We start from the raw sequence: 58,162 nt of genomic DNA on the forward strand, positions 1-58,162 counted from the left end.
TTTTCCACAAACCACTCTTTTTGGCGGATAATTGTAACAGTTTAATGACTGTAGAATTGTAAAATATGAAAAAAAGAAGTCTATCTAATTCAACTATATTACTAAATGATTTTTTTGTTTATATTAACTACGTTTATAAACCCATCTATCGTTAAAATGTTGGATCTTCTAAAATTTTCTTGTGACAACTAGAGTATTTTTATTAACCTACATCAACATATGCTACTTCTAACACAAACCTAGTTCCTCTTTCCTAGTATGATATTTTAGTATTTTACTTGGGTACCAAACGGGTACAATTGGCTATGACAATGCGGTCGACTTATATAACAAAGACGATTTGTATTGTCAGTATAGTACAAAATAAACAGTCATTAAACTGTTGAATAATGAGCTAATATGATATCAACAAAGCTTCATTGTTACAGACACCTGAACACTACGTAGGTTGTAAGAGAATGGCAAAATCAATGGTAAAAACTTCCTTTTTTACAACAAATGATTTTGAATGAAATTAAAATATTAACAAACCAATAACAAAATATTTTTAAAATTGAAGGATTCATAAACCACTACAATTTAAAGACTTCAAAAATTCTTACAAGTTCCGAGTAGGTATCTATTCGGAATTTGCATTTTTTTAATACTTCAGCCACGAAGAGAAAAATAAAAGAGTATCGAGCTCCCAACAGAAAGAAGATATGATGATTTGAAACCTTGACGCTTATATAAACTCACAAATACTATAAATTTGAGTGCTACCGTTTGAACGCTGTATAATGATTCACCGTACAAACAAACAAGGATTTTACACTTAAATCAAGTCAGCAAACATACGAATACATATTTGAGTTAAGTAAGACGAAGACTACAAATAGAAAAATAAGTTTCATCACTTCATATATTATATAAATAAAATAAAAAAGTTTCATCATTTTATGTTGAAGACAAGGACATGACTCATCGTTAACTAATGTCTTAAAGAGTCGAACTTTATTCGGACAACAAGTGGCGGCCGATAAGTGAGAACTTGAGTCTTTGTTTACTTTTATTTTATTTTTGTTTTTGTTTAAATCATTTAGTATTTTATATTAATTATTATACGAGTTCATAGCATATGACTGCCTTTAATATGTTGATTAGATTGAGTTCTTGATTATATAAAAGTGTGTAGGTTATGAAAATGTATGGGAAAATTTTGACCATGACGTTGACTCGAGTGACAGGTTTGCCAGAGAAGTCGGTGTTTTAAATAGGTATTGTTTTTTGGCGTTAAAGAATTATTTCAACGTCGTCAGATACAAAATAATTTTGTCTAGCCACTTATATTTCGTCAATTTCTATTTATATATAATTCTAAAATCCAAAGAAGAGTTAACTTCTTCCATTCGATAAGACAGGTTTCACGTGCAATGCCTATCGACCAGAAATCAAATATATTTATGGACTATACTAATATATTAGCAAACAGAAAAATTGATATCAAACTGAAAAATTCTTGTACAGCTATTGATTTTTAATTTTTAATATATTAGTATGTTGAAGAAAATGCGTCTTTAAACTGACTTAGTAACGTGTCGGAGATAGAGTAATTGAATTATTATACTGGTGATGGTATGCTCCACTATATAAATATGCGATATTTACACCAAACATATGGATAAGCCATACGCCAAATTTGCATGAGACAGAAACACTTGCAATTTCGTAAAACAAGTGTAAGAACTAAGAACAATGTGATGCTGATTGAAAAGCTATCTCGATCGGTTTATAAAATTGATCGAATAAATTAAAGGGTACTAACAGACACTTTTTTTTTCCTAAAAATTGTGTAAACCAGTTTTCTGAATTGATGCTGAGAGAAAAGGTATCTCGTTTTCTGAATTGGTCCAGTAATAAAAACAATTAAATTCAATTAATACACAATGTTTTTTCCTTAAATAAATAGTTCAAATATCTCTCAGAATTGTTTTTTTTTTCTAAGAAACGAAAAAAAATAATAATAATAGAAGAAACTGGAGAGCGCATGTGAGATGGGCCAGAACCTCTGATCCAACTGGCAGTTTCTTCGAGGGACATGCATGAATGGCCCTTTTTCTTTCTTTTCTTACTCACTTAGGGTTTTTTGCTTTTTAACTGCGCATTTACTATTCACTTTTGTGGACGCCCTCTGCTTGTTTTTTTTTTTTTTGTGGGTTTTCTGGACGGACTTTGTTATCTTCATTTCCTTTTTTGCAAAATAAAAAATAGTAGTAGATTTCTTTGCTTCTCTTTTCCGTACGTACGTTCTTAACTCTTACACATTTTTTTGGGGTCTAAGTCTCTTACACATTTTGTTATTCCTTTTTTTACACATTTTGTTATTCCTTTTTTCACACATTTTGTTATGTTATACTGTTTCTTAGGATAAATGTATAAAAACGTGTCGTAATTTCTTGAATTTTTTTTTTTGAGGTTCTATAGAAGAAGTAATTTGAAAATTTTTCTAAGTATGACAGCAAAAAAAAAAATCGTTGTCAATCAAGTGAAGTAATGTTGGTACAAATGTACAATGGTTAAGTTAAAGTCGAACATTTATTGTTGATTTTTCATTTTACCATGGGAGACATTTTAAATAGTAAATATTTCATTAAAAATAGTAAATATATTGAGTTTTCTGTTTCGAAGATTAGTAGTAGATTTCATCCCATTATAATATTAAAACTATAATGAAAAATATTTATATAAATCTTAACTCATCTGACTAATTAAATATTCATGCTCTTCGTGTCATACAACCCGAACGATTTTGAAGCATTTTTCACCGTTTATCAAAAATAATTTCCTTCATTATTTGCAAATGTGCATAGTGAATTTATATAATATTTATACCAATACACCCCATTTATCGCCTAAAAATTGTAGTTGTACTTAAGAATATTGCTGAGAAAATGAGGAAAAAAAAAATTGTATGGCTGATCCAACCTTTTTATTGCTGTAATTGTTAGACACATTAACCATCAAATAACTGAGACTAAGAAAATTATTTTATGGGTAAAGCTCTACAAATATCATTCTAAACTCGACACAAAAAAGGTCTTTCAACTGGATCTAATCCATAATAACTTCCAAAAATAAGGTAAAACAACATGAATAAAGATCTTAAGTGCATTATTATGATATTTTAACAAGCGTTAAATGAAACCAACTGGTTGTCTATATATATTACTGTATATATTTTGATCTGCGTGTCACTACGAATCTTTGGAAAACAATGTGCTTTTGTCTCCAAGTAACTTCAATTTTCTCTCCAAATAGTAGTAAGGTAATAACCTCGTGAACCTGCAAGCCTTGTTAAATCTTAATCCAAGTAAATTCGGATCATTAATTCTTTTGATCATATTTTGGGAAACCTTCAAGTCACTAAATAGAATGATATTAACTATGGAATTTATGACGTGTATATGCACAGTGACGCACGTGTGATTGAGAGTGTAAGTGGGGGCGCAAAGGGTAATTGCGTGTAGCGATGGAACACCGTAAGGTACTGTGAAAGCGACCAATGGGAGAAGCCCTACTGTTTTAGTTGTATAATGTCACGTCCCATCTCCAACTCATATGGGTCCCATTTACGTTTTTTTTTTCCCGATCCAACGGCTGAAATTCGTTCCTTGATTTCATAACCTATCATCGTACGCCGCTCACTTCCGTTCTCTCTACCCTTTTCTTTCTAGGGACAACCATTCACTGTCCTATTCTTCTTCCTCTCCTTCTTCTTATGCATATTCATTTAATTTTTTGACGTTTTTTTCTTCTAACTTTGACGTCGAAAATCTATCCTTATACGTACTTTATTCATATACCGTCATTCGACTATATATTATATATATCGCCGACAGAAAATACTATGATTATTACGTTATTCATATATATACTGATATACACATACGGCCTGTACTTATTGAGCTTACGCTTTAAAGATTTCTGTGACCAATTCAAAACGCATATATTGTGTTCTCGAGTTAAAAAGATTTTGCTCATTTTAGTTCATATTAAAGTCAATTTGAATTGAAATTCACTCTTAACTTATAACCATTTTGGATATAGTCAGGGAAGAATCCGAAGGTGTGCGAGGACTTATATTAAAGTAATTAACAGGAAATTTTATGTAATTTAGGGCCACTTTTTTTGTTTTAAAGATTTTGTAATACAAATAATAAGTATATCTATTTCAAATATGAACAGGGCCAAAAAAAAATTTGGCTATTTTTGAGCTGCACCTGGAATCAGTTCAAGCTAGATCTGGCTACTAAGACACCACTATGAACATCACAGATGCAAGGCAACAAACAAAAAATGGCTTGACGAGTGACGACCCCGAAACTTCAGTAAACACTTTATCTCTAGAAACATCAATCTGAATTAAGTAACTTAATCCCATAGTATCCAGAAATTGCAATAATGCACCTAAACATAAAAGGAAAAAGAGAAAGAAAAAAATCTTTAAGAGATATGACGACGGTACTGATCTATTTGTATATGATGTTGTTTCCAGTGTTACCCTTATTACGTCGAGAATTTCCACGTATCTTCTCAGGGTAGTATCGTTATTTGCTTTAGCCTATTGATCACAATGTCCATTTGTTTGGAAATTAATTGTATTTTTATCATCCAGAAAACACTTTCAAAGCTAAGAAATCAATAAAAACGTAAGCCACAAATAAACACGTATATTCCTTATTACAATTTATAGCTAAAGAAATCAGATTCGCAAATTTCCGAACGATGAAGTGCATATATATATATATTGTTAAAATCATGTATGTGTTTATATATATTGCCAATTTTGCCCTCTCCGGCATGCAATTCGGACAAGTATAATTCATATATCAATAAAGAAAAAATACAGAATCAGGAAACCCTAAAAGAACGTCCTGTCATTTTTATCAGGTGATTTCACTGTCTACCTTGACTTATTGCCATTATACATATAAATATATTTATATATTAATAGTTCGCACATTTCCATTTTCACATTACACAATCAAATAATGAGGCAAAAGAATATACCCAAGGAAAAGAACGACCACATAATTATAACGGACTCGAGCGCTCGACAATTCCATAAAATTCACTGGGACCTAAGGAACAGTGAATATATGTATGTAGAATACACAAATAGTACAAGTTTATCTATAAAAAAAAGAAATTTAATTGTTCTTATATACTTATATTTAAAGAATACGTTTTGTCTTTTTCTATGTGAAAATGTCCATTAATTGGTGTTGGAAATGTATTGTTAAAAGATTAACTGAAAAATTATGGGCTTTAGTTAGAGAACGTAGTTTGTTAGATTTTGACGAGTAACAATAGACGATTTAAACAGGTAAAAGCAAATTTAATTTAATTTTGGTTTAGTTGAGGTCCATGTCTCGGACGTTGGATTTTGGTGAATAACAACGGGTGATGTCCAAAATTTCAAACGTATGGAAACAAATTTAATTTGATTGGAATATGTATCATGAGTGTCGATTTTCGAGTGTTGGAAAGCGTTTATGAGACAATAATGTGGTTATGATTGTTTATATGACAAAATATGATGTTTTTCTTTTCTTTAATGCTCAAATTAAGTCAAGGCAATATAATATAAGTTGGACGAAGAACACCAAAATCGTGGGAGGAAAAGATTGTTAAGAGTCGAGCAAAATTAAGAAGATTGTTATGATGTTTAAGTGTGAGTGAGATAGGAAAAGTGTGATTCAGAAGATAGAAATGATATTTCTAAGATTTTGGTGAGGAATAAACAAAAGAAATGTGTAATTTTCGACCTAAGGTTAAAGTGTCTTGTAGTTTGAAATGTGAAATGTGTGTGTTTTTAGAATGGTCAACTTTATCTTCCTCTCCATTTCCACGCTTCTATCTCCTCTCACTGTGGAAGTAATAGATGTATTTATAGGAAAAAAAATACATGAATCAAGTTGTGGGATAAAGTTTTGCGTTTGTTAGATATGAAATATGATCATGTATGTATGTTTTTTTTTTCTTTTTCTGCTCAACATATATAATACAACGTATTTCCATACACAAGAGGGATGGATGTATAAAACTATAATTTAAATTTAAAAATGAAAAATGAAAAATGTACTATATAGTTGTATAATTTAGTTACATCGACGACGCAACGAAGTTTCGAAACTCGGGAGGAGCAACATAAATAAATAAAAAAGGCACGAGTCCCCAACTGTAATAAAAAGAGAATAAAGGGGCACATTAGTAAATTCATCATGTCCTTTTGGAACAGCAAGTTGCTTTAAAAATGAATAGCAAAAATCAAAGACCCGCTCCGTTCGGGTCCGGGTCAAAACAGCCATTGTCGTTCTTTCTTCTTCTGATTCAAATAAAGAGAAAGCTAGAGAGAGAAGAGAGAGAGAGAGAGCTCAAAAGAGAGAGGAGAGAGATAAGTAAGTAGCTCAAGCAGAGATTAACAATAATAATAAATAATAGCACGGCCACGTCGCCGCCGCTTTCCGTTGCCGGAGAAATCATTCTCTGTTTTCTTTCCTTAACAAATAAAAATAAAAACCGTCTCTTTCTTTCTTTGTTCCTTTCTTTGTCTGTCTCCTTTTTTTGTTTCTTTGATTATATTCTCTCTGTACACATGTTCTGCAACAGTTGAGCAGTTGCATGCCCATAACTTTCTTCTCATTTCCCGATCTTCGCATTAATCACAGTCCTTGGGGGATCTCGATTCGAGCTGCTAAGGAAACGAAACCAGCTTAAAGAAGAAGATCTATTGTTAAGGCTGAAACGACACCAACTCCTGTCGTTTTAGTTATAGCTCGAGATCTGTGTTTCCGTCTTGGCTTCTGAGCTTTTGGCGGTGGTGGGTTTTTCTGGAATAAACCAAACCAAAATCAAAGTTGTGGGTTTTTTCTTTTTAATGGGAGTTATCTGTGGGATTACTGGATAATTATCAAGTGATGAAGGAGTTGAAGATTCGGAGAAGCGGCTTTGAAGTCGGCGAGACGAAGATTGCGAGCTTATTTGGCTGAAAATTCGGATTTGGTTTTTTTTTTTTAAATTCATTTCTGTGAGGAGGAGAGGAAGAAATCTGGTTTTTTTTTTTCTATTTAGGGTTTTTGGATTTGTGAAAAGATTTGGTTGGTGAATGGGTGGGAGGTGGAGGGAAACAGTTAAAAAAGTTATGCTTTGGTGTCTACTCGTCATTATTACATTTGGGCATCTTGAAATCTTGGATCTTTGAAGAAACAAAGTTGGAAAATTTTCTGTTCTTGTTTGCTTTTAAGAGAAAAAAAAAAATGAGATTGTCTTCAGCTGCGTTTAGTCCTCAACCTCATGAAGGTATATTATTCTCTCAATTTTTCTTTCCTCTTCTCTCTTAACTTGCAAATGTGGAAACTTTGGATTTTGTGTGGATTTTAACTTTAGCTTATGTGTGTGTGTTGAAACAAAGTTACAGGAGAGAAAAGAGTTCTTAATTCTGAGCTCTGGCATGCTTGTGCTGGTCCTCTTGTCTCGTTACCTCCTGTTGGAAGCAGAGTTGTGTATTTCCCTCAAGGTCACAGTGAACAGGTTTTGTCTCCTTCCCTTATGCTTTTTGGATTCTTTAGTGTCTTTACAAATTACTAAAGCTTCAGAGAATGTTATGTGGATTTCAGGTCGCTGCTTCGACCAACAAAGAAGTAGATGCTCATATACCGAACTATCCCAGCTTGCATCCCCAGCTTATCTGTCAGCTTCACAATGTCACAATGCATGTAAGAAACTTGTTTTATGAGAAAATTTCTCCAGAGTGTTTATCCTGTTTGTGTGTTACTTAAGACCATGATTCGTTAAATTTCAGGCTGATGTGGAGACTGACGAAGTCTATGCACAGATGACTTTGCAACCGTTGAATGCGGTATGAGACTTTACTTGTAATCCATACTACGTTTTATGCGGATTTGTCGGTGTTGTGACCTAAATTCTTGTTTGAAATGCAGCAAGAGCAAAAAGATCCTTACCTTCCTGCTGAATTAGGTGTCCCGAGTAGGCAGCCTACAAACTATTTCTGTAAAACTCTGACTGCTAGTGATACCAGCACTCATGGAGGTTTCTCTGTACCTCGCCGTGCTGCTGAGAAAGTTTTTCCTCCCTTGGTAATTCATCTTCTCCGTCTTCTGAAATTTAATTTATAAGTTAGCTAATTCCGCTTTTTAACCAGATGATTATTTGTGTTCTTCAGGATTACTCTCAGCAGCCTCCAGCTCAAGAGTTGATGGCGAGGGATCTGCACGATAACGAGTGGAAGTTCCGACATATTTTCCGAGGTTAGTTTTCCTTGTGAAAATCCAATATCTTTAGTAATAATTGAAGTAACAAAGAGGTTAATTTACTCTGTATTTGTTTCTCCCTTTCAGGCCAACCCAAGAGACACCTCCTTACTACAGGTTGGAGCGTCTTTGTGAGTGCTAAAAGGCTGGTTGCTGGTGACTCCGTGCTTTTCATCTGGTTAGAAAATTTCCTCTTCAATTTTTTTTTGTTCTTCTAATGATACTTGTGAATCTTGATCTCATGCCTTTGTTTGTTAACACCAGGAACGATAAGAATCAGTTACTTCTTGGTATAAGACGAGCCAACCGGCCACAAACTGTCATGCCTTCATCTGTTTTGTCAAGTGACAGTATGCATTTAGGCCTTCTCGCTGCTGCAGCTCATGCAGCCGCCACAAACAGCCGATTCACCATCTTCTTTAATCCGAGGTACGGTTGTGAGATCCCAAATGAATGCACCTATGTGTTGATTCTTTGATTTGGTGATAAAAGAATTCTGCTTTTCTTCAGGGCGAGTCCATCAGAGTTTGTAATACCCCTGGCTAAGTACGTGAAAGCTGTTTATCACACTCGTGTCTCTGTTGGCATGCGGTTTAGGATGCTGTTTGAAACCGAAGAATCAAGTGTTCGTCGGTAGGTGGAATTGTCAGAATGACTTATCTTTCGCTCTGCTTTTTACAGCTGAATGTCCTCCTCAAGAATATTCATTGTTGTTAGGTACATGGGAACAATAACTGGCATATGTGATCTAGATCCTGCTCGTTGGGCTAATTCTCACTGGCGGTCCGTCAAGGTTCAGTCTACTAAACCAAACCTTTAGTAGAAAATCTTTGTTTTGTCGTATACATATGTCATCATTTTGATTATGATGCAGGTTGGATGGGACGAGTCTACTGCAGGAGAGAGGCAACCAAGGGTTTCCTTGTGGGAGATTGAGCCTTTAACAACATTCCCAATGTATCCTTCTCCTTTTCCTCTCAGGCTTAAACGTCCGTGGCCTCCAGGTCTCCCATCTTTCCACGGTATTGTAAATTTCAAAACCTGATCAGAAGTTTCTGTTTTTTAGTCTTTTATGTCTTCTTATCTTGTTGCGTCTCCTTTTTTTGCAGGTCTTAAAGAAGATGATATGGGTATGGGTATGAGTTCACCGCTTATGTGGGATCGAGGACTTCAATCTCTAAACTTTCAAGGTATGGGAGTAAACCCGTGGATGCAGCCGAGGCTTGATGCTTCGGGCTTGCTTGGTATGCAGAACGACGTTTATCAAGCAATGGCTGCAGCTGCTCTTCAAGACATGAGAGGCATTGATCCAGCAAAAGCTGCTGCTTCACTTCTTCAGTTCCAAAACCCCTCGGGATTCTCGATGCAGTCTCCGTCCTTGGTGCAGCCACAGATGCTACAACAGCAACTCTCTCAGCAGCAGCAGCAACAACAGCAACAGGCGTATCTTGGCGTTCCTGAAACCCACCAGTCTCAGTCTCAGTCTCAGTCAAACAATCTTCTCTCTCAGCAGCAGCAGCAACAGCAGCAGCAAGCAGTGGATAATCATAATCCGTCTGCGTCAGGTGCTGCTGTTGTTTCCGCTATGTCTCAGTTTGGTTCTGCTTCTCAATCCAACACGTCGCCACTCCAGTCAATGACTTCTCTGTGTCATCAACAAAGCTTCTCAGACACCAACGGAGGAAACAATCCTATCTCTCCTCTCCACAGTCTCCTCAGTAACTTCTCTCAAGACGAGTCTTCTCAACTGCTCAACCTCACTAGAACAAACTCTGCAATGACTTCTTCCGGTTGGCCTTCAAAGCGTCCTGCAGTTGATTCCACGTTCCAGCACTCTGGAGCTGGTAACAACAACACTCAATCCGTGATGGAGCAGTTGGGACAGTCCCACACAAGCAACGTTCCTCCAAATGCTGTATCGTTGCCTCCATTCCCCGGTGGTGGTAGAGAGTGCTCAATCGAGCAAGAAGGAAGCGCCTCAGACCCGCATAGCCATCTTCTGTTTGGAGTCAACATAGACTCATCTTCCCTTTTGATGCCCAATGGAATGTCAAACCTTAGAAGCATTGGCATTGAAGGTGGCGACTCCACGACTCTACCTTTCACATCATCTACTTTCAACAACGATTTCTCGGGCAATCTTGCAATGACAACACCCTCTAGTTGCATAGACGAGTCGGGTTTTCTTCAATCCTCAGAAAACCTCGGTTCTGAGAACCAACAATCTAATACCTTTGTGAAGGTAAAAGTTTCTCTTCTTTTCCTCTCCAAAGTGTTGTCCTTTTTTTGTTGCACATGTTGTGATGATCTAATGGGAATGTTATTGGCAGGTGTACAAGTCAGGGTCTTTTGGACGTTCTTTAGATATAACGAAGTTTAGCAGCTACCACGAGCTGCGAAGCGAGCTTGCTCGCATGTTTGGCCTAGAAGGCCAATTAGAAGACCCTGTGAGATCAGGCTGGCAGCTTGTATTTGTTGACCGAGAGAACGATGTTCTTCTCCTCGGCGATGACCCTTGGCCGTGAGTGTTTCATTTCCCTCATTTCCACTTTTCTTACCCTCCCACATTATAGACTAATCTAAATCTAAAACCCTTCTTGGTTACAGGGAGTTTGTGAGCAGTGTGTGGTGCATCAAGATACTATCACCACAAGAAGTGCAGCAAATGGGTAAAAGAGGCCTTGAGCTTCTCAATTCCGCTCCATCCTCCAACAATGTCGATAAGCTCCCGAGCAACAATGGGAACTGCGATGACTTTGGGAACCGGTCAGACCCGAGGAATCTCGGTAACGGTATCGCATCCGTAGGGGGTTCGTTTAACTACTAGATAAGTAGAAACCAAACCCCTTTTTTTTTCTTACAATGAAGTTAAGTGTCATCATCTTATAAAAATTTAGTATTGATCATATTAGTTTAATTACTAGCAAAAATCTCTCTTTATTACTTATATAAAAATAGGGAGCTTTGCGTTGGCCTTTGTGGAAACAAGAACTATATAATAGCTGCGTCTTTTCTCTCTGTCGTTATAATACTGTAATTATAAGATCCTTTTCTTATATGAATTTTTTTTTTTATATATGTCATTTTCTTTACTCACCACTTCTTCTTCAATCAATTTTTGATAGTGAAGTGTTGTTTTGGAGCTATGTTAACACTTTGTCTGACTCAATGGCCCACATAGAAAGTGGTTTGGGTCCCAATTCCTTATTGGTTTTGTGTTTTAGTTGTGTGAAACACCGAAATATTCCGACCCGCAATTTAGGGCTTTACCCTAAAATTAGATCTCGTTTTGCGTCAGCGATAACCTTTTTCTCTTGACACGTATCGATCCATAGTTCGTACTCGTAGGACACTTTTTATTGGTAGGTCAATTAAATATGCCCTAACGTATAGAAACTTAGTTGAATTCTCATTTCTCATCGAAAATATTAAGAGTATGAAACGAAATTTGTACAGTGATCAAGGTCTTACGTTTGCGTCATGTTGTGATGATTATAATAATAAAACATGGACACGTAAACTTGAATTATAACTATATAAAAAAAACACACAATGGGTACCTAGCTCCTTTTAACTTACAAATCAGTCGTTTAAATATTTGATTCAATATGAATTTTGGACATATTTTGCAAACTAACTTTTTTTTTTTGGTTGGGTTCTATCGGATAGGATTTGGTTACTATGAATTTAGTAGTTATGATTTGGTTTGGTGTTTGCTTGTCCATTAAGAGAATAGAGTGATCAAATAATAAAAGAAGATGTTATTTAAAGTCAAATAAGTAACAAATTTGATGAAGAGATATTTGTAAGTATATGGTTTTGATGTGTGGTGTATGAATGTGATTCACATATATCTTGAGTGGTGGGACTATATATTCTAAGTAAGAAATTGGGAATAGTTGAAAATAATGTTGGGTGCATGTGGTAGGGACATTTATAGATGATACAAGTTAGGGCACTTTCATGAGCCCTAATTAAATAGTGTATGGTGACCCATCATTTTGAAAGTTCTCACCTTTTCTTTTCTTTTCTTATTCCTATTTTAATAATTTTTTTTTCTTTTCTTTTAAAAGTTGTTAATTTCTTCTTCTTACAAAATCAATTATTCATTACAATTGTTCATAGGATGTTGTAGCCATTCATTTCGAGGTAAAGAATAGATTCAAATGAAGCTCTTAGAACATAGCTTTTGTCTATCTACACATAGAATAATATGTCTTTTCTAGATAGATGTCATAACTATATCTTCAATCTTAATGGAATTTCCATGAAGCTGGTATTGAAGTCCTTAACTTAATATTATTAAATAGTACTATATTTCTTATTCGATCTCATTACAAATTAGACAATCAAATGATATGGGTAAACAATCAAATTTAGTTTATCAGAAGGTTCAGAGAAACTGTATAAAAAAATCTTGTTGACTAGGTCTATGTGTACTATATTAGAATTGGATTGCCATTTTGAATTGAAATTTGGTTGGACGACTGCATGTTTAAAATATGAGGTAGAGAAGACTTTTGAAAATTGATAATTCAAAGTTCAGAATAAGAGGTACCAGTTACCACCGGAGTTACATGGAAGTATTGTATAATTATGAAAGATAAAAATATGGAAAGTAAAAATGAATATAACCAAAATAAGCTTTTAACAACAAGAGTTTTGAGTGCATATGTAATTTGTTCTTGTGCGACTAGTTTTCTCTCATTTATCTCTTTTTAAAACGACGAAAAGAAAACGTCAAATGTGATATTATTATTGATGGTCGAAACACTTTTTGAACAAAGTAAATAAAGCTACTTTTTGAGTTTTAAGACCAAGAAAAAAAAGAAAATCTTTGTACCATCCTTTCGTTGTAAACTTGTAAGGATGGTACGATGGAGAAATTATTAATTACTCATAATTTAAACTGATCCGGTTATCAAAAATATTATAATATTGAAAAATGTGAACTGATTTGTTTGGTCTTTAGAGAGACGTTTTGAGTTATTTGTGACACTGTTAATCAGCGATGGAAAACGTAAGATACATAATAACGTAAGTTTTTGTTGGGATATCGATTTAAATCCTGCATTCAGATATTGTGTACAAGGATCGCCTAACTCTAATTATAGTAAAATCAAAATATTTCTTTTAAAAAATCCATGCAGATTTGACTCAGTACAAACAATATCATACTAATGGTAGAATTTACATCGACTTTAAACTTGTGATGTAATAACGTTTATCATTGGGCTAAGTTAACCAAAATACTCAAAGGGTTTCTATTTGCATTTTATTGTTTTCTTCTTAAATTATCTATTTCCATTCAAGCGTCATTCCTGTTTCTGTACTTGTATAATATTATTTCCAAAATTTTAAGATGGGATCTATGTAATGTAAATAAATATATGTCGAATATGTTTATCACAATGAAAACTTTTGGGCCGACGATTATACTTGTTTTTAAATATTGGGCCAATGGGTCAAAGCCCAAATATTTTAGTGTAGTCCTAAAGAGTGCCACTGCCCACTGCCAACTAAGCCGATGTACCAACATGTACACATAACTCCAAAAATTTCACTTGCAATAACTAAACCGTCTTTCAATTCTTGAATTTTTGTTTTGTAAGTTCTGGTTTAACTTGTTCCTGAAGGCAATAGCCAAGCCCTAACTTAAGACACAATCTTTGTCATCTCTATTGGAATCTATGCAACACAAAATGCATTCCATTTATATATTACACACAAATGGGATTTGAGATCAAATCCTAGGTTTACTCAAAAGATGATCCAAGGGTTCATGAGAACCAACCACAACATATCCTGTAACTAGAAGCCGGTATTCGACCTGTTTCCCGGATATATTCGACTTCAGCCGCTGCCTTCTCGGCATCACGGGACTTTCTAGCTTCCGCTGAAGCCCTTTTCTCTTCCGACCTTTGCTTAGCCATCGCTATTTTCTTCACCATCTTTGCTTCAGCTTCAGCTTTCATCTGCTCCACTTTGGCCTAACAACCAACATAATATCATCAATGCTTTAGCAGCGAATTTGGTGCGAGTGACCAAGCAAAAGTTTTTCAAGAGAATCACAATTCTGATCGGAAGATGCCTCACTATACCTCAATACGTCGCATTTCTGCTTCGAGTTTGGCTTTCTCCTGACTTTCCCAAGCTTGTATTCTGATTTCCTCACGCTTATACCTATGACAGCACGTTTATGTCTTTCTACTCTTATGTTTTCTTTACCAAACAAGCAACATAATTAGTCTAGGTCATAAGGAAGAATGCATACCTTGCATTATGTTTTGATTTCTCTGCTTCTTCCCACGCAGTAGCTCGTTTATCAAACTCAATCCTCTGCGTCTCCTCTGCATCTGCATTCTTGTTATTGTTCTCCTCTTCTTCTTTACTTGCCCAAGCTGCGATGTTCATCTTCCCTAATTGAACCCCTAAAGCTACTATCTCTCTTCTCGTCTTCGCTTTGACTTCCTCCTCAGAGAGTTCTCTTCTTGTGTTCTTTGACGGGTCTTGTGACAAAGAAGACTCTTCTTGTTGGCCTCCTCTAGGAGTAGAAGGGAGCGAAGAAGTAGGACTGCGAAGAGGAGTTGTTGCACCAACTGGTGTGACAGATCTTGAAGGTTCTTGACTCGGTATCGGCGTCATTTCAGTTCCCATATCTCTCATACATACAGAACGAATTGCAGGACCAGCTTCACACAATACAAAAGACTTTATCTTGTCAAGCTTCAGGAGCTTCAAGATTCTAAAACTCTGGGAAAAAAACAAGTCACCATTTTTTACCTGTTGTATCATTACGTGATGTATCCTTTGTTGTGTCCACAAGATCTTTGCTTTGTGTGGATTGATCGATCAACAAGTTACCTCCATATCCTTGAGTGTGAACAAAATTAGGGAACTTCTCGGACCCATCAATATGTGAGGAATGGCACGGATCCATCCTTGATTTGTTAAGCTCGTAACCTGCATTATCAGGCACAACTCTCACAGGCATCCTGTTCCCTTGACAGTTCTTCCTCATCACCATGTTCTTCTGTCTGCTCATTATCCACTTCTCAGCATCATTCCATTTGGATGGCATTTGCCTCGAAGGGTATGCTCTTGAGGCATGGTTCTGATTCGAACGCTCACCACGAACACCGTGAAACTCGAAGCTTGAAGAGCTAGCGTTACTGTCATAATCAAGATTCTCATCTTCTTGAGGTCTCAGAGCCATACTCAAGTCGCCTTTTTTAAATTGCTGAGGTCTTGGTTGACCGTTTTCTCTCATAACAGATTCACAACTATGTCTCGAGGCTTGATTATCGCTCTCGGATATATCCAAAACCGGTGCATTTGGCAGTTTAGCTACTTCTATATCCGTAGTTGGAGCCGCGACTAGAAGTCACACACAACAAGAACAGAGCAAAGAGACAAACTTTAGCCAATCATGACCAAAACAGCAAGAACAGAGCAAAGAAACAAACTTTAGCCCTTCATGACCAAAACAGACGAGAACAGAGCAAAGACATAAAATGTAGCCAAGTTAAATCGATTAAAGACTTCAATTGTGTAACATGGAGCATATAGACGAAACAAGAACAAGGGCAAAAAGACAAACTTTAGTCAAGAACAGAGCAAAGACAGAGACTTTAGCGATATTATGATTTAGATTATCGAACTGAGACATGGGAGACGAGAGACAAAAACCATTTTCATCGTCGTCTGAATCAGGTTTAGAAGCTAGCAAGCTGTTCTTGGAGAACTCTGTGACATCTGAAACCTGAAGACGAACAGGAGATGTTCTTGAAGAGTTACTGTTGGATCCTTCTCTCTTCTTGTTATTGTGTGAACCCATTAGCTTCATTCGCAGCTTCGTCGGCGAGATTATGCTCTTCTGCAAGATATAAACCCAAGATTATTGAATTTTCTTTATATCTATTTCATGAAATCAATAGTTTAAAGGACAAACAAATTAACTTTTTCTGATAAAGCAAAGATTGGAGGAGAAAAAGGATGAAAATTTCTGCAATTTAACAGTAAAAAAAGAAACACAAACAAATTTCAAAAGAAAAAGTTCATCTCTTCCTCCCAGAAATTCTTCAACAGAAGAAACTCACTGTAACATAGTGAATGCTAAAATCCTAAAGCCATATCCAATAATTTAAGCAAAAGACAAAAAGAAACAAAGGAAAAAACATAGAGTAAGAGGGTAATATGAAAAACAAAACAGAGAAGTACAAAAGAACAGAAGATTGAAAACAAGAGAAATGTTGTACTTGAGAGAGAGAGAGAGAGATGATTTAAATTACCTGCACCTTCTCTATCCTCTCGTAATCCATTGCCAATGCCAAATCCTCTCTCTATGTCTCAATGTCTATATACTTAAAGACACATATATGTATATGTATGAAGTTTAAGACAAGACAAGCTTTCTTCTCGCTCTAACCCCCCCTCTCTCTCTCCGCTGAAGAAGAAGAGAGACAAATGGGTAATTTAGTTTCGTAGCTTATTTTTTTTTTCCTTAATGGTTTTGGGAATTTTTAGATAATGATTGAACAAAGAGGGTTTTTCTTGTATTTTTATATATTTTTGGGAATTGTATTTTTGTATTTGTGTTAGAGAGAGAAAAAAAAGGTGCAGATGGGGGACTGTGCACGCCGGTCCACATTTGCTTCTCATCATCGTCACCGTTCCGATCTCGACACGTCACCTAACTCAATTTTTTTAAAAAAATTAAAAGAGTATTTTCTGAGTAGTTTGTTCTATTGTCATCCATGAATACATTTTTTGGTTTCTATCAAATTAAATCTCGAAAACGACTTCAATTTCTTAGTTTAAAAGTTGAAGAATTTTTATATACACACAAAAGTAATGCTATAAGATAATAAAACAGTATGTCAAAGTTTCATCTGAGTAAGAACACGGGTCTAATAATTTTTTTTAAAGAAGAACATGGGTCTAGTGATTTTGATTTCTGGAGATGCAAATTCAACAAAAGAAGGAAAAAGTTTGAGCTACTACATTCCAAAAAGAAAAATTTATGATAATAACTGATATCTGAAAAGTCTATAAGTAGATTACTGTAGATTAGTGAAAGTGGATTTATTATTCACATCTGTCAATCTCCACACCTCGCCATAATGAGCTTAATCATTTCACTTTCACTGTGAACCTTTTTTTGGTCTCTGTGAACTTAATTATTAAAAACATGTTTGGTTCGAAAATTTTAATAAAATGAGCCGGGGGAAAATAGCACAATATCTATTGTATTTTGTTACGGTAGGTTTTGAGAGTAATATAGAAGTAGATAGTTAGGATACCATGTGTTTTATTGAACCATAATTATGATAGTGACAAAAAAAAAACAGAGCAAGTTATTATGATTTTTTTTTCTTTCTTTTTGGTTATAACGAAGAAACCGAAGAAGTGGTTGTGTGTAGATTCATAATGCAAATGTAAATGATACAAAAAAAATCAGTACTGAAACGTAAACAATCGAACTGACACTTTCTCCACTTTAGGGCATTACGTTTCTCTGTCACTTTGACCGTTGACTACCTCTCGTCTTCTTTGTTCTCATAAATTTGTAAATTAAATATTTACTGTACATATATTTTCATTACGGAAATTTTCATTTATGGATAAAAATTTCGATTAACCATGAAACAAGAATCGATTTATCTCGTTGACTGCCTCTCTCACTACTACCTTCAATTGAATCTCAAATTACCATGAAAAGAAATGATAATAATAAACAAACGGAAAATAAATTCGAAGGGATCTGTGTCCTACCGAGGAGCAATGCAACTCATTCGCCACCTATTTTTAATTTCGTTTTATTTTAATTATCATATGATTATAGTTTGAATATTGATTGTAGCTTTACAAATATATAATTTAGCTGCTTATAAAAATTCACAACATACGAATGTATAAACAATAGCGAGCGTGTACGTATTGTGAGGCTCAAGCTCAGCTAGATTCTGATAGCTTAACCTTGTTTTCCTCAAAAGTGGATCTTTTTAAAATAGTAATATTTTCTTTAAGGACATGCATGCTTTTACACAGAAAATATACGAGATTACTTTCTTTTCTAAAAGACCAAGTTTTTGTCTTTCAATGTACATGTTTTTTTTTTCACAAAAAGATCATGTGAAATTATTCGTCAATAAGGAAATAAACTAAATGATGAAATAAAAAGGAAATAAACTCAATTAAGTACTTTTTTCTTCTCTCTTAGTTCGGTCTAAAATTCTTAACTACGGGACTAAGATTGTCAAACGATTAAGGATTACTAATGTGAGTGTTACATAGTATGTAGTATTTTTTTTGGGGGCCAACATAAAGTTGATTTATAACTAGTGTCATTATAATCTATCGTTTAGTCCTCATGCCTGATGTATACACATGGCTTAAAACCATACTAGATTCTAACCTTGTGCATCGCACGAGAATATTTTTTATTGTTTAACGAATTTTGTAATATAATTTATGTTTTTGAGTTTAGATATAATTATTTTTATAAATATATTTTTTAATAAGTGAAAATATTGATTTTGTGTTTAGATATATTTTTATAGTATTAAAATTAATTATGATTATAAAAATATAATTTTAACTCGTCCGCTAATATTAATTCAAAATGAACTATTATAAAAACATAATTCTAACTTTTCCGTTCATATTACCGTATAATATAAATATTTATTAAAAAATTGAGATGTATTAACAGTATTATTTAGCATTATAATTTTCTAAAATTTAATCAACGAAGGAGTGTACAACTGGTTTTTAAAACCATATTATAAAACCACATTATAGTGTATGCAATAATTTTTAATTTTTTATGTTTTTATTTTGTATGAAAAATATATTTCGATATATATGTATAATTCAAAATTAGTGATTTTAGTTACCAAAATATTTTTAACTCGGTTTTTCTATATATTTTTAGTTCTATGAATTTTTTAAAATATATTTTTAATATTTAAATTATACATTTGAATTTTACCTATTATTTTATAATCGTAAATATATTATATAAGCAACATAAATATCATATCATTTACATCATTATAAATATTTTATATTTCAAATATGACCATTATTTATCATATGTGAATTATTGTTTTTTCAAAAATTCTAGATATTTTTGATAAAAATGTTTAATAGTATAGTTTTTATTTAAATTAGAATCTTAAATCAAATCTAAATTAATATCTGATTTATTATTTTTAATCAAATCAAATCAAATCTAAATTACCTATATTTAAGGAACTCTAAAAATATTTAAATTAATAACTAATTTTCGATATTAAATATAAATAATTATTAAAATTATTTTAAACACTTAAAAAAAATTAGGAGTGTTTGGAAGCAAGTACTAAATGTGCTTTTGTTTTAATATAATAGATATAATATGAGGATTTTTTTAATTGTCAAGTATATCCTTTGCAAAACAAATGCATAGAATATTTGAATTTTTACAGATTAATCCAGTTTAACACATTGTTTTAAACGACTCATTTAATCATCTGCTTCTTGATCCGGTGTCTGATGCATCTTCTGGGACTAGCAGTTTCAACTCACAAAATTAGAGAAAGATCTTTGACCAATTTTCCCCGCATTGATAAACATTTATTGCTTCTTAGTTCTTACTTCTTACAAAATAGTGATATAAACGTTCCTTACATAAAATCAACGTCGATGTGATTGTGATGTACAGACTGGCCGCTGATTTATTTTATTTTCTTAGTTTAATCATAATGAAAAGTTTGTAGTCATTTTTATTTGGTCAATAGCGAAAAGATTTATTCTCATTAAAGAATGTTCAACAATATATATATATATATATATATATATATATATACGGTTATGTCAATACTTTCATAATGCGCTTATTGAAATGGTGCGTCAATTTGATTTTGGTGGTCGGTGTATGAGATAAGTCAAAAAAGCCACTAGCTAGCTAGTACATTTCCTCGCACACACTTGCGGACATTTTTTCCTTTTCACATTGCTATTATAATTTAGTCAATAAATTTGAATTTAATTTATAAAATTTAATTATATATTTTGCAAAGGTTGAAAATCATGAGTTGGACTATAAGTGTATTGTAGAATTTAGAAGAATGTGTGAGTCTTTATTGATCAACTTACAAACATATATATACACAACTTTAGTCGGTTTAACAACGACTTAATCTTATCTAAAACCAATAGGATTTATCTACTAAAATATATATATACTTAGATATATCCAACATTAGCATTATCTCTAAGTTGTATATATCTTGATACTATAATATCTCCTAGTACTCCCCTTCAAATTGGAGCGTGAAGATTGAGAACGCCCAACTTGGACATCAATGTAGTGAACTGGACCTTTCCCAATGCTTTAGTCAACACATCTGCGAGCTGCTCTGTTGTTCGGACATGAATTGTAGTGAGAAGACCATCTTTAATCGCATCCCGTACTCGATGACAGTCAACTTCAACATGTTTAGTACGCTCGTGAAACACCGGTTTTGCGGCAATATGTATAGCAGATTTGCTATCACAAAACAAACGAACTGGAGTGACTGGTGGAAATCCTAAATCAGTGAACAACTGTTTGAGCCATTTGATTTCACGTGTTGCAGCAGACATGGCTCGATACTCTGCTTCGGACGACGAATGAGACACAACATCTTGTTTCTTCGTTTTCCAAGTGATTGGAGATCCACCAAGCAAACCGATATAGGCTGTTAACGATCTCTTTGTCAAAGGGCATGCGGCCCAATCCGCGTCACAATACATAGAAAGCGTCAAATCCTTATCAGCACGCAGTAATATGCCTTGACCGATCGTTCCTTTAAGAAAACGAACCACCCTAAGTGCTGCGTCCATGTGAGCTTGGCGTGGCTTTGCCATGAATTGGGACAAGATATGGACTGAATAACAAAGATCTGGCCTTGTATTGGCAAGATAAATAAGCCGACCAACCAACCTCCGATACTGTATTGGATTAGAAAGGAGAGCACTAGTGTCTTTTCCTAATCGATGATTCTGCTCCATTGGAGTGTGAGCTGGTTTACATCCCAACAAGCCGGTCTCAGCAACAATGTCAAGAGCGTACTTCCTTTGTGTCATCAGAATACCTTCTTCGCTTCGAGCAATTTCAATGCCAAGAAAATACTTGAGTTTTCCCAAATCTTTCATGTGAAAGCACCGAGAGAGATAAGCTTTAAACTTCGCCAAAGCTTCATTGCTATTTCCACAAATAACTAAATCATCAACGTAAATTAGAACGCGTATCTTAACTCCATCACGACTGTAAGTGAACAATGAGTAATCGGCATATGACTGAATAAAACCAACTTCCAAGAGAGCCGTTGTGAGCTTCTCGAACCAGCACCGAGGTGCTTGACGAAGACCGTAAAGAGATTTATGAAGACGACACAACTTCTTTGGATCAGAGTGAGTATACCCTTGCGGAAGCTTCATATAAACCTCTTCATGAAGGTCACCGTGGAGAAATGCGTTGTGCACATCCATTTGGTGAACTTCCCAATTTTCTGCGGCAACAATCCGCAACATGCTCCGAACCGTGGTCATCTTGACAACAGGAGCAAACGTTTCTTCATAATCTTGACCCGCAATCTGACGATTTCCAAGAACCACAAGCCGAGCCTTGTAACACTCAATTGTTCCATCTTCGTGGTACTTTATTTTGAATACCCACATATTTCCAAGTGCAACTTTTCCAGGTGGTAGATCAACGACACTCCACGTTTTATTGAGCTCGAGAGCATTGTACTCCTTATCAACCGCGTTCGTCCATCTCTTATCTCGAATTGCCTCTTGATAGCTTCTCGGCTCAATTCCTGCAGTGAAAGCAGCTAGAAAAGCCTGGTGGCGAGCTGAGAATTTATCATCAGATATGAAATTGGTGAGAGGGTATGGTGTATTACCTTGGACCGTTGTAGAGAACGCACTGAGGGGATCAGAGAGAACGTGATGGGTATCATCTCGAACAACAGCGTTGTACTGTACAAAATTCTTTAAACGCACCGACTGAAATTTTTGACGATGACCTCGTCCCAAAACTTCTTCTTCTTCGGGCTGGATAGCTGAATTTTCATGCCCAATTTCAACTACAGGCCCAACTTCAACTACAGGCCCAACTTCAACTACAGGCCCAACATCAGCTGTAGACCCAACATCAGCTGTAAGCCCAACTTCACTTTCAGGCCCAACGTCACTTGCAGGCTTAACTTTATCTGCGGGCCTTACTACAGGTCCAACTTCGATAATTGATGCATCAATTGCAGCTGGAGAATCATCGACAACTGCTTCATCTCTATTAATTTCTTCTTCGCCATTAACATCTTCTAATAACGGAGCTATATCCGTATTACTCCCCCTGTTTCCAAGTATAGGAAATTGATCTTGTAGCCAGTCTTCATCTATAATTTTAGAATCTATATGATTCGAAGCATTTTTCTGGGTTGCAAAGGGGAAATCTTCTTCTTTGAAATCACATCTCGAGAAACAAGGAACTCCTCTGTTTCCAAATCATAAACTCTCCACCCCTTTTTGCCAAATGGGTATCCCACAAATACACATCGCCGACTTCTAGAACCGAATTTGTCCTTGTCGCGAGACTGTTTGTGTGTAAAACACAAAGAACCAAATACACGTAAATTTTCATAAGATGGTTTTTGTCTCATTAACACGTCATGAGGACATTTTCCTTTGAGTATCTTTGTTGGTGTTAAGTTGACTAGGTGAGCTGCGGTCAAAATAGCTTCTCCCCAGAATTTGACAGGCATATTGGCTTGAAACAGCAAGGATCGCGCCACATTAAGAAGATGACGATGCTTCCTTTCTACTCTGCCGTTTTGCTGTGGCGTACTCACACAGGTGGTTTGATGCACGATTCCTTTATTTTTGAAAAAGGATGACAAACACATAAACTCCATCCCATTATCACTCCGAACCATCTTTACTGGTTTGTTGAATTGCTTCTCCGAATAAGCACAGAAATTTTGCAGAACAGTCCGAACTTCAGACTTTTCAAGCAATAAGTATGTCCACACAGCCCGTGAAAAATCATCTACAATAGTCAAAAAATACGAAGCTCCACATGAAGCACGAACTCGATAAGGCCCCCAAACATCGACATGTATTAAATCAAAACATTCTGCTGTTTTATTAATACTTTCATAAAAAACATCTCTTGTTTGCTTAGCCCGGAAGTGTCACAATGACTCGGACTAGCAGAAAACGAATCTTGAGAAAAACCAGAAACACCAACACCAGAAATCTTAGATAAAACCGAAAACGCCGGATGTCCCAACCGTCGATGCCACAACACTTGATCAAATTTTGCCTCAGCTTTGTTTACTCGAGCAGCTTTTACATCCTTAAATTAGTATACCTCATCACGTTCTTCACCGGCTCCAATCAGAGTCCTCGAAAAACGGTCCTGCAAAACACATATAGTATCAGTGAAGAAAGCAAAACAATTTGATTTCTTCAACAGCTTTGAAATTGAAATCAATGAGCAACTCAGATCGGGAACATATAAGACGTCATGTAATGAAATACGATCTGTTAACGGCAAAATCCCCATTTTTGTCGACACGGTTGTACTCCCATCTGCAAATCCAATAGTACAAGGTGTCGTATCTTGTATGTCAATAAGAAGTGTAATATTCCCTGTCATGTGATGTGAGGCTCCGGAGTCTAGAATCACATCTCCATGTTTCTTACCAGCCAATTTTTCTGAGGAACCACCAGGTCTCTCACTGTTGATGATTTGTGAGATCGCCCTCCATTGCTCTGCTGTGAGTTCAGGAACAGCCGGAGCATTTGGACTTGTTGCATGTGCAACATTCACCTGTCCTCGTCCACCTCCTCTTCCATAGACACCATTTGAACCACCACGGCCTCCTCCACGGCCTGCACCACGACCTCCTCCTCGACCGCCGCGTTCCACGAACCACTCTGGATATCCCACCAACTGCCAGCATGAGTTTTTCTCATGTCCTATCCGTCCGCAGTGAGAGCATTGTCGATCTTTTCCTTTGTTGGCACTACCACCTTGCGATGCTTCAGCAAGGGTCACAAAACCACTCGCATCACGACGAGATGTCATGTTTGCTGATTCATCATGAGTATCACGCCGAGCTAAGAATCCCACTGCTTCCTGATGTTGCTCTCTGTGTTTGGCAGAGTTGAGTCTATCCTTTTCGCGGATCACTTTGGAATACACTTTTCCGAGATCGTGCAATACATCTGCTTCAATTATTGCTGTGACAACGTGTCCAAATCGTGTTTCATCGAGTCCCATCACAAACTGATGCACCCTTTCATCCTCTCTTTCTTTCTCATAGATCGCCGCGGCATCACAGGTACACACCAGAGCTGGACGATATGTCTGGAGCTCTTCCCACATCTTAGCGAGCCGACCATAATAATCGATCACTACTTGTCCATCTTGGCGACACGACGCCAGTTTACACATCAACTGATGCACACAAACTTTGTTCCCCACCGAGAACTGCTCTTTAAGATTTTCCCACAATTTGTGGGCATCGGTAATGAAAGTCACCGTCGATCTTACGCGAGGTTCTATCGAGGTGCGTAACCAGCCAACAATCAAAGAATTCACACTTAACCAGGACTCCAAATCGGCATGTCCTTCAGGTGGCTTCTTCACCGTACCATCAATGAAACCGTTTTTCCTCTTGGCTTGAAGTGCGTTCAACATCTCTGTTGCCCATTCATTGTAGTTGTCTCCTTTCAGCTACACCGCTGTGATCATAGATCCAGGATTGTCAGATGAAAAGATGGAATATGGTGAGACAATCACGTTATCTCCTCCCTTCTCAACAGCCTTCTCATCATTCGTACCAGATTTATCAGCACCTCCCATCGTATAAGATCACGTCTCCGTTAATGAAAGAAAAGAACAACGAACGTATCTAGAGAATTAGATTTTCGACAGGAATTAAAAACACAGATCTAGTTTTAAGGATCTGTTGCTCTGATACCATATAGAATTTAGAAGAATGTGTGTCTTTATTGATCAACTTACAAACGTATATATACACAACTTTAGTCGGTTTAACAACGACTTAACCTTATCTAAAACCAATAGGATTTATCTACTAAAATACATATATACTTAGATATATCCAACATTAGCATTATCTCTAAGTTGTATATATCTTGATACTATAATATCTCCTAATAAGTCTAAAATAGAAATGGAGACAAACCATATTCCTCTAGTGGGTCCATAAAGTCACTCCAAAAAGATTTTGTCAAAGCTTATTGAAACTTCTTTGGTCAAAATAAAATAAAGTTAGATCCAGTATTGCCTTAATTTTGTTGTCGCTGGAATGTAGATTACCTTTCTTTGGTAAGAAACCTTTGGATGGAGACAAAAAGAAGCTTCAAAGGAAACTCATTGAAGGTTGTGATATGGATTTTGTTTGCTTTCTTTAAAGTCTCAAATGAATACATTATGAAGATCAAATAAACTTGTTTCAAAGAAGTGGTTTAATTGGTGCAATTTCTTCAATTTAGCTTTATAATTTTGATTGATAATATGTAGTAGTGGTATCAAGACTTTTCCATACTTATTGAAGGAACCATCAGAAACTCAAAAAGTATTGTTGAACGTGCATGTGTTTTGTTGTTTTGTTGATACCTCCAAAGTGAGAATGATCCGTGACCATAAAGGCAGAAATGACTAAAGTGGTCTTTTATTAATTTTTTAAACAATCTTATTCTCTAATCGGAAAGGAATTTGCTAACGTTATGACTAAAATCTAATAAAAACATTTTTTTTTTCTTTTATAACGGAAATACATTTGAGAAGCATCACATGATTATTTAAAATTGATTCTATAAAACAAGTAGCCGATTACTTTGGTCTTTTTTTAAGTGCGTGTAGAGCTTTTATCACAAGATCTTTCCAATTCTTTTTAGCGTTTTGATCTATGCGATTCGGTTTTCTTTCGTCGGATGACCTTCATTTTGCTCTCTAATGTGTCGCTTGTGCTTTTCGGTCGAGGGGGATCATTGGCATGGTCGCAATGATGATTATTAGCCGTTGTTATCTTCTTTTGATTTGTAAAACTTTTGTGTGATTTGAAGACAGTTCAAATAGATGATTTTGATTTGTTTTTATTTTGAAAGCGCGAACAACGCCAGAGTAGTGGGAGTAGCTGAACTGTCTTTTTAACTCTTTAATGAATGTTTGAAATTCTTCTCATAATTGCATTACCCTAAATTGCTTTGTGTGTGTGTGTAGAATCTCAAAAACACTACACACTTGATAATATCCGGAAAAGATGAAGCAGCTGGATCTGTTGCTGCTGGATTCACAAATTTAGTTTCTAAAATTAAAAATTATTCTCTGATGGGACATGAACAACAAAATACTTTAGTAAAACTTTCAATTATGTGTCATACACAGTCATTAATCTATTTGAGCTTTATAAGAAGTGAATTTTTTTTAGCGAATATATGAAATAATTGGTACTCTTTTCTGCAATTCTTCTTATATAAATTTGGCTAATGATGTTAGTAATCTAAATTTAAGCTTAAAGTAGCTTTAGATGAACTGTTTTCTTTCTTTTGTTGTTATATATCTGGAGACAAAAAATAAAATTAAAAGATGATGATAAGTCAAGAGATCCTAACTATATAACTTGACGAATGACAAATCCAAACTTAAGAGAATAACACACACATAAATTTCTTTAGTGATAATGTTCATATGAAGCCATGTGAGCAAATGCATCTTGAAGAAAACCGTTTCTCTCTTCTGCATCTCTCTCTGTAGCTTAGGACAAGAAGACCCAACACAAGCATCCTTCTCCTCTGATTTAGATATTCAGCCTAAAGAGATTTAATGAACCAGAGGTGAATCAAATACACCAATCTTAGTTTTTCTAAACGAGAAGGTCAAGTAATGTTTTTACCTCTTCATAGGTCAATTGGGACTCTCAAGCCATCATGCGCAAGTTTTACTGGAATCCCTTCCCTAACAAACCAAACATTGCAAATAATAAGATACTCCTCTCTTCGTGTATGATTTCTTCAGATAGATGATGTAATTGAAGGGTTTCTATAGTTTTCTACCTTTTAGACCATTCTTCAAGAAACTCGTTGTCCTTGTGGTGATCAAACTCGTGAGTCATTCCAATTAAAAGAGCCCTTTTCGGACTCAGTCTTTTGATTGTATCGAGTGTCTACAAAGAAAACAAAAAGTAAGCATACATAAACCATAAAAAGAAAATCCACACCTTAAAACTAAGCTAACCTGTGGGAAACATAAGTGGGTGTTGTGGGATCCTGTCTGCATCACAATAAAAGAAAGAAAGGAGAAAAAATGTGAAAACATCAGCTTATTACAGTAAACTTAAAAAAGTCGAAAACGTTGTCTGTGTTACCTTATACAATGTATCCAAGATAAGGAGATCCAATTGCCCACCACCAGATTTAGATATAACTGTGTATCCAAAGGCAAACGAAGCGTGAGTTAGACTTCTTCTTCGAGTATATCAAAATACAGACGCACTAATCAATTTGTTGCACTTACCATACTCGGTGTTTGGTGGAAAGCGTGATACATCGGATATATACGCCACTCTTGATTTTTCACCAAAAAGGAAACCAAGACAGACATAGTCTTCTCCATGCATCACCTGATACAAGCAATAAGATTTGAGTCTCCACATAGATCAGCAAAGAGACATGATTCACTATTTCGACAGAGACTTTGAGAAACTTACTGGAAGTGGCGTGAATGATAAGTCTGAAGCTACAAATGGCTTCTCACAATCTTCTTCAATTACTCTCCAATCAAGCTGAGCTACTCGCCTAACTTCTTGGCCTTCTTTAAGTTTCTTCTGAACCAAATACGGGAACTTCACAGCAAGGCTGTTTTCAGAAAAGCATGTGACAGTAAAAACTACAGCTCCACAGTGTAAGAGGTCAAATTGAAATTTCCAAAGACCATGAAGATGCTAATACCTGTCCATAGCATACTGGCTTACGAAAATTGGAGTAGGGTCTATATCATTGGTAGGACTAAATGGTTGCACGGAACGTATATCATCCAAGCCAAGGACTGCATCAGCATGCTCATGAGTCAAAATTATCTGCAGGCCATGCACATATTAGTCCTCATGCATTGAGAGCTTAGGTTCCAAAAAGGAAAAATCAAGAATTGCGACCCAAGATTTAAACTTTGGTCGAGGCTTTCTTCATACATTATCTCAGGCATGTTAACATTATTTAGAAACGGATATCTCAATCGGGCATAATGTATAGAATCAAAACGATTTCTGCATGACTCACAGAATCAACTCGAGGAATCTTGTGAAGAGTAAACCAACGCAGGACTTGTTCCCTGAACGTCTTCCCAACATCGATTTGAATGTATTTATGTTTGCCATCACTCTTGCAATAATCAATGAGCAGTGATGTGTTTCCCCTGCCACAAGAACAAAACTCTTCAATGAAAAAGACAAGCTAGATTCTACAAGATAACTCAGCTACAAGATGGATCGAGTCGAGGACGACACACAAAAAGGATCTTAAAGGCTTTATATGATTCAACTCGATCATAGATCAAAGTCGAACCCAAAACTAGAGTAATTGAATGTGCTACACATATTAAAGGAACAGAGCAAACGGATCCCAAATCCCTTTTAAAAAAAAGCGAACTGCTACAATTCGAGCTCCGATCAAACAAGAGTGATGAGAAGAAAAACCCAAATCTCACTCAAACTAACAAAAATCGAAATTAGCTCAATGTCATATGAGAAAACATCAAATTTTTCACATGCATCATAGATTCAAGGAACCAAAACCCTAAATAACCAACTCTACACTCGAATAATCCCTGAAAATTTTCGGACATCGCAATGCAATCACAGGAGAACCCAAATTGAAAAAAGGCGGAAAACACGAGAACGCACCTGTAATTAGGATTTTGCTCCGGAGGGATCGAAAGAGACTGCGAGCAAACATAGCATGGGCTATCGGCTTGCTGGATCAAGCACATTGCGTTAGGAACCGCGCTCGAACATCCCGTTCCGAGGAATATCAGAGCCGATCCGTCGCGATCAGATGAAACGGAGCCGTTCTCATGCGGAATCGAACCGTCCATCATCGACGGTATAAGTATGAGTCCGTACGAATCAGGAATATTCCGGCGAAGGGAGGAATCTCGAGTCGACAGTAAACAAGGTAACGGAAGGGTGTCGACGATGCCAAGGACGGAGAGAAAAACAAAATTAGTTTTGTTTTTATATATAAATAAACTAATTTAATAATACAACGGTTTCTCTACAGAGTATATGCCACGTGGCCTCATCTTAACGGCTCCGATTAGAACTCCTTGACCGTGAGGGAATTGAGATTGTCGTCAACAAGGAATGTTATTTCTGTTTCTATTCAATTTTAAACAAAACTTTGGAATTTTTTATTTTTCCATAAAATTTGTTACAAGATTTGTAAACACACTCGGATTATATAATCGTGCAGTAAACAAAATCACAAATATCAATAACTATATGACCGACTAATTTTGGTCTACCAAAATCGCTTAAGTGAATTAATTTTTAATAATTTTTGTGAATTTGGGTAAAATCAAGTCCTAATGGATTCGGGCTTTTCAAGCAGTCTTTTTTTTTTCTTCTTCCTTTAAAGCCCACGTTTTTAACTTATTTTTGATTTTGACTTCTAGTTAATTTCTATAGTTTCTTCACCCCCTTGAAATGTTTCAATTTTCAACTTTCAAAAACCGCATTTTTCCGTTGGTTTTGCTCTGTGAACACTACAATTGAGTGAGCTTTTGTGTTATCTGAGGTTTAGAAGCTTGAAGGAGCTTCTCGCTAGTGTTGTTTAATTGATGTTGAATTTAAGAGTTAATCGGCTTCTTCGTAGACCCTTCATCAGATTTTCAGCTTGTCCAATCTCTAACGGCGAATCCGATGCGTCTTTCTCGACATCTTCGTCGGGAAATACTGGCTTCAATCATGGCCCAGAAAGAGAAGGAGTTTCTAGTCAAGAAGATGATCACTTGCGAAAATTCAGGCAATTGGGTCTCGGAAAGTCACCGGCTTTGAATACTACGAGCGTCGGCGAAGCTGAATTTGGAGAAATTCGAAACCCTAGGTTCAACAGGTTTGACGAGATAGATGAATTGGGAGAAGAAGAAGAAGAAGACGAAGATGACGACGGAAATGGAATAAGCGGCGACGAACGGGATGATGATTTCGCTGTTCTGGAATCGTTTGGGAAGATCCCACAATCGAGAGAAGAAGCTAGTAGATTTGATGTCGAAGAAGATGAGTCTAGGCATCCTTTGGTGAGAGAGACAAATAGATTGATTGGCCTCAGGTCATCTTGGAACCCAAAGCATGAAGGCCAGATGAGGAATCTTCTAAGGAGTCTTAAACCCTCTCAAGTCTGCGCTGTTTTACGCTCACAAGATGATGAACGTGTTGCTCTTAAGTTCTTCTACTGGGCGGATCGTCAATGGCGGTATCGCCATGACCCTATTGTGTATTACTCGATGCTTGAGGTTCTTAGTAAGACTAAAATCTGTCAAGGTGCCAGAAGAGTTCTCCTTCTGATGAAACGTAGAGGTATACATCGAACTCCTAGAGCGTTTTCGCTTGTGATGGTGTCATATAGCAGGGCAGGTCAGCTAAGAGATGCGTTGAAGGTGTTGACTCTTATGCAGAGAGCTGGAGTTGAACCTGACTTGTTGATCTGCAATACAGCCATTGACGTTTTCGTAAGAGCGAATAGGTTGGAGAAAGCTTTACGATTTATAGAACGTATGCAGGTTGTTGGTATAGCTCCAGATGTAGTGACATATAATTGTATGATCAGAGGGTACTGTGACTTGCATCGAGTTGAGGAAGCAATTGAACTACTAGAGGCAATGCCTAGTAAAGGATGTTTGCCTGATAAAGTTAGTTACTATACCATAATGGGCTTTCTTTGTAAAGAAAAGCGGATTGTGGAAGTGAGACACTTGATGGAGAAAATGGCGAAAGAGCATGGTTTGGTGCCGGATCAAGTCACTTACAATACTCTAATTCATATGCTCACAAAGCATAATCACGCTGATGAGGCTCTTTGGTTTCTAAACGATGCTGAAGAAAAAGGCTTTCGGATTGATAAGGTTGGTTATAGTGCTATAGTTCATGCATTGTGCAAAGAGGGAAGAATGTCTGAGGCAAAAGATCTCATTAATGAGATGCTGTCAAAGGGGCATTGCCCTCCTGATGTTGTAACTTATACCGCAGTTGTCAATGGCTTCTGTCGTTTGGGTGGGGTGGACAAAGCCAAAAAGCTGCTACAAGTTATGCATACTCACGGGTATAAACCAAATACTGTGTCATACACAGCTCTGTTAAATGGGTTGTGCAGGACGGGGAAATCGTTAGAGGCAAGAGAAATGATGAACATGAGCGAAGAGCAATGGTGGAGTCCAAATTCTATTACTTATAGCGTACTTATGCATGGGCTGCGTAGGGAAGGGAAATTGTCTGAGGCTTGTGATGTGGTAAGAGAGATGATACTAAAAGGGTTTTTCCCAGGACCAGTTGAAATTAACTTATTGCTCCAGAGTCTTTCCCGGGATGGGAAAACACACGAGGCAAGAAAATTCATGGAGGAGTGTCTGAACAAGGGTTGTGCTATTAATGTCGTGAATTTCACTACAGTGATTCATGGTTTTTGTCAGAACGATGAGCTAGATGCTGCTCTCTCCGTGCTTGATGACATGTACCTGATCAACAAACATGCAGATGTCTTCACATATACTACTTTAGTTGATGCATTGGGGAAAAAAGGTAGAATAGCAGAAGCAACAGAACTTATGAAAAAGATGCTTCATAAAGGTATAGATCCCACCCCTGTAACATACAGAACTGTCATCCATCGATACTGCCAAATGGGAAAGGTTGACGATCTCGTGGCTATACTGGAGAAGATGATATTGCGGCAGAAATGCAGGACAGTTTATAACCAAGTCATTGAGAAGCTGTGTGGTTTGGGGAAGCTCGAGGAGGCAGACAAACTCTTGGGAAAAGTTTTGAGGACAGCTTCGAGATCTGATGCTAAGACATGTTATATACTTATGGACGGCTATCTTAAGAAAGCTGTACCTCTGTCAGCATATAAAGTGGCTTGTCGGATGTTTAGCCGCAATTTGATACCTGATGTTAAGATGTGTGAGAAGCTAAGCAAGAGACTGGTTCTAGAAGGAAAAGTTGAGGAGGCAGATCAGCTAATGTTACGTTTGGTTGAGCGTGGTCATATTTCACCCCAGTCCTCAAAACAGTCCATGGTCTCATAATAACTCTCTGGATATACTTTTATTTTTGTAACATAAAAGCATCATAGTGGCAAAGCATGTCAAGGACCCAGCACAATGAAATTAACTACTGTTCTAGTGGTCTTTATAAAGCTCTGAATTTTGGCTACTTTGTGACCTGCATATGCTGCTAATTTTCAATGACTGTCACTGCATGTTTCCCCATATTTGGATGCTCACTTTCTCTAAAGGTATATGCAAGTTAGAATATCAATTATGAGAAGAAAAAGTAAACATTTCTGGGATAGACAGGATTCAATGGCTAGAAATAGAATAGATGAAAACTTGAGGCTTATCTTTGATGGGTTATATTTTACACATCGCTATATCATTAAAGGTATCCATTATTTCTGTATTTGGGTATAGTGAAGTTGATAGCTTTCTTGTTGCATTAGAGCTCTGTTATTGTATTTTTGTTAATTTTGACGTGCTATCAAGTCATCAATGTTTTTGTCGTGTGAACCTGGTGATGCTGAAGGTACTTATCACTTATCAGACATGATTTTCGTGATAATGCCTGCATCTTGGCTGATACCAATATTAAGCCAAAGTTAGAAACTGTTGTTGTGAAAGTGAAAGTAAAGATGGAACGTTCCTGAATTACAGCTTTTGTTGTAGATTGTTACAATCTGCAAACAAAAGATCATGGTTACTGTTTCCTTTTATTGGTACTTACTGAGCAATTTCCATTTCGGCGTGTTGCTGTTTGTTTTCCATGTAAAGGCTGAGAGAACCCTTGTGCAAAACTCGTTTCTTGCTGTACATATGCTGTTACCATATAATTCCATACACAATCCTGTTGAAAAGAAAGTGACAGTTACTTCCAAGAATCTCTTGTGAAAAATGTTTTTAGAAAAGATGGTCTTTTGGTGATGTGATTTGCTGTTTTGTTGGTAGTGCTTAAATGGTGTGTCCCGGTTTATGACAACGACTATAACTGTTGTTGTCTTTATGTGGAGGACTTGTCTACAGGATTCTACCTTTGAGGTTTTTTTTTTATCAACTTAGGAGTAAATGCTACTGGAGTTTCAGGGGGTAAGAGGTTACTTGTGGATGCCAACAGAGCGAGAACTGTTCAATCTCCTTATAGTACTGTACAATGGGCAGTGTTCTGTGGTTTCAGATGGCTAATAGTTACAAGTACTAAAAAGTTTCCAATTTTACAGAAAACAAAATGGTTTGTAGAAACTCGACGGCTCTGATTGAACCATCATCTAGTAAGTTCTTTGGCATCTTATGTATTTAGAAAATACCCTCAAAAGAGTTTCCTTTTATGGCTAAACAATTATATCTTGCAGTGAAAAGCTTTAGCCTTGGAAGCCTTAATTGAACAAGACCGCTTGTTGCTTTTTACTCATAAACAAAATTGCTTTACTTCCCCATTAATCAACATGAATTCTTCTTTACTTCCCTATGAATCATACAGCCACGTTGTTGGAGTCACCCACAACGAATCCATGCTATTGGACTGATAAGCTACATAGTTCCTTTCGCAATCTTCTGTCAAAACATAAACATTTTTTTTTATAAGAGTTTCCTTGTTTCTTCCACTCTTTGCAATTCTGTGTTTTGCATGATTCAGTTTCATCTTGGGTTATGGTTTCAATTGCATTTATAACTCTGCAACAAAACACCAAGAGTCCTTCTTTTTGCTCCATATCCGCAACTCATGGGTATATTCTTCGTTTTGGAAATCTTCATTCTTCTTCTTTTTTCAATCCATCTCTGTATGTTTTTGTGTACCCGAGGTTAAACTTAACTGTACTCTGTATTTCCATAAGGCGCGTGGGGGCGTGGACACCGGTTTGATGCTCTTGTGGCGCTTGCACACCGTTAGTGACCCGTTATTCCCAGAATTTGCTTCTCTACTCACTGTTTTGAATTTAAACGACACTTACAATCTAGTACTGATAAGTTTCTGTCCTCTTAAGTTTGTACTTTAGTTAAAGCTACAATTGTTTCTTTAGGTTTGCATTTGTATTTCCATGTTAGAAGTATTTCCATGTTAGAATGGTCTAATCATTAGAACATGGATATGCAAACGAAAACACAAAGAAACAGTCGTGGCCTAAATCATGCTGCTCTCTCTAACTGTCTTTTTTTACGTAATAGCAAGACTATAAGTGTTTGACACTTTACAGATCATACAATGCATAGTATACGGTATACCTCTCTGTTTGTTGATCTCTTTGAATATTCTGAGGAGTAATTTCATTTTAAACTATGATGCTTTGTTGCTTTCTGTGGCTTTCTGTTTCTTTATTAGAATACGGTAAAAGAGTGCAAATAGATAAGAGTTGTTGATTCAACTGAGAAGTCTTGTGGTACCTTTCTCTGAATGTTTTATATGCAAGTTATAACATCAACTATGAAAAGAAAAACGAAATCTTTTGGGACGGATAGGATCCAATGACTAGAAAAAGAACAGATGATTAATCTGTGGCTTATCTTTGGTGGGGTATATATATATTATACACATCGCTATATCATTAAAGGCATCCATTAGTTTCTGTATTTGGGTATAGTGTGAAGTTGATGGCTTGCTTGTTGCATTAGCTCTCCTTGATGGTACATTTGTATTTTTGTTGATTTTGGTTTGTTGCATTGACGTGGAATTAAGTCAGTCATTGTTTTTTTCTTTTCGTGTGAACTTGGTGATCTTGAAGGTACTTATCTCGTGATAATGCCTGCACCTTGGCTGATCCTGATAGTAAGCCAAAATTATAAACTGTTGCTGAGAAATTGAAAGTAAAGAGGACACCTTCCTCAACTACTACTGCTTTTGTTGTAGGTTACTTTTATTCTGCAAACAAAAGATCATGTCTTCTCTTCTTGTCCGATCAACGGTTTCCATTTCGGCGTGTTGCTGTTTGTTTTACCATGTAAAAGTCTGAGAGAACCCTTATGGAAAAACACGTTTGTTACTCGTATTCTCTGTCATCATATAGTTCCATACACAATCATACTAGAAAAGAAAGTAGAAAGTGTTCCTTTCAAGAATCTCTTGTGAAAATGGCTTTTTGGAAAAACATGTTGGAATTGATCTTTGGTGATGCGATTTGTTGTTTTGTTTGTTATGCCTTAAATGGTATCTCCAAGGTTCGTGACAGCGATTAAATTTGTTGTTGCCTTTTTATTGGAGGACTTGTCTACAGGATTCTACCTTGGATTTATGATATTTTCTAGTTGAGCTTCAGGAGAGTAAGAGGTTACTTGTGGATGCCGACAACTGTTCAAACCCTTTACAGTATTTTAAAATGTAAACTGCTCTGTGTTCAGTTGGCTCACAATTACAGGTACTAAAAGTTTCCCAACTCTACAATTTTTTTTAGAAACTCGATCGCTATGATTGAAATATCATCTAGGTATCTCTTTGGCATCTTTTGTATTGAGCAAATACTCTCAAAATAGACAGCTTTGGCAAAAGAAAATAGGGTTAAGTAACCTTTATTGTTAAACGATAGAATCCTCGGCAATTACAACTTTTAGCCTTGGAAGCCTTAATCGAACAAGACTGAACCCGGTTTAGTTTTTCTTGTTGCTTTACTCGTAAACAACATTGGTGATAGTTGGTGACTTGTGATTTCTTCTTTACTTCCCCATGGATCATACAGCCACAATATTGGAGTCACCCGCAACGATTCCGTGCCATTGAGCTGATGGGTTATATCATATGTAGCACTCTTCTGTGTCAAAACATAAACTTTTTTATGTAAAGTTTCCTTCTTTTCGTCCACTCCTTACCAAAAAGCTGATGCGTCCGGTTATGGTTTCATTGGCATTCCTAAATCACTCTGCAACATGGCATTCCTAAAATCGCTCTGCAACATATGTACAACTCATAGGTTTGTTGATCCTTTAGCAATCTAAATATCTTGATTCTTTGGTCACCCATTTCTGCAAATGCTGTGTTAAACTTTAACTGTTCACTGTTTTTGTCTGCTTATGGTTAAAGTCTCTTACCTCGTTGGCTTACTACTTTGTCTTGAGGCTTCTTACGCGTCGTCAAGATAGATTATATTGGTTATGGGACTTGTGGCCATCCCATTCTTTGTGCTTGACCTAGACTGCGTCTTTGAGGATTTTGTGTTTGGTATTATTCAAAGGCACTTAATGCTTTTGCTTGCTGAATCATTTCCCATGTTCTGTTATTTGTGTTTGTCTTCCGATTTGCACTATGATCATTGCCTCTGTACATTTCACATTGTTGTCTATTGTCGGTTTAACTTCTTCTTCTTCTTTCTTTCAATTTATATCATAAAGCAAAAAAATACATGTGCAGAAATATCTTGGATATGTTTGTCGTTTTGTTAGAGAGATGCTTGTTACTAGTAGATCAAAAACAGTTAAGATTTAGTGTTAGTTTAGGAAATTCTCTGTTTTGTGTGAATAAATACTCCAATAAATGTAAATGGAAAGTATAAGATCCCAAGTGTTCACATGCTATCAAGGAAACGATTTTCTTAGGGCAGATAAATTTTACCAGTTCAGAAAGAAAAAAAAACTATTGAAAATGGTAGACGACTCGGATTTTTTTCAAGCCTTTATAAAAGGAGATTTGAACTTTAAAACCCTATCAATCAAAAGATTTGATCTTTGATAACTTAGAGGCAAGATGCCAACATAGCATTACAGCTCACACACATGCTTGGAACAGCTAAAGATTAATGGGTTTCCTCGATTCTTTTACTTTTAGATCACTGAACATTCTTTAGTTTATCTATTTTAATTTGTTTTATTATATTTTATTGCAATGATCTAAGCTCGAATCTTAAGGGGAGCAAATCTCAACAGAATGATTGTTTTTGTATCTGATTTTATTATATTTTATTCAAGTATTGTTAAAATAAGATAAAGTTGTCCCCTTCCAAGACCACCTGATCTGCAATTTTTACCTGTAATGTTCCTATAACAAGGTCTGAATCTGATACATGTTTCAAACTATATCAAGGCTTGTTCCAATTTTGTTTTTACCTTTACTTGTTCTTTATAGACATTAAATATCATTTCCAAAAACAAATACAATTCACTAAATAAGTCCACCTTTTTTCTCTTAATTAACCATTTCTTAGTGATTTGGGACTATATACATTAATTTGATGATGTACATATCTTCGTATAGACTGCATTGATTTATGATCTCAAACTAAGTTAACAATTAGCTGTCAGAAAAATAAAATTAAAACAACAATCATTATCCCAGAGAAAAGAAAATCAACCATATTTTTGTTGTATTGTATCCGCACACGAGGTTATTTAGGTAAATGTATTTAGGTGGAGCTCGAAGATTCTTGTTTGAATAGAGGTGAGATCGATATGATGTTTTCGAGGTGATATCACGAGGTCAAGTAAACGAGGTAAGAGTTGAAGATTTTAAATATCGAGTGTTTTAGTCTTTTTTTTCAGATTACGGATCCCGTAATAAATGAAGTTACAGGACTATTTATAGTGTTCAAATTAGGTTACATCTCGGTCAGAGTAGCTTGGGCGGCCGGGTAGGTAGACCTGACCGACCGTCTATCGGAGTGTCTCGCTGGCGAGCTGTTTCATCAACGTCGACGTGGCGAGCTGCTCCTTTGTTATGGGAAGCTCATCTATTCGAACGACCTCGTTTTGGCTTTATGAACGGGCTTGTTATTCTTTGAGCTTGTTGGGCCTCTCCGATTTGCTAACGGGCCTGGTTAAAATTACAAAAAGAGGGTTGTGCTCAGCCCACCTACAACAATTGTCCCCCCCAGTCCGTTGATGGAGATATTACTTCGATATTCAACGCATCGAGCTGGAGAATCTTTCATTTTTTTTTTGGACCTCGATATCGATGCGGAGTCTTCGGAGTCGAGGTGATACTTAGGAAGCTATGAGTCGCTAAAAGCAATGGTCGTCTTGGGCAGCGAAGAGTCGCAAAAAGCAACGGTTGTCTTGGGTGGCGAAGAGTCGCGAGTGGGAGCGTGATTTTCGGGAAGCGCGTGGGATCCGCTACTAAACAGAGTACTGGGAAGCGTCCGGATCATGATTACTTTTCTCGGTAACCGCTGTTTTTTCTTCCTTATATATTCTGCTCTCCTCCTCTTCTTCTCATTTTCTTCTCCGTTTACAAAAGGTAATCTTGCTCTCCCTTCTCTCTAGAATTCCTTTCTCTCTCTAGAACTCGTCCTTTTGTTATTTTTGTTTTTATTGTTATCCGACATCGAGTAATGTCTTTAGGGGGTCAGCGTATCGGGTCGAGCTTAGAGTCTGGCTCTAGATCCGAACAGGAAGCTTCTGGGAGTGCTAGCTCTTCCCCTGAGGTGTCTTCGAGGTCCGACACTCGATCGGATCGAGGAGAATCTCCATTGATTGAATTGGCGGATCGAGTCCGTTCTGATGGGGCGTCTCCGCGAGGTGAAATGGATCTTCAGATAGTTCTTTTCGAGGAAGATCGATGTGATGGGGAGGCTACAGAGCGTGTCGAGGACGAGATCGACGAAGGGGGTGAGGAAGAAGATGAGCAGGGCGAGGAAGAAGAACAAGATGAGGAAGCTAGACCTCGTCGCAAAGGTTCCAAGCGCAAAGGAGCCATCAAGAATCGATTAGTCAACATTCCGTCTCAGATGACGGCTCAACGCCTCGAGGAGTTTCAGTTACGATACGGTTTTCGAGGCGAGCTGATGGCGCCAGGGCCTGAAGATCGGCCGTGGCATGCTCCGGAGGGCTGGGTCACGCTTTACGAGGCGTGGTTCAGTCTCTGTCATCTTTGGGTGCCTATGCCGAGGTTGCTGACGGACTATGTAGACCGTCGAGGTATTGCGTTCTCGCAAATCCTTCCAGCGGGGATTAGGTTCATGGTTGCAGCTCTTTTGTTTGGTAGCGAGGTCGGTGTCAACGTTGATTGGCATTTTTTCGAAGAAATGACCACCGTCCAAAAGAACAACTCGATCCCGGGGACGTATACAATAAAGGCGAGGAAGGACTGTTCTTTGGTCTACCCTGTCAACAGGACGCCGAGCTGGGAGGCGTCCTTCTTTTTTGCGAAGGTGGATGAGAAGTTGGTCGTCGACACCTCCAGGAATTTTAGGAACGAATGGAGCGACAGCATCGGTAGATCGCTAGTTTGGTCGTATCTCGAGTCCTTCCTTGTCTTTTATTAATGTTTTTTCGTCTTTCGCAGATCGAAACGTTCAGCTCGAAGCGTTCCCGGAGAACTTCCACGCAAATCTTCAGAAGATCAGGGCTGTTGGGATACAACATTGGCCTGATATACATCGTCGAAGGGTCGAGGCTGCCATCACTCGCATCACGAACGGTAAGCTCGATATTTTTTATGTTTCTTCCGTAATTGACATCGCCTAACACATTTTTTGTTTCAGCTAGTTGGAGGAGGGAGAATAACCTGCGGGAAAGAACGATTGCAATGGCTCCAATTCAAGTTAACGCCCCCAGCCTCGCTGCGCGCCTGAAGGTCAAGAAGAGCGGGAGTAAGGATCGGGGTCCTTTTGCATCTCGGCCTGCATGCACGGATCCGGTGCCGACCCAAGAAGAGGTCGAGGTTGCTCCTCAACGCGATGTGAACCTCGAGTCAGTCGATGAAGGTGGGGTCGAGGCTCAGAGTGCTGAAGACCAAGTGTCTAGTCGGCAAGTAGACGATGAAACCGACGAAGTCGCGCAGCTGGCGAGGCGCAAGGAGAAGAAGCAAAAGAAGAGGAAGCCTGAAGAGAAGAAACGGAGGGAGGAGGCCGAGGCTGCTCGCCTCGCCGAGAAGAAGGAGGTCGCCGGGGCTAAGGCGACGATGGCAGTCAAGTTGGAGCGGAGGCTGCGAGCAAACGGCCTAGGGTTGATCCACCTGGTAATGACAAGGCCAAAGAGATTGACTGGAGCTTTTCGTTCGAGTACCCCGAGTCGAACGAACCGTTTGTCAACAATGTTGATAAATGCGCAGAGCTGTTCGGGATGATAAGGGGCTCCACCTCCGAGGTCCCCCTGGTACCGATGGGGCTTTCAAAGACATGGCGAGCTTCGGCTTCAAGGTATGTCTGGAATCTTCACTTTACGCTTTAATTGGTGGTCTAATCTGTGAGCTCGACCGATATATTTTTTCTGTTTTTGTTTTCAGTTCATCGCGAGCTGCAACCGCGCTCGAGGTCAATACATGCGCTGGCTCCGGAATGGCGCCGCTCGGTTAAAGGATGCCCAGATTACCGGCGAAAAGGCAGTGAAAGAGCGTGACGCCGTCATCGAGCAGCGAAAGGTCGCCGAGGACAATTGGCAGACCATGAAAAGGAAGGCGGAGCAGCTCGAAGCAGGGGTGAAAGAGCTAACCGACAAGATCGAGACGATGAAGCAAGAGAACCTGGATTTAGTCAACAACCTACAGATCGTCAACGAGGCCAAGATCCAGGTCGAGAAGTCGATCGCCACTGAGGTCGTCCGGGCACAGCGACAAGCTAAAGAGAGGATCGAGACGGAGACGACACGGATTTGGGCGGATGCTGAGGCAAAGTATTCAGGTCGTATCGATCGGCTGAGGATTCGGGTTGCTCAACAAGAGACGATCGAGAAGGTTAAGCTCGATCTGGTTCAGGCTCGAGGTACATTGGAGTGCCTTGATCTCTTGAAGGAGATGTCTGAAGCGGAGTTGAGAGCTGAGCTGGAATCGTCAAAGCGCGACTGCGAACAGAAGCTCGAGAACCTCAGCTTCATGGATCTTGAGGAAGACGACTTGCCTCCGCCTTACCCTGAGACTCCAGATGGTGGTTCGGATCGAGATGATGCCGAAGACGAAGAGAACCGCGAGGGCGGCAATGAGTCTGAAGAATCGACCTTACTTGCCTTTTCTTATTTGTTATTGCCTCTTTTCTTTTGACTTTTTTTTTATTTTGCCTCGTTTGTAAGGACCCGACCTATTTTTATTAATAAATGCTCTTTTCTCGAAGTACCAGCTCGCGATTTGAATTATAAAGAGAGAATAAATACGAGGTATACTTAAGCAAAACAAAACAAAATAAATACGAAGTATTAGCTCGCAATTTAAACGACAATAGATTCGAGATGAAATGCTTGATACGAGGTGAATAAGTGATGCGAGGTAAATAGAGCGATAGGTGCGAGATGAAACTCGGCTTTAGGGAACAATAGGTGCGAGGTATGACTCGGCTTACCCTGTTTTATTTCATTAATCGTGTCCGAATAGTGAGAATGATCTCGACGTAATTATTCAGGTGATTTAAGAAAGGGTGCGGGACTGGTCCCGGCTTATTCTCTTACAGTCGTAAGGTTTTTGTTCCTTAGGATTTGCTAAGAGGTTGCATTGTAGGGAAATGCGTATTAGAAGATCGAACATCTAGCTAGGATGTCGATGTAAAGATGTCGATGTAAAAGTTGGTATAGACAAAAATTTTATTAATAGCTGTATCTCGTGAGAGGTTGCCTACGTACCCAACAAACTGGGATCAAGCCGATCGTAGTTCACATTCGAGATTAAGCGTCCCTTTTTTTTTTTTTTTTTTAGAAGTAATACCGCTTAATGTTCATCGAGTTCCACGATCGCGGTATCATTTCGCCATCCATCGTCATCAGCTCGTAAACGCCAGGTTTTACAACGTTGGTGATTTGGTAGGGGCCTTCCCACTTTGCGGCCAGTTTTCCGGCGCGGTATTCTTCGGTATTTTCGAACACCTTGCGAAGGACGAGGTCGCCAACTTCGAAGTGCCTACCTTTCATGCGTTTGTTGTAGTATCGTGAGATTTGCTGCTGATAATTTTGCATACGTAACAGAGCGTGATCTCGTTCCTCTTCGAGCATGTCGAGGCTATCCTTCATCATTCTTCCGTTCCTTTTATCGTCTTGTGTCAACATCGTTCTGCGTATGGTTGGTAGACCAACCTCGGCGGGAGCTAAAGCTTCCATGCCGTGAGATAACGAGAAAGGGGTTTTATTCGTCGATCTGCGCGGTGTAGTTCGATGTGACCATCGGACTCCGTCTAACTCGTCTGTCCATAAGCCCTTCTTATCCTTGAGTCTCTTTTTGATGCCGTCGAGGATAGTCTTGTTGGTTGCCTCGGCTTGTCCGTTTCCTTGTGGGTATCGCGGTGTTGACTTGCTACGTCGTATTCTCCATTTGGCGCAGAAGTCCTCGAAGACATCAGAGATAAATTGGGGGCCATTATCGGTGACGATCTCGTAAGGTAATCCGTGGCGGCAGATGATGTTCTTCCAAACGAAGTTCTTCACATCAGTTGCCTTAATTTTGGCGTAAGATTCGGCCTCGACCCATTTCGTGAAGTAATCGGTGATGATAAGTATGAATTGTTTCTGTCGAGATCGAGGAACTGGGCCTACGATATCCATCGCCCATCGCATGAAGGGATAAGGTGGTGAGGAAGCGGCTAGGAGCTCGGCTGGCGCGTTGATCATCGGCGCGTGTCGTTCACATTGTTCGCAGCGAGCTACAAATCGATCACAATCGGTTAGCATTGTCGGCCAAAAATGGCCGTGGTTCTTGATTTTTAGAGCGAGAGCTCGACCGTTGGAGTGATTTCCACACGCTCCTTCGTGTGTTTCTCGCATGACATCGAGTGTCTCCTCACCATGCAAACAGTTGAGTAGGGCGCCAGTCGAGCTCCAACGATAGAGGTCGCCGTGTGACTGAACGTATTTGGCGCTTCGAACTTTTAAACGCCTCGCTGCCCATCGGTCAGGTGAGACTTGGCATCTGTAATGTAGAGTAAGCTTTCGATCCTCCAGTCTTCGGTTGCTGGCTCTTGCTCAGCAGGCTCATCGACGACCTCGGGTGGAGGCAATTCTATGGCGGCTAATCTGTTTGCTTCGATCTCGCGAACTACACATATTCCTCGAGGGAATACGATGCGGGGGAAATCGATGCTTTCGACCAGGATCCCGCGCCTTTGATGCGATTCGGATGTTGAAGCGAGAGCGGCCAGTGCGTCTGCCGAAGTGTTGTCACTTCTCGGAATTCTGATGAGTGCGAAATATTCGAAGCGATCTGTGATACTCTTGACGGCTTTAAGATATAAATCCATCCGGTCGTTCCTAGTGTCGTAGTCGCCGCTGTACTGGCTAGCAACGAGCTGGGAGTCACAGAAAGCTTCGATTTTCTTGACCCCGATACCTTGGGCTAGACGAAGTCCTGCGAGTAAAGCTTCGTATTCTGCTTCATTATTCGAGGCTGGAAATTCGAGCCGGAACGATTACTCCAATATCTCTTTCGTCGGGGACTCTAGTCGGATGCCAATACCTGCGCCTCGAGACGAAGAGGATCCGTCGACGTATAAGCACCACTTCTCATCAGGTAGGTCGGTCTGGATTAGCTCTGGCGAAAGTTCTACTAGAAAATCCGCGAGGACCTGCGATTTGGCACTTGTTTTATTGCGATACTCAATATCATACTCCGTCAGCTTGACAGCCCACTTTGCCATACGACCTGACTGGCTCGGGCTGTGCAGTATCGTTCGACCTGACCGCGAGCGCGAGTTTCTCCAAAGTCGGATACCGTTTTTCTGCGTCGTCGAGAGTTTTACTAACGTAGAAAATCGGTTTCTGCTCGCCTCGATCTTCTTTGACTAAGACTCCGCTAACCGCCGAGCTCGACACAGCGATGTATAGGTAGAGGGTTTCGCCTGATTCGGGTTTTGCTAAAATCGGTGGGCTGGCGAGGTATTCCTTAAGTTGTTGGAAAGCTTTTTCACACTTGCTATCCCATTCGAAACGCTTGTTGCCTCGGAGGAGCTGATAGAATGGGAGACACTTATCTGTCGAGCGAGAGATGAATCGGTTAAGCGCTGCGATCCGGCCGGTGAGACGTTGAACCTCGCGAGTGTTGCGAGGTGAAGGGAGACTGATTAGTGCATCGATCTGCTTCGGGTTCGCCTCAATTCCTCGTTTAGTGACGATGTAGCCGAGGAATTCCCCGGAAGTGAGCTTCATCTAGTATTGATTTAGAACGGTGAATCAAGCTTGCAGATGGCTGATGTGATCACCGGCGGTGAATGACTTTACTAGCATATCGTCGATGTAAACCTCCATCGTTCGTCCCAACTGATCGGCGATCATGTGGTTGACTAGTCGTTGGTACGTTGCGCCCGCGTTCTTTAAGCCGAACGGCATTACCTTATAACAATAAGTCCCTCGATCGGTGATGAAGGACGTCTTCTCACAATCCTCGGGATGCATCGTGATTTGATTATACCCGGAGAAGGCGTCTATGAACAACTGGAGCTCGTTCCCTGCAGTTGCCTCGACGATTCGATCGATATGCGGTAGAGGGAAACTATCCTTGGGGCAGGCTTTATTGAGATCGGTGAAATCTACGCAGATTCGCCATTTGCCATTCTTCTTTTTGACGACAACAGAGTTTGCCAGCCATTCTGGATATTTGACCTCGATGATCGAGCTGGCCTTCGATAAACGTTCGACTTCATCATTGACGGCCTGCGCCTTTTCGAAACCTAACTTTCTCCGCTTTTGCTTGATCGGTTTAAACGTAGGATCGATGTTGAGCTCGTGATTTGTTATTGAGGGATCGATCCCAGGCATGTCGCTTACTGACCAGGTGAATGTCGATGCGTTTCGGCGAAGAAGTCGTACGAGCTCGACCTTGATCTCGTCCTCTAGATCAGCTCCGATTCCTACGCATCGTTCGGGGTCGCTTTCGTCGATGTTTACTTGGACGACGAGCTCCTGCTTGGGTCTTTCTTGGGTTGGCAAATCGGCTTGAGTTACGGGTAAGATCGTAAGACATGCCTTGGCTGGGACCGTGGATTTGAATCGAAGCTTGTGCTCAGCGGAGAAGCAGAGTCTCGATATCTCTTGAGAGCCTCGAATGGTTTTTACCCGGAACGCGGTTGGGAACTTGAGGCATTGATGATAGGTCGATGGCACCGCCTTCATGGATTGTAGCCAGGGCGTTCCCAAAATTACGTTATAGATGGCGGGTTTATCGACGACGACAAATTTGACGAGGCGGGTCGTCTTTGCCGCGTAAACTGGGAGCCTGATCGTCCCGATCGAGTAGACCGTATCTCCGTCGAATCCTGTAAGTGGCTTAACCGAGGACTTGAGGTGATGGTTCGCCAGTTCTATTTTGTCAAGCGTTTCTTTGAAAATCAGGTCGACCGAGCTCCCTGTATCAACCAGTATCCCAGACACTTCGCAATCTGCGATCCGCAGCTCGACCACAAGCAGATCGTTGTGTGGCATGTCGACTCCTTCCGTGTCGGCCTCGGTGAATGTGATCGCATCACTATCGGCGGTCTTGGGACTTTTGACTTGCCATTTTTGTGCGAGCATCACCTGGCGGCCGTACTTTTTTATTGACCTGACGGAATCATTGCACGTCGATAGGCCTCCCATGATAAAGAACACCTTCTTTCGAGATGCCGGAGGGGTGTCACCTCGAGGTTGGTTACCTCTATCTCTCTTTGCGAGATCGTCGTTGAATCGCTCATTCGTTGGGGGAGGATGCAGAAGTTGCTCGGTGGGAGCCGTTGGTCGAGCTTTGTTGTTTCGTGGCGCGGCGTTTTGGGGCTGGTTTGGTAATGCGATCTCCCCTTTCGATATTTGGCGAGCAAATAGGCCTGCAGTTCCCGACACATCGCAGTTGGGTGACCGTATTTGTTGTGATAGTCGCAGAAAGGTCGTGCCTCCCCGCGATCTCCTCGTTGCCAGGTGTTCGATTGGTTTTGATATTGGCGATTTTGTTGTTGTGGAGTGCTGATGTTATACGTTGCCCTTCGGCGATTTTCACCTCGATAGTTATTGTCGAGGTGTTGTCGAGGTTCATGATAATCTTGTTTGGGGATTTCTTTGTGGGGTTGCTGCTTCGGCGCAGCTTTTGCTGGTGACACGATCTCTTTTTCTTCCTCGTCCTCGATGTATAAGGTGGCACGGTGAAGCGCGTCTTCGAGAGTTTGGGGTTTGCTGAACTTGAGGCTGTCCCGAAACTTCGAATCGATTCGCAGGGCATTCCGAAGAGCGGGCAGCGATGCTTCGTCAGTCACGGTGATCCGAGAAACGATCGCATTGAACCTGCCGATGAAAGACCGAAGGGATTCTTTTTCGCCTTGTTTGATCTGGTAAGGTCGGCACTGGAAACTGCGCCTTGGATATACATCATGTACCTCTTGAGGAATGCAGTCGACAATGCTTGGTAGCTGTCAATCGAGTTCACCTTTAACTTAGAGAACCAAACGAGGGCCGCGCCGCTGAGATTTTCGACGAACAGTTGGCAAAAGCCTGCATCTTTCTCCTCGGGGGTGAGACGTGCTCGGCCTATTTGAATGCTGAACGTGGCCATGAATTGGCTTGGGTCAGAGTTGCCAGTATACGTCGGGAGATTGAACTTCACTTGAGTTCTTATCGGGAAATCGGTGATTCGGGTCGTGAACGGTGTGCTTTGGCTTTCTTTCAACACACGGTCGATCTCAGGTGCCGAGCTAGTTGCTTGATGTACAAGCGAGGTCATGGCTCGCAATTTGGCCCTCATTTCGAGCATTTCTTCGTCCTGCTGTGAGTTTTTTATCTGAAGCCGACGTGCTTCGTGTTCGGTAGCCCCGATGTTCACCTCATCGCAGTTCGAGGTTGGATGATTTTCTGTTGTTGGTGGTGCAGGTGAATCTCCGAATAAAGCACGTTGTACGCGCTGAATCTCTTGGGTTCGTCTCTCTGGGGCTTGGGTCTCTACGAGTGTAATATGTTGACTTGATATTGACAAGAAAGTTGTGCCGCGGCGAGCTCGTTCAGTCGAGCGCTTGTCTGTTGATTCAGCTCTTCCATTCGAGCCATCATTGTCGCAAATAATGTTGCGACGTCAGTTGGAGGTGGTGTGCTTCGGTTTACGTCCTGCGCTTCTGGGTGCGAGGTTGCGTTTTCCACAGGATTCATTGTTGGTGATTGCCTATTTGAAGTCTCTGGATTGTTAACCGGTGACGCGTGAAGTCCCTCCTCGGGTGTAGTTGAGATGGATAGACTAGTTGTCTCGTTGATTTGAATTCCTGACATTATCGAGCCCCTCTTTGCGTAGAAAGAAATCTCTTAGCCCCACGGTGGGCGCCAATTGTTGTATTGTATCCGCACACGAGGTTATTTAGGTAAATGTATTTAGGTGGAGCTCGAAGATTCTTGTTTGAATAGAGGTGAGATCGATATAATGTTTTCGAGGTGATATCACGAGGTCAAGTAAACGAGGTAAGAGTTGAAGATTTTAAGTATCGAGTGTTTTAGTCTTTTTTTCAGATTACGGATCTCGTAATAAATGAAGTTATAAGGCTATTTATAGTATTCAAATTAGGTTACATCTCGGTCAGAGTAGCTTGGGCGGCCGGGTAGATAGACCTGACCGACCGTCTATCGGAGTGTCTCGCTGGCGAGCTGTTTCATCAACGTCGACGTGGCGAGCTGCTCCTTTGTTATGGGAAGCTCATCTCTTCGAACGACCTCGTTTTAGCTTTATGAACGGGCTTGTTATTCTTTGAGCTTGTTGGGCCTCTCCGATTTGCTAACGGGCCTAATTAAAATTACAAAAAGAAGGATGTGCTCAGCCCACCTACAACAATTTTCCACAATAATGCCCGTTTCAATTGCTAGCCCCGAAAAGGAAAATACTTTCCAAAACCACTATTATCTGACTATTTTCTTACTTATTAAATAGTAGTAAATAATACAATTGTTCATTTAAGTAGATTTAGCTTAACATATGTGCTTTGAAATTCATCGTAGGGGATACTTGTAAATTTGTAATCACTATTGGAGTAGCTTGGTAATACGCCCAAAAGGCCAAACACGATTGCTTACAAAACAAAATAAAATAAAATAAAAATAAAAACTGGGCACCGCCACTTATATAAATGATAATTTAATGATCTGTCCATTCGGGGACATCAGATAATAAATTAACGATGGTTCTTTAGAATTAGTTGGTAATAACGATAAGCATGTGTTGGAAAGTAAGAAGGGTATGGCTTTTTGGTAGGGAAGAAAGTTTATTGACATCAAATTATAGCATGCATTGTCCCCTCCAAAGGGTATATGTCATTCCTTCACCCACTTCGCTCTTAATATATAAAACGTTTTAACATACAGTATTAGGATACTATAGGAAGTGAGTATCAATTAACAGACTTACATTTAAAAATGCTCGGTTTAATATTTATGGTTATCTTGAATTGTCAAAAACAAAAATGTAATAGTAGTCATCAAACTTTATATTTTCACATAGACAACCATATTGGTCATTAGACATGTCAAACTGTCTAAAATTCTTCTATAAAAATTGGATTGTTTTTTTTTTGTCGAACCTGATTTTTCTTTACACGAATTTGTTGTCTTTGCATGTTGACATCTTTTTGTTTTTAACATCTGCATGTTGACATCATATACGACGATTACATCTTAAAAAACACAGTACTCTATGAATATATTGTATAACAGTACTCTTATCAAAATTTATTATATAACATATATAAGTGCGAAACGTAGAAATATTTCCTTATTCGATAATACATCTCTATGAATATATATTCACATTAATACATTATAGATCTGTAGTTCGGTCTTTGTAATTTGTAAGTCGTTTGGCAATGCAACAAACGAAACACATGATACTTTAATAAAATTAATGAGAGACATGGTAATCCGATATTTGTTTTCAGTTTTTTCACAATGCAAAAACAACATCGGATTCATAAATATCATGTTAGATATTTTAGGAGGTAGGGTCCAAAATTATAATTTCTTGTAAAATATTGAAAAAAAATTAAGCTTAATAGATGAGATTTGTTTTTGGTTTTACACTCCACTAGGACCACTATCACCCAAAAATAACTGAAACTTAAATTATGAATTGTTTTTTTGAAGAATAAATAAAGAGAAAATTATGATACAGCTAAACAAAAGGGAAACCATTAAATCATGTCTTTTAGAGCAGGGACTCCAAGTGGCAACAGCCTATGTTATTTGATGACAAAAAAAGAATAAATCTGTATCTTACATATATGATTTACAGTTTTCGCTCTTATTTATTACTCCAATATTAATATAGCATTAGCATATTGCTCTTACACGTGCAAAAATAAATCAACATAAAGATTTGTAATATTTGACAGAAAAAAACCCTCTCAGATTTATTCAGACCAAGAGGAAAAAGGATAGAAAGAATTTCATTGACTTTATTCTCAGACACAAGAAAAAAAAAGTCAATGAAACCTTTACCTGTGCAGCTGTACGTGTGTATACATATGTTAAACCTTGAATCAAAATCATTTAATGATGTAAAAGTAGTTTTCTTTGGGGGTACTAATTAGCCTAAAAAATTGGAGTTTAGTAACAAATGAGTACGAGATTCATACTTCAGATTAGATCGATCATTTGACAAAAAGTTCTTAATTTTTTTTTTTTTTTGGTTAAAGCAAAAAGTTCTTAAATGTTCCGTAACAACCTCAGTGTTTTTTTTTCTCTCAGATCAGGAGAAAAAAAGAATTGAAAACGAATAAAATCCACACATGAGAAAATAATTAAAATAAATTTTGTTTTCCTCGTTGTCTACTATATATATATATACATATGTGATATGTACGTTCCATGTACAACACAAGTTACAACACAAAAACTCTCTCACTTTACTTCATTCTTGGAGTGACCAGAGAAAAAAAAAACAGAGCTTCATCGGCGAAATGGACGAATCGTGGCGTATGAAGATGGGTTCAGGCGTTGACCCATTCTTCTCCATTGCTCGAAAATCCATGGACGCTCGAATCGACGCCGAAGATTTCTCCGACGTTTTCGGCGGTCCTCCGAGAAGCGTCCTCACCCGAAAATTCTCCGGCGACTTTTCTCGTTCCGACTGTTTCTACGACGAGGTTTTCCGTCCGCCAGGGAATTTCTCCGGCGGCACTCTCCCGTCTTCTAAATCTCACGGCAGAAACTTACCGGCGTTCAGGATTCCTTCCGGCGGAGATGGATTTTACGACGGCGTTTTCGGCGGTCGCGGCGGCGGGACGACGAAAGAGGGTTCCAAAAAGCAGAGCCCGAAAGCGAAATCGAGGTCGAATTCCTCGTCGGTGCTTACTTCCGAGGAGGTTAGTCCTCATTATCCTCCGCCGGCGGCGACTTCCGGCGACGACGCTGGGTTTTCTTCTTTTACTTCTAGACTTAGGTGAGTTAAAACTACCGTTTTACCCTCCACATTAGTCCACTTTCTATAGCATCTCTCGAGGTCAATTAAGTAATTTTAACCTCTTGTGTTTGTTTTGTTTAGACCGTTAAACGTCCCGTCGAGAAGTCATAAGCGGGAATCAAAGAAACAGAGTTTCCCGGCGTTTCCAACATCCGGTGATTCATTATCCGGCCACGATAACACACCGGAAAAATCAGATTTTTACTACAAAAAACCAAACTTTAGCGGATCTAGGAGAGCCTCGCCGGAGACAATGAGCTTGGATCCGAATTCCTTCAGGAGAATGGATGATTTCGGACCCAGCTCTCCGGCATCTTCCCCTGTTTCTTCCTTCATCTGCGAAGAAGACGACACTGAGGCAAAACAGAGAACTACGGGAGACTGTAAAGTCGAAGAGGAAGAAGAAGAAGAAGAAGAAGAAGAGATGAGCTCTTACGTAATCGAGATAAATTCAGATCGGTTTGATCGTTACAGAGAAGGAGGAAGTGGAGGAGGAGGAGGAGGAGGAAACTCGGATTCGAACGACATGGATGAAGCAATAGCTTGGGCTAAAGAGAGATCTCAACGACCAGAAGCAAAGCAAACAGAGGAAGACTTAATGGATTCGATAAGAAGCGAAGAGGGAGCCAAATCAGAAGAAGAGGTTAGTTAGTTTAATTAACATTTTCCCGGAAAAATCAGTAACTAATTTCTCAGTGGAGATAAGAATCTGATGTTGACAGTTGAATAATTGCAGATGGAGATGGAGATTAAAGATGAAGAGATAAGAGTATGGTTAACCGGAAAAGAGTCCAACATTAGACTCCTCCTCTCAACTTTGCATCATGTAAGTCATGAGAACCGGTCCGGTTTCGTTAACCGATTATTATTTGAATGTCTCACATTGGAAGTAGAGTTGTTTTAGAAGCCTATGATTCCTGAAAATTTGCAGATTTCTAAACCAATTAAACCGGGATTTTTATTCAGGTTCTTTGGTCAAATAGCAATTGGCACGCGATTCCTTTGGCAAATCTTCGAGATGGATCACAAGTGAAGAAAGCTTACCAAAAAGCTCGGCTTTGTTTACATCCAGATAAACTTCAACAGAGAGGAGGAACTTCGCCACTTCAGAAGTCTGTAGCGAGCAGAGTATTCTCCATTCTTCAGGTATTAAACCGATTTTGATATTAAACCGAACAAAACCGGGAATTGGTTCAACCTGTAAGCTTTGGTTCCTGCTCTGGTCAATAACTCTTAGCTGTGCATTTTGGAATTGTAGGAAGCATGGGCTGTGTACGTAACAAATGAAGGACTCTCATGCTAAACCGAAATTCGCAAATCGTTTCTGGTTTGTATTAAACCGGAGATGTGTAGAGTGGGTTTATAATGTAAGAAGAATAAGAAATGGAAAAGCATAGTTTGTTTTTTTTTAATGATTGTAAAAGTCATGTGAACATTCCCATGTGTTGCATTGCATTTGTGCCTCCCATTGTCGATGTTCTTATGTACAGAAAACAACAAATTGTTAGAAAACTACTTTAAAGAACAAAGTAATGCGTGAAACGAATAGAACCTGGATAAGAAAAAACAAATTAAGTTACTTTTGTTTTTGATAATAGATACAGAGCAAGCAACAACTTTTGTTTTAAAAAAACTAAAAACACACATAAAATCACGAAAACTATTTTATGTCAAATATACCCAAAACTTTTTTTTTCGATCAGCATTATATTCTTCTTGTTTTTTTATTGATATCGGATAAGACTATCAGAGTGTGAAGATAGAATCTACACTGATTTTTGTACAAAAGCTAGAAAACATTAGTTAGGTTACCATCTAATCTTAGATCATTCTCTTAGCCCATTGTGTCTACGATATAGAACTTAGAATACATTTTGGAAGCAACCATATTAAGATATTTAGATAACTTCCAAATGTCTTCATTATTTTTTTTAGATAAGTAGTTGATAGTTTTATATTATATAGAGGAAATAGTACTATTGAATCAAAATTTCACACACGAGGATCAAATCGTATTCGATAAATAGTTTTAAGGTAACATATGTCAACAATGAAGTAATAAACCGTAATCTATATGAAGTTTCGACCTCCTGTGCCCATCTGCTTCTACCGTGATTGGCTCTTAGCCGAAGGCAATTTCACACACAACTACAAGTATTCATTTTTTTTTGGTCTACTTGTACAAGTATCTATATGTCAACTGAATAGTGAATGACGAAAACGATTCTCAAATCAACAAACACTGTATAGCTTTTACTTTCCGTTTTATTGGATTCAAGCCAAGAATACCCACATAGGCATATGCTATTCACAACATTCCATGGATTCAAACAAGATTATAGATTATAAAAACACCCTCAATACATGTTCAAACTTTCAGCTTTGCTACACTTTCTGACGCTTTCTTTGTATAATTTCAAAATCACTCCCCAAACCCAGTACTATAGTAATTTATAACGAACAAAATCTATAGTAAAACACCAGTACACGCAGACTGTTTAACTGTTCGGTATCAAGAAGCAACCACAGCACCGTTAGTAGTACCACCTGAAACTAAAAGAAACAAAGCAAGATTTGGTGTTTAGATGTTTTCCCATTGTTGTTTCATCTCTTCATTATTTTGATACTTTCGAGGCTTATCTAACAGAATATTTCAATGAAGATGCTTACCTTCGGTTCCTTCCTCTTTCTCTTCGTCGATTGTTTTCCAAACAATGTCCTTAAGACCCGTGGTGAGGTTCTTGTAAAACTGGAAAAAAAAAAACAGACCAAGGAAAGGAAAAGTTTATCAAGTTGTTCAGACCAAACCCACAAGGCCACAATAATAAGAGAGCATAAGATGCATATGAATGAATACCTTGTGGAATTCCAAGGTGTCACCCCCTGATTTTCGCATTTCAACCATATAAAGCGATGGAGCAACTTGAAAAACCTGAGAGTAGATGTCAATTAACTTGATATTAGCGTTCATCCAACACCGTGAGACATCATACAAAGGGCTGATCAATTCACTGGCGACTAAGCAAAAACTAACCTCAGTTGTGACTGCTAACTGACCCTTGCGGCCTGATTTCTCTCCTAGAAGCTTCATCTGGATGAGTGTCAAGAAATGGTATAAGGGTGTAATCATAAGCATCAAATGAATAAATACAATTTTACAGCAGCGGTGAATGTGTATAACAGTATTCCAACCTTGTAGTTGTTTTTCCTGACATCAAATCCCATAGGTGTTGCTGCGGCCTCAATTTTTGTGACTATTTCATTAGCAGGACATTTGGAAGTGAATTGAGTTTTTCGTTTAACAAGCCCCTGAAATCAGAAGATGCTTATTACTAAGAATGACTACCTCCACTAAACAAAATACGGGATTCTCAAGAAAAGAACTGGTCACTACAGTTTTGGAGCAAAACGACTTCTCATCAAGTATGAGTGTATGACTAGTTCTAAGAAAAAGCTTTACTTGTAAGCTATAAGGAATCTGTACCATTTGTTTTTCGAAAAGTGAACCGAGGTTGAGACCCTGGGATGTTGAGATGAGCTCAAAAGCATTCATAGTTACTGGTGTTTTAAGTCCTTCTTCTCGCCTCTCCACAACAAGGTTTTTAGACTCCTGTTAACCGACAAAAACAAGCTAAGTATTCATTCAAGAAAAAGTTCATAAAAATTTGATAAACCAACTAAAAACATAAGCCTTACCCCTGATTCATCAAAAATCGCATCAACATCATCAAGGCTGACGTTAGCATTCTCAAATTTAGGTGCTTTATACCCTTTATTAAACCATTCATTTTGTATGACTTCAGCAAATGTAATCCTCTGTCCAACATAAAAAATTTCAGTAAGAAAGACTTGAGATCTATTCAATCCAATAAATGTTTTTGCCTCTTAAAACAGCATAATACAAAGGACCTTAAACATAAAAGGGGAAGAAGAAAATACCGTTGCAGGATTGGGATCCAGAATCCTTTTGATTAACTTCTTAGCACTTGCAGAGAACCAGGGAGGACAGGTAAATTCGGCTTTAAATATCTGTAATCATGATGAAAGAAGAATCAGGTTCCATACTTCCATTTTATGCTATATACATCTTGAGCCTTCAAAACAATTGACAGACTCCCATACACCCAAATAACGCATGCTAGAAGTGCAAAACTTGAAACCCTTTTGCCCATAGCATTCATAATGGATATGCATCAGAGAAAGGAAAAAATAAAAGCAAACGAAGAAGAATAAAGCGTAACACCTTTTTATATAGTGACGTTAGATTAGAATCTTCGAAAGGCAAATATCCGGCCATTAAGACAAAGAGAATCACACCACAAGACCACAAATCAGCCTTGGCTCCATCGTAACCTTTGTTGTTGATTACCTAGAGAGACAAACATAGATGGCTACTGAGACCAGAAACGAATAGACTGGTTTCACGCTTATCAAGACAATTGAGTGTCAGTTTACAGTAGAAGTAAATAATACCTCCGGAGCAACATAATTGGGCGTTCCACATGTTGTGTGAAGTAATCCATCCTCCTAAAGAAGAAGGGTCACAAAATTAGCTCTGATGACTCACGGAAAACTTACTCCTTAGACGCCATAGTAGCTGAGTTATCATGCTATGACATTTACATCGAAACAACAGAATAAGAAATCAATATATCAATGCTCACTCGGACTTGCTGAGGTAGAGCACTCAATCCAAAATCAGACACTTTCAGAGCACCATTTGCATCCAAAAGCAAATTCTCCGGCTGCAACCAGAAGGTGCAACTTAAGTTAAAACATTGAACCGTAACTCCGAACACTATGCAAGATCAGAAAATAAGATTCCTAACCTTAAGGTCTCTGTGATAAACTCCTCTGCTATGGCAATAGTCCACCGCATTAATAAGCTGCTGGAAGTACTTCCTTGCCTCATCTTCCTTCAACCTCCCATTGCTTGACTAATTACATATTTAGAGAATCAAGTCATTAGTACTTCTTCACTCGAGATCTCATTTTCTACATAGGAGAAAAAAAAAGCCATCTTCAATGGAATGAAAGCTTACAATTTTATCGAAAAGCTCTCCACCAGTAACGAATTCCAAAACGAAATAGATTTTAGTTTTGCTGGCCATCACCTGAAGAAGAGAGAATCGGTAACTACAAAGATACCAAAAGAATACATAGAATAATATTATGTATATATATATACATCTATGAGATTGGCCAGGGACCACTTATGTTCCATAAACTTCAAACGAATCTCAGAATATTGTAGGAATCTAGATCAAAAAAAGTTAAGCTTCTAGATTCTAAACATGCAAGCAACGAGTAAACAAAAGAAGAAGAAGAAGTTTAGATCAAACCTCAAACATACGGATCACATTCGGGTGCTTGATCAATTTCATTGTCGAAATCTCACGCTTGATCTACATGAAACAAACCCCAAATCAAAAAGTTTTAACTTTTGCGTAAAATCCGAATCGAAATAGAAGAAAGCAGCGGATTTACATACCTGAGCGATCATCTTGTTTCTCATAACTTTCTCTTTATCAATGATTTTAATGGCCACATTCTCTCCATTTTCAACATTCCTCGCGAACTTGACCTTGGCAAAGGTTCCTTCTCCCAAAGTTCTTCCCAGCTCGTACTTACCAACTCGGGTCCGGGAGATACCTGAACCACCAGAAGGCGTCGATCGAGAAGGAGTCGATCGCGAAGGTGTTGCTCGAGAAGCCATCTCTCTTTGTCTCTCTCTCTATCTCCCTAATATCTTCTTTGTCGATGTAGATATAGATCTCTATTGATTCTTCTTCAGGATCTCTTCTTCTTGCATGGCTGCCAAACCTGGGATTTCGCGACGCTCATCTTTGATTGTCTCCTGAGAAGAAAAACCCTAAGACCCGAAAATCCCCAAAAAAGGAAATTTCAACTCTCGTGTGCGGAGAAAATTCAAACCAAAATGAAGAAGAAGACGAAACTTTTAAAAATAAATGAAATCTGAATTTTGAGTGAACAAAATCAGTACGGGGAATTAGGAACAGAGTTTTTTTCTTTTTTGTTGTGAGAAATCGCAAATTCGGCTAAAAATTAAACAAAATCGAAGACGATACGAGGGAAAAAAAAAGGCGAGAGAAAGGGGAACTTTCTGATTCGCCGGAGGAAGAAATTTAAAGGTAGAACTTTTTTTTGTGTCGAGCGAAATTATGTTAAGACTTTTTTATTTTTGTGACGGCGAAATTAAGTTAAAACTTACTTTGATTAATGTATTCCGCTTAGGGGTTATACGAGGAAGGTTATATCTCATATTCTGACGTTTGCAAAAGTTACGTTTTCAATAAAATTAATGTACAGTATTCCGAACGTTTTTATTTTTATTTTAAAAAACCTATCGTGGAATATATTACTGCTTGACATAACCTTACGTGCTTAAATTGAACCTTAATTTGTCATTAATTAGTGTTTTCGACTATCCAAATTATTTAACCCTTTGTTACGAATCACAATATGATTCCTTAAAAAAATGAAAATACTATAGTTTTAGGTAAGTTATTCTTTTATACTCCGAGATTCCAAACAAATAATATATAATTTTATTATATTTTAACATGTCAAATGGAACTTTTGATGTTATGGAAAAGCCGTTAGCAAGTATCAAGGAGCCACGAGCCTTTTTCGTAAGGGGTATTGTATCAAGAGTTCCTGTGTTTTATTATTCGAAGTCATATTTTATTTTTACCATACAATATTGATGCAAATTATCCTCCCACAATTTGGAGAAATCTGGAGGCCATTTTGCTGAGGTGTCGTTCCCACAATTTTTCTCAGCATTTTTCTTTTAAATAATTCATTATATTTTACCTATGATTATTTCCTTATTTATATCCTTCTGTCAATTAGAATTTAATTTATTATTTACTAATTTTTTCATTCGTTTTCCTTATTTAGCTCAACTGACTTCTTTAAAATTTATGATTTATACATGCATAATTTTCATTTCATTTACCTTATTTTCAACACAAAACAACTATATACTAATATAAATGGACAAAGCAATCGATTGATTAACAAAATTTAAATTTAAATTATTACTATCTTTATTTTCTTATTTTTATGCAAAATTTATATTCACATTCATATCATAAATCAACATTCTGAGAAGTACAAATTTTATTATTCTACATAATTACTAGTATACAAATGAGGTATGTATTTATACAATTGATAATTATAATTATATTCACTCCAATATACATGATCACATATTCCCGCTTCATAAATTTCAAATCTTAGCTACAATATTGTTTACATTAATGTGTCAATATACGT

At 38.2% G+C, this 58,162-nt stretch overlaps 8 protein-coding genes across 9 annotated transcripts; 5 read left to right on the top strand and 3 right to left on the bottom strand.

Moving 5' to 3' along the window:
• The first annotated feature begins 6,337 nt into the window (after positions 1-6,337).
• Positions 6,338-11,386, top strand: LOC18992066 (auxin response factor 6). 2 transcript variants are annotated; one of them, XM_006415422.2, is made up of 14 exons: positions 6,338-7,341; positions 7,454-7,572; positions 7,659-7,757; positions 7,844-7,900; positions 7,983-8,138; positions 8,225-8,309; positions 8,400-8,490; positions 8,577-8,741; positions 8,823-8,945; positions 9,030-9,105; positions 9,187-9,334; positions 9,422-10,554; positions 10,643-10,833; positions 10,920-11,386. In XM_006415422.2, exons 1-14 carry the CDS (start codon positions 7,299-7,301, stop codon positions 11,137-11,139), a joined length of 2,706 nt encoding a protein of 901 aa, XP_006415485.1. In that variant the 5' UTR covers positions 6,338-7,298; the 3' UTR covers positions 11,140-11,386. The 2 variants fall into 2 exon arrangements, with proteins under 2 accessions (XP_006415485.1, XP_024007879.1); XM_024152111.1 differs by having other exon boundaries at positions 7,460-7,572.
• A 2,586-nt stretch (positions 11,387-13,972) lies between these two features.
• On the bottom strand, positions 13,973-16,633 carry LOC18992067. The gene is made up of 6 exons (XM_006415424.2): positions 16,604-16,633; positions 16,002-16,188; positions 15,096-15,689; positions 14,587-15,004; positions 14,414-14,495; positions 13,973-14,302 (listed from the first exon to the last, which is right to left on the bottom strand). The coding sequence occupies exons 1-6, from the start codon at positions 16,631-16,633 to the stop codon at positions 14,093-14,095; spliced, it is 1,521 nt and encodes a 506-aa protein (XP_006415487.1). The 3' UTR covers positions 13,973-14,092.
• A 10,259-nt stretch (positions 16,634-26,892) lies between these two features.
• On the bottom strand, positions 26,893-29,565 carry LOC18992068 (putative hydrolase C777.06c). Its single transcript, XM_006415425.2, has 10 exons — positions 29,279-29,565; positions 28,656-28,791; positions 28,329-28,456; positions 28,088-28,235; positions 27,895-28,000; positions 27,746-27,804; positions 27,616-27,651; positions 27,435-27,544; positions 27,275-27,336; positions 26,893-27,191 (listed from the first exon to the last, which is right to left on the bottom strand). The coding sequence occupies exons 1-9, from the start codon at positions 29,470-29,472 to the stop codon at positions 27,279-27,281; spliced, it is 975 nt and encodes a 324-aa protein (XP_006415488.1). The 5' UTR covers positions 29,473-29,565; the 3' UTR covers positions 26,893-27,191; positions 27,275-27,278.
• A 595-nt stretch (positions 29,566-30,160) lies between these two features.
• Positions 30,161-32,794, top strand: LOC18992069 (pentatricopeptide repeat-containing protein At1g09900). The gene has a single exon (XM_006415426.2). The coding sequence runs from the start codon at positions 30,214-30,216 to the stop codon at positions 32,674-32,676; it is 2,463 nt and encodes an 820-aa protein (XP_006415489.1). The 5' UTR covers positions 30,161-30,213; the 3' UTR covers positions 32,677-32,794.
• Positions 32,795-38,888: 6,094 nt separating this feature from the next.
• On the top strand, positions 38,889-40,541 carry LOC112083971 (meiosis-specific protein ASY2-like). The gene is made up of 4 exons (XM_024152200.1): positions 38,889-39,771; positions 39,842-39,976; positions 40,041-40,470; positions 40,535-40,541. Exons 1-4 carry the CDS (start codon positions 38,889-38,891, stop codon positions 40,539-40,541), a joined length of 1,455 nt encoding a protein of 484 aa, XP_024007968.1.
• LOC112083972 lies at positions 40,215-41,533 on the top strand. The gene is made up of 2 exons (XM_024152201.1): positions 40,215-40,697; positions 40,784-41,533. Exons 1-2 carry the CDS (start codon positions 40,602-40,604, stop codon positions 41,531-41,533), a joined length of 846 nt encoding a protein of 281 aa, XP_024007969.1. The 5' UTR covers positions 40,215-40,601.
• Positions 41,534-50,248: 8,715 nt separating this feature from the next.
• LOC18992070 (putative tyrosine-protein phosphatase auxilin) lies at positions 50,249-52,386 on the top strand. The gene is made up of 5 exons (XM_006415427.2): positions 50,249-50,836; positions 50,939-51,500; positions 51,594-51,683; positions 51,824-52,003; positions 52,116-52,386. Exons 1-5 carry the CDS (start codon positions 50,355-50,357, stop codon positions 52,158-52,160), a joined length of 1,359 nt encoding a protein of 452 aa, XP_006415490.1. The 5' UTR covers positions 50,249-50,354; the 3' UTR covers positions 52,161-52,386.
• A 695-nt stretch (positions 52,387-53,081) lies between these two features.
• On the bottom strand, positions 53,082-56,997 carry LOC18992071 (CBL-interacting serine/threonine-protein kinase 23). Its single transcript, XM_006415428.2, has 15 exons — positions 56,349-56,997; positions 56,200-56,262; positions 55,900-55,971; positions 55,687-55,794; positions 55,522-55,602; positions 55,331-55,384; positions 55,101-55,226; positions 54,797-54,886; positions 54,554-54,673; positions 54,342-54,467; positions 54,050-54,166; positions 53,892-53,948; positions 53,715-53,789; positions 53,528-53,606; positions 53,082-53,410 (listed from the first exon to the last, which is right to left on the bottom strand). Exons 1-15 carry the CDS (start codon positions 56,571-56,573, stop codon positions 53,370-53,372), a joined length of 1,434 nt encoding a protein of 477 aa, XP_006415491.1. The 5' UTR covers positions 56,574-56,997; the 3' UTR covers positions 53,082-53,369.
• Positions 56,998-58,162: the final 1,165 nt, after the last annotated feature.

Source organism: Eutrema salsugineum, unplaced genomic scaffold, assembly GCF_000478725.1.
Source record: "Eutrema salsugineum unplaced genomic scaffold, Eutsalg1_0 scaffold_5, whole genome shotgun sequence".
Classification (NCBI taxonomy): Eukaryota; Viridiplantae; Streptophyta; class Magnoliopsida; order Brassicales; family Brassicaceae; genus Eutrema; species Eutrema salsugineum.

Bases quoted from the DNA above. Each gene is read 5' to 3' on its own strand.
- LOC112083971 (XM_024152200.1), top strand. From the start codon at position 38,889: ATGTCTTTAGGGGGTCAGCGTATCGGGTCGAGCTTAGAGTCTGGCTCT. The intron at 39,772-39,841 runs GTAGATCGCTAG...CGTCTTTCGCAG, and splicing joins CGAATGGAGCGACAGCATCG to ATCGAAACGTTCAGCTCGAA. The intron at 39,977-40,040 runs GTAAGCTCGATA...TTTTTGTTTCAG, and splicing joins CATCACTCGCATCACGAACG to CTAGTTGGAGGAGGGAGAAT.
- LOC18992066 (XM_006415422.2), top strand. From the start codon at position 7,299: ATGAGATTGTCTTCAGCTGCGTTTAGTCCTCAACCTCATGAAG. The intron at 8,491-8,576 runs GTTAGAAAATTT...TGTTAACACCAG, and splicing joins GACTCCGTGCTTTTCATCTG to GAACGATAAGAATCAGTTAC. The intron at 8,742-8,822 runs GTACGGTTGTGA...GCTTTTCTTCAG, and splicing joins ACCATCTTCTTTAATCCGAG to GGCGAGTCCATCAGAGTTTG.
- LOC18992067 (XM_006415424.2), bottom strand. From the start codon at position 16,633: ATGGATTACGAGAGGATAGAGAAGGTGCAG. The intron at 16,189-16,603 runs GTAATTTAAATC...TATATCTTGCAG, and splicing joins AGAGGATAGAGAAGGTGCAG to AAGAGCATAATCTCGCCGAC. The intron at 15,005-15,095 runs GTAAAAAATGGT...TATTGTGTGAAG, and splicing joins ATCACGTAATGATACAACAG to CTGGTCCTGCAATTCGTTCT.
- LOC18992070 (XM_006415427.2), top strand. From the start codon at position 50,355: ATGGACGAATCGTGGCGTATGAAGATGGGTTCAGGCGTTGACCCATTC. The intron at 51,501-51,593 runs GTTAGTTAGTTT...GAATAATTGCAG, and splicing joins GAGCCAAATCAGAAGAAGAG to ATGGAGATGGAGATTAAAGA. The intron at 52,004-52,115 runs GTATTAAACCGA...TTGGAATTGTAG, and splicing joins GAGTATTCTCCATTCTTCAG to GAAGCATGGGCTGTGTACGT.
- LOC18992069 (XM_006415426.2), top strand. From the start codon at position 30,214: ATGTTGAATTTAAGAGTTAATCGGCTTCTTCGTAGACCCTTCATCAGA.
- LOC112083972 (XM_024152201.1), top strand. From the start codon at position 40,602: ATGCGCAGAGCTGTTCGGGATGATAAGGGGCTCCACCTCCGAGGTCCC. The intron at 40,698-40,783 runs GTATGTCTGGAA...TTTTGTTTTCAG, and splicing joins TGGCGAGCTTCGGCTTCAAG to TTCATCGCGAGCTGCAACCG.
- LOC18992068 (XM_006415425.2), bottom strand. From the start codon at position 29,472: ATGATGGACGGTTCGATTCCGCATGAGAACGGCTCCGTTTCATCTGAT. The intron at 28,236-28,328 runs GTATTAGCATCT...TTCTGAAAACAG, and splicing joins AGCCAGTATGCTATGGACAG to CCTTGCTGTGAAGTTCCCGT. The intron at 27,652-27,745 runs GTAACACAGACA...ATTGTGATGCAG, and splicing joins TCTTGGATACATTGTATAAG to ACAGGATCCCACAACACCCA.
- LOC18992071 (XM_006415428.2), bottom strand. From the start codon at position 56,573: ATGGCTTCTCGAGCAACACCTTCGCGATCGACTCCTTCTCGATCGACG. The intron at 56,263-56,348 runs GTATGTAAATCC...TGTTTCATGTAG, and splicing joins GAAACAAGATGATCGCTCAG to ATCAAGCGTGAGATTTCGAC. The intron at 55,227-55,330 runs GTATTATTTACT...TTGTCTCTCTAG, and splicing joins CCAATTATGTTGCTCCGGAG to GTAATCAACAACAAAGGTTA.